The sequence below is a fragment of the Papio anubis genome, chromosome 7 (genome assembly GCF_008728515.1).
Source record: "Papio anubis isolate 15944 chromosome 7, Panubis1.0, whole genome shotgun sequence".
Lineage (NCBI taxonomy): Eukaryota > Metazoa > Chordata > Mammalia > Primates > Cercopithecidae > Papio > Papio anubis.
The window spans coordinates 44722372-44776014 of record NC_044982.1 but is presented as its reverse complement, the minus strand read 5'-3'; the positions used below and the strand labels follow the sequence as shown (position 1 = coordinate 44776014).

The 53643-nt window shown below is 39.6% G+C and overlaps 1 protein-coding gene across 1 annotated transcript; it reads left to right on the top strand.

Annotated features, from left to right (window-relative positions):
• The first annotated feature begins 9426 nt into the window (after positions 1-9426).
• SNAPC1 (small nuclear RNA activating complex polypeptide 1) lies at positions 9427-42845 on the top strand. Its single transcript, XM_003901898.5, has 10 exons — positions 9427-9635; positions 14212-14371; positions 14551-14691; positions 15964-16068; positions 23918-24076; positions 25833-25901; positions 26599-26661; positions 30348-30498; positions 39968-40060; positions 42095-42845. The coding sequence occupies exons 1-10, from the start codon at positions 9508-9510 to the stop codon at positions 42127-42129; spliced, it is 1104 nt and encodes a 367-aa protein (XP_003901947.1). The 5' UTR covers positions 9427-9507; the 3' UTR covers positions 42130-42845.
• The last annotated feature ends 10798 nt before the right edge of the window (positions 42846-53643 follow it).

The following is a 53643-nucleotide window of genomic DNA, read 5'->3' as shown; positions in this document are numbered from 1 at the left end:
TACAGGCATGAGTGAGCCACTGTGCCCGGCCAATAGCTACTAAATTTTAAATAAAATTTTTTTCCTGTTAACAAAAGTAATCATATTCCCTGTAAAATGTTATAATGATATAGAAATGAATTATGTAAGAAGTAAAGTCCTCTGGCACTCCACCTCCAAGGACAACTACTGTTTTACATTCATTATACTGTTCCCATTGAGAATATTTGAAATATAGAAATAATATAATCATAGTGAGAGAGAAAGGGCAGGTCTTTAACTTTCCTTTACCACCTTGGAATGTAAATAAATGGCTCCAAGTAAGAGAAGTCTCTAGATGTCTTCCAAATTTTCTTCTTTAAGATTGATAATCTAGCTATCCTTTAATCAAACTGTTCGGGAGCACTGAGAAATCCAGGGAGAAAAATCTTACAACTCAAGGCATTCCAGGCCTGGGGATCTCTTGCCTATTTGTCCAAATTCTGCCAACTTCTTTCCCTTGCGTCCTGTGTCCCAGTGATGTAACCTTCTAACATGCTCTCTGCCCTCTTTGTACCTTTGTACTTGCTTTCTCTCTGTTTCTGCAACACCCTTCTTATCTCATCTTCATCTCCTTAATTTCTCGCATTTTTCACAACTCATTTCTACTTTAGAAAGCCTATCCTCTCAGGGACTGGATTAGGAGATTCTCCTCAGTGTTCCCATTTTGTGTGGTGCTTAACTCTTGCACAGTATTAATCACACTAAAACTGTACTTATGTACTTGAAGAGAATTGTTCTGTACTAAATGATGAGCAACTTGAAGATAGGAGTTATGTCTCTAAATGCATACCTAGCAGAATGGCAGCATAAAGAGCTCTGTGGCCTCACTCCCCATGAAACAACTGTAACTGGTGAAGCACTTTAAAAACAACCATTTAAAGTTTCCTGAAACTGCCCAAAGGTTACACAGCAAATGAAGAACTGTTTATTCAAGAAAATAAATAAATAAATAAAAATAAAAAATTAAAGAAAAATAAAAAAAGAATCTACTACATCTTGGTAAGAACAGCAATAGGCAGTCAGTGGTACTTGAGTCATAACTTGCTGCTTTTACCACCCTGCCCACCTTGAGGAAAGCTCCACTCAGGTGAGTGTGGCCAAGAAGATGGGGCTGCTTCTTGCCCCAGATCCCCGTAGAGGACTATGAGCATTTTGGTCACAACCATTTAACCAGTCTTTAAGAAATTCCAAGCTTTCCCTCGTCTTCCTGTCTTCTTCTGAGCCCTTCAAACTCTTCCAGCCTCTGCCCATTACTCAGTTCTATGAAAGGAAAATAAATCTCAGAACCACAAAATCATTAAACCAAGCGAAAAGTCAAGCTGAGAACAATGTCTTATTTAGGAATAAAACTTCAAAATAAAGTTGTCCTGCCTAATTGGACCAAACCAATGTATATCTTACACATATTGATTGATGTCTCATGTCTCCCTAAAATGTACAAAAGCAACCTGTACTCCAATAATCTTGAGAACATGTCTTCAGGACCTCCTGAGGCTGTGTCACCAGTTCATCCCTAACCTTGGCAAAATAAACTTTCTAAATTGATTGAGATTTGTTCTAGATACCTTTTTGTTAACAGTTTGAAAGCCACTTCCACGTCTTTATAGCAATGCCTCAATCCTGGTACCAATTTTCTGTGTTAGTCCACCCGTGCGTTGCTGTAAAGAAGTACCTGAGGCTTGGTAATTTATAAAGAAAAGAGGTTTAATTGGCTCATAGTTCTGCAGCCTGTATAGGAAGCATGGTGCCAGCATCTGCTTGGCTTCTGGTGAGGCCTCAGGAGCTTCCAATTATGGCAGAAGGTGAAGGGGGAGCCAGCACATCTCATGGTGAGAGAGGGAGCAAGAGAGAGAAAGAGGAGGTCCCAGACTCTTTTAAACAACAAGATCTTGTGTGAACTAACTGAACAAGAACTAACTCACCACCAAGGGGATGGTGCTAAACCATTTGTGAGGGATTCACCTCCATGATCCAATCACCTCCCACCAGGCCCTACCTCCAACACTGGAAATCACATTTTATCATGAGATTTGGAGGGGATAAACATCCAAACCATATCATGTATCTCCCTGGAGGGACAAGCTGCTGGCATTTCTGCCCACTCTCATGTTCTGTTGCAAAGGCTAAATTCCAGATGAGTGGAGAATGGAAAGACTGGGGACTCCTTTCCTTCTTTCAGACTGCATTCATAGAGCAGTGGCTCTATCCCAGGTGCAGCAGACTGAGAGTAGTGGAACCCCAGTTGCCCTTATTGCAACTCACATATACGGTGTGAGTTCCATGCTAGGACAGACAAGCTGAGAAGAATGAATGGAAGCTACTTCCCCCTTGCAGAGCCTTGCTCATAAAGCAGGAGAGTCACTCTGAGAGAAGGTGACTGTCCCCATCCTCAGCTCTGGCTGGAGCAGTGGTTCAGAGATTTTGCTCAGGGGGAGAAACATCCATAAGAAAAGAAAATTCTGAAGCTCTTCCCAGAAGAAATTACTTTATTTGGAACGGAGTAGGGGAAAAATTGAACCTAAATGTGCTCTTGAAAACAATGGATATTTTGGTTGTAAGCAATTAAGAGGAGGCTGGTACCTTCTAAAAGCAACAAGCTAAACTGCAGACCAGAGTTTACCAGAGAAAGCTAGGGAAGAGATGGCTAAGAAGAGTCTTCCTGGGATCAGAGCAAACCTCAAGACTGAACTCAAAAACTACCTCTGCAAAGGGCCTAAATTTAATCTGATTAGACAATGGAGTAATTTAATCCCCCAGAGCATTGTCAAAAACAATAGAGCAATCAGTTAGCAATTAGTGGACTCTAACAGTTAAGTGGTTACTAAAAGGTAGACAGTTTAACAGAGAGATAGGGAAAGACAAAGAATACCAGTGAAACCACTATCATCCCAGGGTGAAGGGTGTAAGGAAGGTCAAGGCTGCAGTCTCTGAGGAACAACATCAGAAGCTTCACACTGAGCTGGGGAACTGGACTTCACTAAAATACTCCAGTCAAGTGAGTAAAATAAATAAATAAGTAAACAAAATCAATAAGCTCCAGAAGGGGAAGCAATCAATATCCATAATTATACAATAAGTTGTCTAAAGTATCAAATCTTTAACAAAAAAAGGCATGAGATATGAAAAGAAACAGGAAAATTTGATCCATACACAGGAAAAAAGGATGCAAGAGAAATTACATAACAGAGAGCCTTGATGGCTGACTTTTTAATAAAGACTTTAGAGCAGTCATTAAAAACATATTCAAAGAATCAAAGGAAACTCTGCTTAAAGATGTAAAGGAATGTATGGTGACAATAATTCATCAAATACAGAATACAAATAGCTAGAAAATATTTTTAAAAGAGCCAAATAGAAATGCTAGAGCTAAAAAGTAAAATAACTGAAATAAAAACATCACTAGATTCTTCATTGAGCACCTACTGTGTAGCAAGTACTTATAGGTGCTGATGGTACATTAGTGAACAGACACACACCCATTCTCTCAGGTTTATCTTTAACAGTATGGGAGGTCTTAGCCTGGGAAATGAAGTAAGAGGGAAAGAAATAAAAGCGATAAGGATTGGAAAGGAAAAAGCAAGCTATCATTACTATTGTTATTCACAGCTGCAGATATCATCTATATAGAAAGCCTAAAAGAATCAACAGAAAAATTATTATAAAAGTTTAACAAGGGGACTGGATACTAGATAAATATATATAATTCAATTGCATTTTTATATATTGGAGTTAAGCAAAGCAGTTAGAAAATGTAAGGCAGTCAAAGATACTAAACACAGTAGCTACACAAAAACGTAAGACATATAAGAAAAATCTAACAAAAGACAAGTAAAAAGTTCAGGGAGAAAAATTATGAAACTTCAGTAAAGATGCTACAGGTGACTTAAATGTTTATGGATAGAAATAATACAATAAAGATATTATTCCAGCTGGGCTCAGTGGCTAACACCTGCAATCCCACCACTTTGGGAGGCAGAAGTGGGTGGATCACTTGAGGTCAGGAGTTTGAGACCAGTCTGACCAACATGGGGAAACCTCATCTCTACCAAAAATACAAAATTAGCTGAGTGTGATGGCACATGCCTGTGATCCCAGCTACTTGGGAGGAGGTAGGAGAATCACTTGAACCCGGGAGGTGGAGGTTGCAGTGAGCTGAGATTGCACCATTGTACCCCAGCCTGGGCAACAAAGGCGAAACTCCATCTCAAAAAAAAAAAAAAAAAAAAAAAAGCTGTTATTCCTTCCCAAATTCAACTGACATCCCAATGGCGCTATTAGAGAAATTTGACAAGTCAAATTTAAAATTTATATGAAAAAGTGAAAATTCAAGAATAGTCAAGATATTCCTGAAGAACAATAAGAGAAATTTCTTTCTTAAGTAAATTCACTTAAAAAGCTGTAGTAATTAGAGTGGGTGTTAGAGAATTGAAATCTAAATGGAGCCTTGAAGGTAGGTAACAACCCTAGGGGTAGACTGAAGCTGGAGCCGGCACTAAAGGTCTCTTCCTGTGCCAGGCTTAACCACTTCAGTTTTAGAGGCTGGGAGGTTAAGGGATTTGTGGCCTGGGGAGTCCAAGTGTTTGAGTTGAGGATAGTAAGGCGGCTTAGAGTGGTAACTGTTTTACTAACAGTAATGGAAATACTGCACTATGATTTGGTATTTTAATAACAGATACAAAGCCATACAGTTGTGTACTGGTTGCAATTACCCATACAACTTGATATATAACAGAAGTGAATTTTGGGAAAGGATGGACTATTCAATAACAGATGCTGGAAAATTATGCATATGGAAAATACATATACATAAATATGGTTATACATATGGAAAAAAGTGAAATAGGATCCTTATACCATACATAGAAATAAATTTTTAGATGGATGAGAGTAAATTAAAAGTGAAAGGTAATACTTTCAGAGTTTCTGAATAAAATTGCAGCAGACATGTTGGCAGTCTGTTCTGGTCTAAATGTCTCCCAAAATTAATGTGTTGAAACTTAATTGCCAATGTGATAGCATTAAAAGGTAGGGTCTTAGCAGGTAATTAAGTCATGAGGACTCATGAATGGGATTAGTGATTTTATAAAAGGGCTGGAGGGAACTAGCTAGGCCTCTTTTGTCCTTCTGCTATTATGCCATGTGAGGACACAGCAACAAGTGCTATCTTGAAAGCAGAGAGCAGCCCTCACCAGGCACGGAATCTGCCAGCACCTGGATCTTAGACTTCCCAGCCTCCCAGAACTGTGAGAAATAAATCTCTGTTGTTTATAAGTTATCTATTATATGGTATTTTGTTATAGCAGCAGGAATGAGCTAATACATGGTCCAACAAAGACGTGTGCACCTCTTCCAGAGATTGGAACTATTGTTGGGGAAAGGTTGCCTAATTAGGGATGACATTTCTCAGCCACGTTTGCACCTGAATAAGTCCATGTGACTGAATTCTGGCCAATAGAATGTGGATTGAAATGGTGTATAACAGTGCTTCTCAAATTATCTGTTGTAATGAACCATTTCCCCCCAATCTATCATGGACCAGTACTTTTATAAACTTTAATAAAATTAAATTATTTTTAAAAATCTAAAAAGTCATATCAAATTATTCCATCAAATTTCTATATAAAGTTAATAAGCATTTGTATTAGTCTGTTTTCACACTGCTGTAAAGAAATACACCTGACACTGGGTAATTTATAAAGGAAAGAGGTTTAATTGACTCACAGTTCCACATAGCTAAGGAGCTTCAAGAAGCTTACAATCATGGCAGAAGAGTCGTTCATCTTACATGGTGGCAGGGGAGAGAGAGTATGTGTAGGAGAAACTGTTAAACACGAATAAAACCATCACATCTCATGAGAACTACTATCATGAGAACAGCATGGGAGAAACCTCCTCCATGATTCCATCACCTCCCTCCCTCAAACCATGGAGATTACAGGTCCGTCCCTCCACATGTGGGGATTACAATTTGAGATGAGATTTGGGTGTGGACACAGAGCCAAACCATCTCAGCACTTATTCTTAATTTCTGTACTATTGTGAGATGGAGAAGTAATAAACAGTTTGCAGACCAGTAGTTGTCAGTGAACCACACTTTGAGTGCATACCATTTCCAGGCCTGGCCCATAAAAATCTCTCATGCAATCTTCCACATTCTCGTTCTTCTCCAGTCCACAGGCTCGATGTCTTCACTAAAACATTCCAGCCAAGTCACTCAAGGTGCTCAAGGTGACCTTGAAAGTCAATCACTGAAGATGGCAGAGTTTTCGTCAGCTTTGGTCAGCAGGTAACTGCTTGAAGCAGAACCCTCCTCACCCCATCCTGTCATTAATTGAACTTAATGTAAAAGAAAAACAAGCTTAGTTTGTGTTAAGTCATTCAGCATTCAAGATTTATTAGTTATACTAATAATGAAATATAGGGAAAAAACTTATAACTTTAAGATACAAGAGCCCTTATTAGAAAAGATTTTGAAATTTGACTATATTTAAAAAAAAGAATTTCTATACATAAAAAAATCACCATAAAGATAGTAAATAAAAACAACCTAGGAAATAAACAACACATAGTACAAACACCAGTTTAGTATCCAGAATATATAAGGTGCTTCTACAAATCAATATGAAAAAGTCAAATGCCACAATTGAAAAACAGACAAAATATATAAACAAGCATGTCACAGTAGAGGAAATATGAATAGAAAATCAGAATTTGAAAAGATACACAACCACATTAGTATCAGAGAAATGTGTATTAAGACCACAATTAGAAGCCAAATTTGTGAGATGATACGGCTCAAGTAGGAAATCTCATGCACTGCTAGTGAAGTGTAAATCAGTCCTATTCTTTTTTTTTTTTTTTAAGACAGGGTCTCTTTCGGTCACCTAGGCTGGAGTGCAGTGGTGCGATCTTGGCTCACTGCAACCTCCACCTCCCAGGTTGAACGATTCTCATACCTCTGCCTCTCAAGTAGCTAGGACCACAGGCGCATGCCACCATGCCTGGCTAATTTTTGTATTTTTAGTAGAGATGGGGTTTCATCATGTTGGTCAGGCTGTTCTTGAACTTCTGACCTCAAGTGATCTGCCTGCCTTGGCCTCCCAAAGTGCTGGGATTACAGGTGTGAGCCACCACACCTGGCCAAGTCAAGCTATTCTAAAAAACAATTTAAAATTATAAAGTTGAACACTTGCACCTCTTATAATTTAACAGTGATGATAATGGTAGGTATATATTCTAATTCTAGGTGTATATACTCTAGATTCCTGCAACGTACAAGTAGAGTTGCCATATTTAGCAAACAAAAATATAATATGCCCAGTTAAATTATATTTTAGATTTAGATAAACAATGAATAATTTTTTTAGTTGATCTGAAAGTCATATTTAATTGGGCCTCTTGTATTTTATCTGACAACCCTATAAAGGTGACATATACAAGTGATCAAAGTAGCATTGTTTATGATAGCAAAATCTGGAATATACTTAAATTTCCATTGAGGAAATAATGAATAAGCAGTATATTTTTGCACAATAGAATATTAGCACTGAAAAATGAACTACAATTATGAGTAATAATATGAGTCAATCTTGGAAACAAGTTTTAAAAGCAATTCAAATAACACATATTATAAATTGCAATACCATTTTCATAAAACACAAAACCAACCACAACTAAAAAATATACCATTTAAACATACATACATATGTGATAAAATATATAAATGAGAAAGAGAAACAAAATTCAAGGTAGTTATTTATTTTATTTTTTGAGATTCGGTCTCATTCCGTAGCCCAGGATGGAGTGCAGTGGCATGATCGTGGCTCACTGCAACCTCTGCCTCCTGTAACCACCACTTCCCAGGCTCAGGTGATCCTCCCACCTCAGCCTCCCGAGTAGCTGGGACTGCAGCTGTGCACCACCATGCCCGGCTAATTTTCACCATGTTTCCCAGGCTGGTCTCCAACTCTTGGGCTCAAGCGATCCTCTTGCCTTTGTCTCCCAAAGTGTTGGGATTTCAGGCGTGAGCCACCGCACCCAACCAGTAGTTGTGATTAAAGTAGGGTACAGGCAAAGGAATAGGTCAGAGGAGGAAATCGCAGATTGATGTGAAGGTGTGGGTAATGTTCTGGTTCCTACACAGGTGAAAGGTGCACAGGTGTTTAACTGCTATGCTTTTTATCTCACACATCACATACATTTTTCTGTGACCTAAAATATCACATAACATTTAAAAAACAGGTCAAGAGGGCAGGGTGTAGTGGCTCACGCCTGTAACCCCAACACTTTGGAAGGCCAAGGGGAGTGGATCACCTGAGGTTAGCAGTTCCGAGACCAGCCTGGCCAACATGGTGAAAACCCGTCTCTACTAAAAATACAAAAAAAAAAAAAAAATTCGAGTGGAGTGGTGCATGCCTGTAATCCCAGCTAGTCGGGAGGCTGAGGCAAAAGAATCGCTTGAACCCGGGAGGCAGAGGTTGCAGTGAGCCGAGACCGCACCATTGCACTCCAGCCTGGCAACAAGAGCGAAACTCCGTCTTAAAACAAAAAACAAACAAATCCAAAAAACAAACAAAAAAACAGGTCAAGGATCAGAAAGTAAAGTGAATTGATACTCCATTTACAGACAGAAAGCCCAATGTTTTTCTATAATATCAGGATACCTCTCCTGAAGAATGATAGCATACCTTTCAATCAGAGAAATGGTCTAAAATTCAAAATGTTACTCCTGGAGGAAGGAAGCTAGGTGGCAACGTGTACACAAAAAGGCAATTCATCCAAATAATAATATAAGAAGTAGGTATTTTCTAAGTACTATGTAGCACAGGGGTGAATGCGTGGCGGGGTGGGAGGGCGGCTGTTTACAAGAGGGTATGAAATACAGCTCTTCTTTTCAAGAGTGGTTGCAGAATACCAGGGTTTACAAAGAGAGGGTCACACATTAAGCATCGTATTATGTGGGTACAGAGTATTAGGGTTCTCGATGACCAGAAGGAGAATGAGTTCAGTTTGTTTCCTAGCAAGCCTTCTTTAGCTTCTCTTCCCACGTGGGGGTGGGTGGGGTTGGGACTGTTCTTTCCTAGCTCAAAAGTTCACTTATGTCACACTAGGGTCACTTTAAAGGAGAGTGCTAGTAAGGGTAAAGTCAAGTTACATAACCTAGCGGAAAATGAAGACCTAAAACCGCTCGTGAGCAAACACAACACTTGAGACATAAACCTCTTCAACTAAACCTCTTCAATAGAAGGGTGGATCTTAGCACTCTGGGTGAAAGCAATCTCAGCCAGCAAAACAGCAGAACGCTTTCACGCACGCGCATTAAGCAGACGACCGGTAGCAAGAGCCCGGATAAAGGCGGAGCTAAAAGTGCCGGATAATACGACACGGAGCGCATGTGCGCACGCCGTAGGGGGCGGGCCGTTCGGGGTTGGTTTCCTGGGCGACCACCGCTGGTTAGTCGGTTAGAGGTGTGCGGGCTTCGGGGCCATGGGGACTCCTCCCGGCCTGCAGACGGACTGCGAGGCGCTGCTCAGCCGCTTCCAGGAGACGGACAGTGTACGCTTCGAGGCCTTCACGGAGCTCTGGAGAAACATGAAGTTCGGTACTATCTTCTGGTGGGTGTTTCTTGTCCACCACCCGCCTCTCCCTGCCCGCAGGTGGTGTAGAAAGTTGCCTCCTTCCCGGAGATACTGCACTTGGGAAGTGCTGAGAAGAGCGGCAGTCACCGAAGGTTGCCTCCATCACTCCTGGACCTTCCCCTGTGCGCAGGCAACGCACTTTCCCTGCTGTTTCATTGTGCCCTGATGGTTGTTGCGGTCTCTTCCCAAATATGCGTCTCTGCTTCGCCTCCTTTCTAAACTCCTCTCTCCATCTCCACTGCCTCCACCCTGACCCAGGCCACTATCATTTGCCCTTCCCCAGTCTTGTTCTACAGTCTTGTTCTAGGACCTCATGTTTAAAAACACACAAGCAAAGACAAAACCCTTCGAGATTGAATTAATCTTTCCTACAACACCAAAGTTGTTTTTTTTTTTGTTTGTGTTTTTTTTTTGAGACACAGTCTCCCTTTGTCGCCCAGGCTGGAGCGCAATGGCGCGGTCTCGGCTCAGTGCAACCCTCCGCCTTTCGGGTTCAAGTGATTCTCCTGCCTCAGCCTCCCGAGTAGCCGGGATTACAGGTGCCCGGCACCACGCCCGGCTAATTTTTTGTATTTTTAGTAGAGACGGGGGTTTCACTATGTTGGCCAGGCTGGTCTCGAACTCCTGACCTCGTGATCCGCCCGCCTCGGCCTCCCAAAGCGCTAGGATTACAGGAGTGAGCCACCGCGCCCGGCCCAAAGTTGTTTTTCAAACGTGCAAATTTGATCATGTCACTCTGCGGCTCATTCTGTAGTGGTACCCATTGCCTTTGGGATAACGCTTGAATTCTCTGACTTGCCAAGACCATTCCTCACTGGCCTTTGCCCATCTCTCCAGCTTCGCCTGCCAGTCCCCTCCATGCACTCACTTTCTTGCTCCAGCAGCTGCTTTTTTTTTTTTTTTTTGGCCCTCCACAGGCTTTTCCTAAGCCTGGAGCTTTCCACCGCAACTCTTGTTTTTTCCACCTTATTCTTTACTCAGGGTTAAGCTCAAATGACTTCTTCGGGGAAGTCTTTTTCGCTCTTCTAGACTGAGTACGCTGTTCATGTCCCCCCCACCCCCAGCACCCTGTTTTTATTTTATCTCACCGCTTGCCACGTTTTGTTGTAATGGTATAGTTGAAAACGCAGTGTGGGATTGTTAAGGGCATAGGTTATGGATCCCAATTGGCTGCATTTGATTGCAGGGTCCACTGTGACTTGGGGCAAGTTACTTGAGTTTCCATATCTGTAAAATAGAGGCAATGATAAACCTCAGAAGCTGTGAAGATCAAATGAGCTGCATTCTAAGTCCTCAATAAATGTTCATTATTATTTTTTTTTTCTTGAGACATAGTCTCGCTCTGTCATTCAGGCTGGAGTGTAGTGGTGCGATCTTGTATCACTGCAACCTCCACCTCCCGGATTCAAGACGTTCTCCTGCCTCAGCCTCCCGAGTAGCTGGAACTACAGCTCGTGCCACCATGCCTGGCTAATTTTTGTTTTTTGTTTTGTTTTTTTGTTTGTTTGTTTTTTTTTTTTTTTGAGACGGAGTCTTGCTCTGTCACCCAGGCTGGAGTGCAGTGGCCGGATCTCAGCTCACTGCAAGCTCCTCCTCTCGGGTTCACGCCATTCTCCTGCCTCAGCCTCCCGAGTAGCTGGGACTACAGGCACCGGCCACTTCGGCCGGCTAGTTTTTTGTATTTTTTTTAGTAGAGACGGGGTTTCACCGTGTTAGCCAGGATGGTCTCGATCTCCTGACCTCGTGATCCGCCTGTCTCGGCCTCCCAAAGTGCTGGGATTACAGGCTTTTGTATTTTTAGTAGAGACGGGGTTTCACCATGTTGGCCAGGCTGGTCAGATGTTCATTATTACTACCGTTTTAAATTTTTCGTTTGACTAGACTGACCTCTGTGAGGACAGTGGCTGGATGAATCTATTTTTATTAGCATAGTACATATAATATTGAAAAGGCTAAATAACTGATTTTCGGAATGAGTTAAACCTTATGATTAAAACTATGTTTTTCTGAACAAAATGTTAAAACTCATTTTCTCTTTGTCAGTGTAAACAAATTACCTTTGTAGTTTTTAAATTGCAAGAAATGGAGGATGAAGAGCTGTTCGTTGTACGGTTAATAAAAGGAGAGAGACTAATTTTTTTTAAATGGCTACTAAATGCAATGTATAGCTTTATTAAATGGCTACTAAATGCAATGTATAGCTTTATTGCATAAGACAGTTATAAAAAGCAGGTACAATTATCCTTGTTTTATAGATGAAGAAATTAAGGCTTAAAGAGGTTAAGTAATTTCTCCATTACAAAGATAGTAGATTGTAGAGCAGATGTTGGAAACTCTGTATCTGCCTGTTTCTAAAATCCGTAATATTCCACCGTACCACTTCTTGGGGGGAAAAATGCATTTAAGGAAAACTTAGCTAAAAATGTAACATTTACATTTTCTAGTAGGGAAAACCTAAAATGAAAAAAGACACAGGAATCACTAGTGGTGGATTTTCTTGAGAAATTACTTTGGTTACCATAACTAGAGTAGGTATTTTGTGTTCTTTTCGTATATTTATTATTTGAAGAGCCAAAACGTCCTTCTACTACCCCCTTCCCTTCCACCCCTGCATTGTAATCAGATGTAATGGAGCCCCTGTTTATGGCTGCAGGGTGAATGTCTTTATTGTTGCTGTTTTAAAAGTGAAAGTTCTACATATTTATATTTGTACAGTGTATTAGTCACTTGCATCAACACTTTGAGACATTTAGCTAATGTCTTATTTGAAATCTGGCATTTTTTATCTACTAATTTCAAGTCTTACATAGAAACCTATACAGTATGCACAAATATGGCTTCATTGTTTTATCCAAAGTGGTAAGAAGACTGTTACATTGACTTTTTTAAGGCCTTGTTTTTAAAAATTTTTTGTTAACTTAGCACAGCAGAACAGTTTCAGATAGTTTATTCATTATGCTGTTTATATCCACAGAAAATACTTGAGAACCTCGAAAATTTGAGACAGGTCTCAGTTAATTTAGAAAGGTTATTTTGCCAAGGTTGAGGACACGCCCTTGACACAGCCTCAGGAAGTTGTGACGACGTGTGCCCAGGGTGGTCAGGGCACAGCTTGATTTTGTCCATTTAGGGAGACGTGAAACATCAATCAATATATGTAAGAAGTACATTGGTTCGGTCTGGAAAGGCGGGACAACTTGAAGCAAAGACAGGAAGACTGGAAGTGGGGAGGGAGCTTTCAGGTCACAGATTGGTGAGACACAAATGGTTGTGTTTGCGTTCTTTTGAGTTTCTGATTAGCTTTTCCAAAGGAGGCAAATCAGATATGCATCTATCTCAGTGAGCAGAGGAGTCACTTTGAATAGAATGAGAGGCAGGTTTGCCCTAAGCAGTTTCCAACCTGAGTTTTCCTTAGTGATCTTGGGTACCCAAGATACTTTCCTTTCAGGTACATTTCCTGTGTTATTTCTTTGATTGATTGCCAAAAAAGCCTTGTTCCTCTCTTGGATGTTTGGACAAAGCTTTTGGTTGTATGCTGGAGTAGGCTCTTCTCCCCTGCTTCTCCCTTCTTCTAATGAGCTTGTGGTGCTCTGGACAATTAGGAGTGTGGGTTACTTTGTGCTGTTTCTCTAACTTTTTCACCTAGGCTTCCCAAGGACAGAGGAGATTTAGTGCAAATCCCTGAGAGTACTGGAGAAAATGTTCATTATGTAAAAAGTAAAGTAGAGGTTTGTCTTCAAAGACTTTCCTCCCCATCTAATTAAGACTAAATAGTAACTTTTCTTAGAAGCAAAATTTATTCAAAGACCTATGCTAACATTCTTAAATATCTGCTAGCCGTAATAAAGAAATCAGTGTATTTTATGTTCTTAGCTGTTACAGTTTAGCCTAAATATTTGCCCTGGCGTGCTTATACTGGTCCAAGCAAGCATTAAGTCATAGCCTGTTCCTCTTCCTTACTTAAAAGTGTTTTTACCTTTCTCAGCATTCCACAAGTTACTTCAAGTTCTAAGTTGATAGTCAATCAAGACAGATACAGAATGTGAAGTCCAAAGTAGACATGTCAAGTTATAAATGACCCTGTCTCCTTTGTTCAGTGTAGCAAAACTGCTGGCGACTGTCCCCTTTCTGTAGAAAGTAAAAAAATGGCCTTGCTGAAGACATAAAATTTACGTTCAAGTGCTGCTTCTCTACAGCACCAAAGAACAAGCATTTCTGACGATTATATATTAAAATGCACATAGTTCTGTAACATAACCATGATTATTTTAACATTACGGGTTTTAAATATTTAACCAATAATAATTTGCAACCCCTTCCTTCTTGCTCTTCAATTTGGCAAGTAAAGTTGATGCTTTTGGAAACTGCATCATGTTTACCTAGTAGTTGCCTTTGCCTTGGTGTGAAATTATCTCTGTGCTTGAATCATGAAAGAATTGGGTATGGAATCCTCATCAAATTATTATAACTACCGTTTAAACAAGTATATACTTCTGGCTTTTGTTCATTATTCACTTAATGAGTCATAATATATTTTCTCTCTGTTTATTAGTGGCAGAATGAGAAATTTAGAAAAGAACATGTTTACAAAAGAAGCTTTGGCTTTGGCTTGGCGATATTTTTTACCTCCATACACCTTCCAGATCAGAGTTGGTGCTTTGTATCTGCTATATGGATTATATAACACCCAACTATGTCAACCAAAACAAAAGGTAATACTTAGTGAGTTATTTTTCCTTTGCAGAAATGTAAAACAAGTACCATATTTTTATAATAAATATTATGTGATTAAATATGATTTAAATAAAACGCCAGTATTTTAAAATTATAATATGTTTGTGAAAATATGTTTACATTTAGTACAACGTTTTTTTTTTCTTCCTGGTTGCAGATCAGAGTTGCCCTGAAGGATTGGGATGAAGTTTTAAAATTTCAGCAAGATTTAGTAAATGCACAGCATTTTGATGCTGCTTATATTTTTAGGAAGCTACGACTAGACAGAGCATTTCACTTTACAGCAATGCCCAAATTGGTATGTTGCCTAAAATAATTTGGTTTTTTCAAAATGAGCAATTATACTTTATTGTCCATAAAACCTCTCAATCTCCAGAAAATGGAATGAGTATTGATAGTGTTCAAGACTTTTAGCCTTTTTTTTTTTTTTTTTTTTTGAGACAGGGTCTCACTCCGTTGCCCAGGCTGGAGTGCAGTGGCACCATTTCGGGTCACTGCAACCTCTGCCTCCTGGGTTCAAGCGATTCTCCTGCTTCAGCCTCCCGAATAGCTGGGACTACAGACACGCACCACCAAGCCCAGCTAATTTTTGTATTTTTAGTAGATACGGGGTTTCACCATGTTGGCCACGATGGTCTCGATCTCTTGACCTCGTGATCCACTCACCTCGGCCTCCCAAAGTGTTGGGAGCACCCGGCCTGGCTTGTAAGTTTTTTTTTATGTGTGTGCCTTTTTGATACAGAGTCTTGCCCTGTCGTCCAGGCTGGAGTGCAGTGGCGCGATCTCGGCTCACTGCAACCTCTGTCTCCGGGGTTCAAGCGGTTCTCCTGTTTCAGTCTCCTGAGTAGCTGGGACTACAGGTGCCCGCCACCATGCCTGGTTGATTTTTGTATTTTTCGTTGAGATGGGGTTTCACCATGTTGGTCAGGCTGGTCTTGAACTCCTCACCTCAGGTGATCACCCGCCTCAGCCTCCCAGAGTGCTGCGATTATAGGCATGAGCCACCGTGCCCGGCCTTGTAGCTTTTTTAAAATAGGAGATGGTATTTTCTAATTACTACTTTTTTTTCTGCAAACAAAAATGGAGACTTTGCTTTTGAATGCAGTATATCTGGATGCCACATATTAAGCGAATTGTTTTGAGAAGAAATTAGATTTGACATCTGCATTTGCTCATGTCTCAAACATCAGAGGAGGTTTCTGAAAGACGTACAAAATTGTTAAAAATTCTTTGGTGAAAAGTTGAAACTTCTAATAACACTTGTTTTTGTTTAATCTTGTGATAATTGAGACACTAGGTTGAAGAGCACTAGTTCTGATTCTGCCATTAGCTGGCAAATTATGTAATTTCTGTCTTACCTGAATTTGTAGGCATGTGGCGTGGCATGTGAAAGGATACTTCACAAGTCTAATAGTCTTTAGAACATGGATGTTTAACAAATGTCTTACAGCTGCTTTTGTTTTATCTGTGTTTGTTTAATAGACTATTTTTAGTGCTGGCTTATATTTCAATACTTTTAAAAATACTGTTTAAAAGATACTCATTTTAAAAGACATGTATTATCACATAGCTGTCATATAGGATGAAGAAAAAAATTCACCGAGCTGAAGTTACAGAAGAATTTAAGGACCCAAGTGATCGTGTGATGAAGCTTATCACTTCTGATGTATTAGAGGTAAATTTTCTTTTATGCTCTTGAAATTTTTTTAAAACTGTTTTATTGCCAAGTACATATCAAGGTTATACCTTCATCTACTGGACACTGATTTTTCTAATGATTTTCACCACTCTAGGATGCTGTTTCTCTAGAGTATCAGAAATAAAATAGCCTAAATATATCAAGACTTACAAATCTTAAAATAGCATGAGAAAAAAAGATGTAGAAGACTGGACTTGGACCAAGGATATGTGGATTCCGTTACTAAAACTACCGTTAGTTAGGTCATAAAACAAGAGTTTAAAGTGACTTTACTTACTTTTCTAAAAAACGATACGCATGGCCAGGCATGGTGGCTCACACCTGTAATCTCAGCACTTTGGGAGGCTGAGGTGGGTGGATCATGAGGTCAGGAGTTTGAGACCAGCCTGGCCAACGTGGTGAAATCCCGTCTCTACTAAAAACACAAAAATTAGCTGGGTGTGGTGGCACACGCCTGTAGTCCCAGCTGCTGGGGAGGCTGAGGCAGGAGACTTGCTTGAACTCAGGAGGTGGAGGTTGCAGTGAGCTGAGATAGCACTGCTGTACTCCTGTCTGGGCAACAGAGCAAGACTCCGTTTTAAAAAACAAAAAAAAATATGCATTTATTTCCTGAGTTTTTTTTTTTTTTTTTTTTTAAGTGGAGTCTCACTCTGTTACCCAGGCTGGAGCACAATGGTGTGCACCACCACGCCCGGCTAATTTTTTGTATTTTTGGTAGAATCAGGGTTTCACTGTGTTAGCCAGGATGGTCTCGAACTCCTGACCTAGTGATCTGCCCACCTTGGTCTCCCAAAGTGCTGGGATTACAGGCATAAGCACCTGGCCTACTTCCTGAGTTTTTTTTTTTTTTTTTTTTTTTTGAGACAGAATATCGCTCTGTCGCCCGGGCTGGAGTGCAGTGGCCAGATCTCAGCTCACTGCAAGCTCCGCTTCCCGGGTTTACGCCATTCTCCTGCCTCAGCCCCCTGAGTAGCTGGGACTACAGGCGCCCGCCACCTTGCCCGGCTAGTTTTTTTTTTTTTTTAGTAGAGACGGGGTTTCACCGTGTTAGCCAGGATGGTCTCGATCTCCTGACCTCGTGATCCGCCTGTCTCGGCCTCCCAAAGTGCTGGGATTACAGGCTTGAGCCACTGCGCCCGGCCTACTTCCTGAGTTTTAACATTTATTTTAAAACCCACTATTGAAAACAGTGAATCTATTTTGATAATATATTTTGGTATTTTGTTTGAGTGTACAATATTGAGAAAAATCTTATGCATGGATAAGTAGTGTTACAAATCTTTTTAAGCATGAGTAGAAAAGCATTGCTTTGAGGTTAAAACAAAATCTCAGTACAGGGTTACAGGCTTCTAAATCAATGATATTTCAAAAGAACATATAGAGAGGAGACGAGGGGGTAAGGGGACACTTTGGTCATGCTTTTAAATTTTCTTTAAGCCTAAATATCTCCCTCATTAATATTAGGATTATAATATTTTATTTCATTTGGTTGTTGTGAGAATTGAAATGAGGTGATACCAAACTAGTGCCGAGTGTGGTATATTACACACAGTATACCCTTAATAAATGTTAATTCCCCTTTTCCCCAGCCCTACTCAGTCTTTTCTTGTATTACAATTGAAAGAGAGGGATCAGATCTTCGATTTACTCAAATGTTTGTTTAGATGCCCCCATGTTCTTTTTTTTTTTCCCCCTTACGTAGGGTCTTTCTCTGTCGCCCAGGCTGGAATGTAGTGACACAATCTTGGCTCACAGCAACCTCTGCCTCCCAGTTTCAAGTGATTCTCGTGTCTCAGCCCCCCCGAGTAGCTGGGGTTACAGGCATGCACCACCATGCCCAATTAATTTTTTCTATTTTTAGTAGAAGTGAGGTTTCACTGTGTTGACCAGGCTGGTCTTGAACTCCTGGGCTCAAGCAATCTGCCCGCATTGGCCTCCTAAAGTGCTGAATTTACAAGTGTGAGCCACTGTGCCCGGTTGTCCCCATGTTGCAATAGCATGAGCCTGTCAGGTTGTTTGTAATTCAGGTAGCAAATTGATTTTTGAGAGCACTCTGGGTCTGTTCTGTAAAGTGACTTTATTTTTGAGCAAGGATTCTTAATCTCTGGCCTGGGGATCATCCATGTGCCCTCTCCCCCACCACATTGTATGAAAAATTGATGTCATACATATGGATCCTTTTTTTTTCTTTCTTTCTGAGATAGAGTCTCACTCTGTAGCCCAAGTTGGAGTGCAGTGGCGCAATTTTGTCTCATTGCAACTTGCAACCTCTGCCTCCAGGGCTCAAGCGATTCTCATGCCTCAGCCTCCCGAGTAGCTGGGACTACGGGTACATGCCACCACACTTGGCTAATTTTTTGTATTTTAGTAGAGATGGGGTTTCACCATGTTGCCCAGGGTGGTCTCGAACTCCTGAGCTCAGGCGATCTGCCCGCCTTGGCCTCCCGAAGTACTACGATAACAGACATGAGCCACCCTGCCCAGCCCATAAGGATACATTTTTAGGGTGAGGTACTGTAGCTATCCTCAGATTCTCAAAGGTGTTCATGTCCCCCAAAAAGGTTAAGGATTACTGTATTACAAGGAACTGAATATTCCTCAATATCTGAAGACATAGTATAATGCAGGAACTCTGGGAAGATGTTTTGTGTAGATTGTTTTACTTCAACATTTCTGCAAAATAAGTGTTTAAAAGAATTTTTAAAAGCAAGGGGTTTTATCTGTGATTTAAAGTTGAGGAAACTGAGTTACAGAGACTAGGTTAGGAAGTGATGGAGCTAAGCTTCAAACTCAGTTCTGTATGGCTGCAGTGCCTGTTTGTGGATAGCAAAGGACTGGTCTGAGGTGGGACTGGGGTTGGAAATTTGTCATTCGACAAGCAAATGAGTGAAGTGTAACAAGAACTAGGATTTTTTTTTTTTCCCTTTAGCAGCTTAGCGAGAAAGAGGTGGGAGAGAGTTTATGTACAAAACTAAATAAGATAAAAGTACTTTGTATAATAGAAGGAATTTGTATTTTGTCTTTTTGGCAGAGGGGAGTCGTAAAGTTTTAGAGATTGGAGAGAAATAATGTTTATGTTTAGAGTTGAAGTAAGGAGCTAGTTAGAGGGAATGGTTGTATACAGGAGAGGTAGCAGCAGGGTTCCTGCTATGGAGGAGGTGGGTGTGTCTGTGATTGAGAATCCAGTGGAGAGAGTAGCCTTGAGCAGAAGGCGTACTTCTTCCTTTGAAACTTGAGGAAAGAAGGTGAGAATGGATTTTTATAAATCTTTGTGTAGAGGAGAAATAGAAGGCAAGCAGACCTGACTGCCTGAACTGTAAGAGAGCATCATCGGGGTCAGGGAACTGAGAGTTGAAAATGTTTGGACTAGCAATTATGGAGAATGGAAGAAAGATTTCAGGATGCCAGAAAGCTGAGAAATGCTGATGTGAATCATGAAGAGAGAGGCACAGGGCATTTTCAAACAGCAAGACATTCTTATCAATATTCTAATGAAAAAGATGATTTGAACCCAGTTGGTTATAATTTCTTTTTTAAAATTTTTGAGACAGGATCTTGCTTTATCACCCCGGCTGGAGTGCAGTGGTGCGATTGTAGCTCACTACACCCTTAATCTCCTGGGCTTAAGTGATCCTCCCACCTCAGCCTCCTGAGTAGCTGGGACTACAGGCACTCACCATCATGCTGGCTAATTAAATTAAATTAAATTAATTAATTAATTAATTTTTTTGAGACAGACTCTTGCTCTATGGCCCAGGCTAGAGTGCAGTGGTATGATCTTGGCTCACTGCAACTGCCACCCAGGTTCAAGCGATTCTCCTGTGTCAGCCTCCCGAATACCTGGGATTACAGGTGCGTGCCGCCACGCCGGGCTAATCTTTGTATCTTTAGTAGAGGCAGGGTTTCATTATCTTGGCCAGGCTGGTCTTGAACTCCTCACCTCTTGATCCACCCACCTTGGCCTCCCAAAGTGCTGGTGTTATAGACGTGAATCACCGCACCTGGCCCATGCTGGCTAATCTTAAAAATTTTTCTTGTAGAGACAAGGTCTTGCTATGTTGCCCAGGCTGGTCTTGAACTCCTGAGCTTGATTGCTCTTCCTACCTTGGCTTCCCCACAGTGTTGGGATTATAGGCATGAGCCACCATGCTTGGCTGGTTATAATTTTTCTGACTATTGACCAATTTGGTGGTAGAATGTAAATATTTTTTCAACATATCTTTTTCAACGTGCTTTTTCATTCTAAGCTCTTTTAAGTTGGGGGTGATGCACAAAGGTCTACTCTTTTTAGAGTGAATAGAGAAGAGTGTCAGAAGGGTCAGGCTATGAAATACCTATACCTGGAAGCTTTTAGGAATGGAATAGTCTGTGAAGTTATCCTGGCTCTGTTGGATCTCTGGCTTGTGATATAATTGCTTTGAGAGCCTTGTCCCTTGATACTTCTGCTGGCTCTGTATCTTTTGTCCTAGCATAGCCTGTGATCCATTCTCACTGATAATGCTTAAATTTAATACTCTTAAATTTTCCTTTTACTGCCTGCAACTGCTGTTAAGTCTTCATTTCAGAAGATCCAAATTCTGGTCATGATTCTGCCACTTGTTCTAGTTTTGTGGTTAAGGAGGCATAATAAAATGAAAAAAGAACAGGATACTGAATCAAAACATTTGACTTCTAGCCCTCTGCTATGTAAGTAGGACCTTGAGCAAATTATTTCATTTCTGTTCTTCATTTATATAGTTATAATAATGGACATTGTGTGCTGAGTACTCACCAAATGCCTGGAACTATGCTAGATGTTCTACGTGTGTTATCTTACTAACTGTCATAGTAACCCTGCAGAGGAGGTGGTATTTCCCCAGTTTTTTTTTTTTTTTTTTGAGATGGAGTCTCGCTCTGTCGCCCAGGCTGGAACGCGATCTCGGCTCACTGCAAGCTCTGCCTCCCGGTTCAAGCCATTTTCCTGCCTTAGCCTCCTGAGTAGCTGGGACTACAGGTGCCTACCACCATGCCCGGCTAATTTTTTGTATTTTTTTTTTTAGTAGAGACGGAGTTTCACTGTGTTAGCCAGGATGGTCTTGATCTCTTGGCCTGGTGATCTGGCCGCCTCGGCCTCCTGAAGTGCTGGTATTACAGGCATGAGCCACTGCACCTGGCCTTTTTTTTTTTTTTTCTTAAAGCAGAGTTTCCCTCTTATTGCCCAGGTTGGAGTGCAGTGGCATGATCTTGGCTCACTGCAACCTCCACCTCCCCACCTTCCAGGTTCAAATGATTCTCCTGCCTCAGCCTCCCGAGTAGCTTGGACTACAGGCACCCGCCACCATGCCCAGCTAATTTTTTGTATTTTTAGTAGAGATGGGGTTTCACCATGTTGGCCAGGCTGGTCTCGAACTCCTGACCTCAGGTGATCTGCCTACCTCAGCCTCCCAAAGTGCTGGGATTACAGGCATGAGCCTCTGCACCTGGCCCCCAGTTTTAAAATAAGGAAACTGAGGTTTAGAGAAGTTAAGTAGTTTGTATCAGGTGAGGCACAATAAGGTACAGACACTGGGTTTGAATGTCCAAGTCTGTAAGGCTCCATAGTCCATGCACTGTCTTTTATTTCTTATTTAATTTTCTTCTTTTTTGTTTTTTTCAAGAGTGTGGGGGTCTTGCTATGTTGCCTGAGTCGGCCTTGAATTCCTGGGCTCAGGCCGTCCTCATGCCTCAGCCTTCTGAGTAGCTGGGACTACGGGTGCACACTACCATGCCTGGCTTCTTTAATTTTGTATAGTGCTTTACATTATACAGAATACTTTCACCTGTATAATAAGCTTGTTTAATAATTAACAATGGTGGGTTTGTTCATTTTGTACAAATGTGAAACGTGAACGTGATTCTTAGGTTGAGGGACTTCCCCATTGTCATACATTGAGCAAATGACAGAGCTCAGACTCAAAAACTAGATCTGACTGGTGGTCTTTCTATATCACATGAAATAAAAATCATGAGAGCACAGCCAATGTAAATAAACTATAAAGAGTTAGGGGCTCTCCATGTCTGGACACTGTTCTCCATTGCAGATCCCGTGTATGTGAGCACTTACCACTATTGATCAGTTTCTCATTTCTTTTTTTTTTTTTTTAAGAGACGAGTTTCACCTTTGTTGCCCAGGCTGGAGTGCAATGGCACGATCTTGGCTCACCGCAACCTCTGCCTCCCGGGTTCAAGTGATTCTCCTGCCTCAGCCTCCTGAGTAGCTGGGATTACAGGCATGTGCCACCACACCCAGCTAACTTTGTATTTTTAGTAGAGATGGGGTTTCTCCTTGTTGGTCTGGCTGGTCTCAAACTCCTTACCTCAGGTGATCCGCCCTCCTCAGCCTCCTAAAGTGCTGGGATTACAGGCATGAGCCACTGTGCCTGGCCTAGTGTCTTATTTCTTGAACAGGTATTGATTCTACCAAAATCTGGAAATGAATTGAGTAGTCTGAGTTAGGGATGACTCAGATGTTGCAATGTCCATCTGTGATGGAAATGTCAGTAGTTCTCTCCTGATCTTAGAGCCAAGTCCCTATGCCAGGTTTTCTTAAGTCCACCTGTAGTATGCTGTCTTTTTCCTTACCCCACAGATCTGCCCATTTGGCTGGAGAGTTTTGGAGGAAGAAGATCTAATAAATAATGCCACAAATGGTGTCATAAATCACCCTCTATTTCTTTCTTTTTTGTTTTGAGATGGAGTCTTGCTCTCTTGCCCCCACTGGAGTGCAGTGGCAGTGTGATCTTGGCTCACTGCAACCTCCGCCTCCCGGGTTCAAGCAGTTCTCCTGCCTCAGCCTCCCAGGTAGCTGGGATTACAGGCGCCCACCCCCACACCCGGCTAATTTTTGTGTTTTTAGTAGAGATGGGATTTCACCATGTTGGCCAGTCTGGTCTTGAACTCCTGACCTCGTGATCCTCCTGCCTTGGCCTCCCAAAGTGCTGGGATTATAGGCGTGAGCCACCGCACCCGGCCTACCCTCTATTTCTTTTAATCCTGAATCTTATCGCTGAAGTAATGGTGAAACTTATGGGAACAGGCACATAGGTTTTGGGATTTCTGTGGCAGGTTGGGATGAGAGTCGTTACATAGGAATTTCCAGCAGAGCATAAAGGACTATGTAAATATTCTTTTCTTTTTTTTGAGATGGAGTCTTGCTCTGTCACCCAGGCTGGAGTGTGGTGGCATGATCTCGGCTCACTGCAAGCTCCTCCTCCTGGGTTCACCCCATTCTCCTGCCTCAGCATCCCGAGTCACTGGGACTACAGGCGCCCACCACCACGCCCGGCCAATTTTTTGTATTTTTAGTAAAGATGGGGTTTGACCGTGTTAGCCCTGATGGTCTCGATCTCCTGACCTCGTGATCCGCCCGCCTCGGCCTCCCAAAGTTCTGGGACTACAGGCGTGAGCCACCGCACCTGGCCATAAATATTCTTGATGTGACAATATGATATAAAAATATCTTAGTTATCAGTAGCAATATTTAATGATACATCATGCTACAAATAATTGTGATATTCTAGAATGGAATTGTATGTTAACTGATTCGTCTTTCCCCAGTGTCTTCTGTAAGTGTATCTTAGTTAATGTTTGTTGAGGTAAGTCAGTAAATCCATACCTCTGGAATCCATACCTCTATGTTAATGAAGTTGCACTATTTTGTTTACATGATTATGTTATTTTCAACATACTGTAGCATGTTATTCCCTATCAACTGGAAGTCACCTTGGAAGGTGACTATTTTGTGTTGGTTTTGCCTTTTAGTTTCTCCTCAAAAAGTGAAATAAAGGACTCATCTTTTTGCTTTTAGGAAATGCTGAATGTTCATGATCATTATCAGAACATGAAACGTGTAATTTCGGTTGATAAGTCCAAGCCAGATAAAGCCCTCAGTTTGATAAAGGATGATTTTTTTGACAATATTAAGAACATAGTTTTGGAGCATCAGCAGTGGCACAAAGACAGAAAGGTATGCAATCACTTGTTTGGTGCTTCACCATTTATTATACACGAATGATTATCCATGGATGATAATGTTGAGAGGCAGCCTAGTGTTAGAGGCTGTAATCCTGTGGAGCTAAGATTTAGAGGGCTTGGCTTTTCTAGTTCCACCTTTGCCACTTACTAGGTATGTGATGTTATTTAACCTTACAGATGGAGTATATATGTATTTTCCTTTTTTTGGTAGAAGAGTAAATAATCTTGTTATACCACAGATTTATTACAGGCTTTATAATTTGGCATTTTTCTACGGGTTGCACACTCGGTCTTTGGGCTAAATCCTGCACACAGATGTGTTTTGTTTGGCATAGTGTTGATTTTAACATTGTTTAAAATTTTTGAGTTAATTACCAACTTTTAAGTACTTGTGGACCTCACCTAAAATTCTAGACTGGTAATACTGATTCCAGTTTGCTGCATGACAGCAGACAGTGGGACCTGAGTGGTGGCTTTTCCTACTGCGATAGGGCAGGTGTTTCTCTGTTTACATATTGTCTACCTGGTGTGGTTTATCTTTTTGCAGGTCTCATCATCACAGATCTTCAACTTAGTTTATTTAACCAAAAGTATTGATGGTTTCACATTAGCCTTTTCAGCTAGAGGAACTTTTTTACCCTGGAAACCTAAAGGCTAGCCTTGTGAAATTTACTTTTGAAACTATTACTCCATCTTATTTTAGTAAATCTAGGAAAACAATTTTTAAAAAGTAAGCAATTTCTGATTACTTACTGTGTGTCTTGATAATGTGCTGATGTTTTCACAGATGTCACACAGATACTGTTATCTATATATCGTCTTTCAGGAAGATTTCTTGCTACTTTTTCACTTTCTGTTATATAAAGGAAGCTGGCTCACAGCTTAATTTTAGAAAAGATAAACAAGGAAACTGATAAGAAGATGATAGTCTTGGGAAGAAGAAAATAACTTTATTCCTCTGCATTTATTTTAATGAGAGATAGCAAGTTTTACAATGTTTGGATACTTTAAGTCCTACAAATAGGTTACACAAATGACTTAGGCATTTAATGTAAAAAAATTGTTAGTATTCTTTATATGTACGTATATAGACAGGGTCTTCTTGCTCTGTCACCCTGGCTGGAATGCAGTGGCAAGACTACAGCTCACTACAGCCTCGACCTCCCAGGCTTAAGTGATCCACCTACCTCAGCCTTCTGAGTAGCTGGGTTTGCAGACATATGCCACCATGCCCAGCTAATTTTTTTTATTTTTTGTAGAGACAGCGTCTTGCTATGTTGCCAGGGATAGAACCAGCAAAATTTTAAATTTTTTTGTAGAGATGGGGTCTTGCTATGTTGCCCAGGGTGGTTTGGAACTCCTGGCCTTAAGCAATCCTCCCACCTCAGCCTCCCAGAGTATTAGGATTACAGGATTAGCCACCATGCATAGCCAGTATTCTCTTTTAATAGATAAACTCTCTTCAAAGAGCATTACTACGAGCTCTGAAAACCTGAAGGAAAGGAGAATAAGCCTGTTTTCTTACTACCATATAGAGACTACCATATTAGGAGGATTTAAGCATTTTATTGATGAATTGTAGAACATTTTGAAACCTGTGATCTTAATGTTAGGTGGTATATAATGTGAATGATCTTTTAGTTTTTCATTTATTAAAAGTAATGATTTCTCACTGTTCTAAAATTGATTTGCAGTTAATTGAATTGTAAATTTGTGTGTGTGTGTATGTATCTTTTTTGCTCTTTTAGAATCCATCCTTAAAATCAAAAATTAATGATGGAGAAGAAAAAATGGAAGGAAATTCACAAGAAACAGAGGTCAGAAAACTTTGCAATTCATATTATGTGTGGCTGTGATTCTGTATACTAAGCATTGTGACCCATGGTCAGTATTATAAGAAATATAAGAGAAAATTCTGAATCATGGTTTTGTGAAAAGGTAGTTTGTTATTTACTAGAAGCCTTGTGGAGGCCACATCAGGTGTAGGTTGGGAGAGAGGATGATAATAGTTTTCCGTAGGGAAAGGAAAGCTCGACTATGGAAGGTGCAATCAGTTAATAGAGGATCAGGATCAGGCTTTTGTAATATATCTTTTCTGACTTGTCAGCCTTTCAACCAGTGTGGAGCCCAAGCCATTACACGGTATACTGCTTCCTGCCTCCAGAGTTTTCATCCATCTTAGTGGATGAGACAAGGAGCCATCTTTGAGTATAGGCAGATGAGGAGGGAATGGCAGTTCAAGGCTCTGCCTGATCACCCAGGCTTTCATTCATATTGTCCTCCTTGAATCCTGAATGAAAATGATCTGTAACTACGGGGATAGTATTATGGCACCTGCTACATCTGTGAGAGAATATGATGTATGTTTATGTGTGTGTACCCAATATATGTTAGTTTCTTTTACCCTACCTTCTGTCTAAAATCTTATTTCTGATAATAAATACTTGGGTATTCAGTTTTTTCACCTATTGTTTGTGTGTTTTAACTTTTTTTTCCTTCTTATTTTACATCCAGAGATGTGAAAGGGCAGAATCATTAGCGAAAATAAAATCAAAGGCCTTTTCAGTTGTCATTCAGGTGAGTTATTCTTTAATAAGGTAATTTGGAAATTGACTGCTTTTTAAATTATATTTCAATTTTTCATCAAAGTAGTGATACATGTACTTAGTTTTAAAAGTCAAATGCTAGAGAGGTTATATAGCACAACAGACCCCTTCTCTGCCACTTCCTACCCTTGTATTCCTAACCTTGAGAGGCAACATCTTCGACTTCTTTTCTTTTAGCAGTTTCTTCTAATATTTACCTGGAATTTTGATGCCATTTCCTTTATTGTCTTCCAGCTTCTAGTATTCCTGATTTTGGAAGGTTTTAGGGTTTTGCTTTGTCCCTGGAGTTCTGAAATTTCATTTAGTACATATAATGTAACTTGGTGTACATCTTTTTTATTTATTGCCCATGGCACTCATGGTGACCTCCTTTTAATCTGATATCCTTCAGTTCTGAAGAAGTTTCTGTATTGTTTCTTCGATACAAATGTTCTTTGCTGCATCTTTTCTCTTCTTCAACTTTTCTTATTTTTCTCTTTTATTTTTAGTTTCTGTCTCATTTTCTATTTTCAGGGAGATTTCTTAGGCTTTATCTTCTGAACCATTATATTGATTTTAAAAAAATTTCCCCTGATATTTTTTCATTACCAATAATTTTTTTTGTTCTCTGAATGCTGCTTGTTTTGTTTTTTTAAATGTATTTTTCTTTTTCACAGGATGCAATAACTTTTTCTCTTTAAGGATATTAACTACAGTTTTTTTGATGGTTCCTCCCATTTCCTGTGAGTTCTTTTTTTTCTATTTGTTTGAACTCTTTCACTTTGTTGACTTTTTTTTTTTTTTTTTTTTGAGATGGAGTTTTGCTCTTATTGCCCAGGCTGGAGTGCAATGGTGCGATTTTGGCTCCCCACAACCTCTGTCTCCCAGGTTCAAGTGAGTCTCCTGCCTCAGCCTCTTGAGTAGCTGGGATCACAGGCATGTGCCACCACACCTGGCTAATTTTGTATTTTTAGTAGAGACGGGGTTTCTCCATGTTGGCCAGGCTGGTCTCGAACTCCCGACCTCAGGTGATCCACCTGCCTCGGCCTCCCAAAGTGCTGGGATTACAGGCGTGAGCCACTGCACCTGGCCCATTTTGTTGGCTAAATGATTGAAGAAGGCTGGGCGCGGTGGCTCACACCTGTAATCCCAGCACTTTGGGAGGCTGAGGCGGGTGGATCACGAGGTCACGAGATCAAGACCAGCCTGGCTAACTCGGTGAAGCCCCGTCTCTACTGAAAATACAAAAAATGAGCCGGTCGCGGTGGCAGGCGCCTGTAGTCCCAGCTACTCGGGAGGCTGAGGCAGGAGAATGGCGTAAACCCGGGAGGCGGAACTTGCAGTGAGCTGAGATCCGGCCACTGCACTCCAGCCCGGGCGACAGAGCGAGACACCGTCTCAAAAAAAAAAAACAAAAAAAAAAAATTCATATATATATATATGATTGAAGATCCTCAGATGTCTTTTCATATTTAAGGGTGGTCAAGAGGAGATCAAGAGCTTATCTAACCTCTAGATTTCTTTGTCTTGGATCTAGTTATTTAAAGAACAATCTTTCACTTCCTTGTCTAGGGGAGGAGGGTGGGCAATAAGCCCAGCTGTCAGTGTTTTGGGAGCCTACAGAGAGAATGAGATGTGAGGCTCACCATTCCTTATGCAGGTTTCACTCAGCCCCTCTATTTTCAGTAAGAGTCCTCATCTCCTTCCTCACCTACACCAGTTTCCTTTGAGCCCACAGCCTTTCTCGTTTAGCCTCTTCAGAGAGCAGCAGGCCTTCTGTTTTGTATAGGAGAAAGTCAGTTGCCTAGCTCTGAGTTTGAGGAATGAGACACTATTCTCTATAGATTTTCAATGCACCTGCCTGTTTTTTCAGTCCCACCTCAGCCTTCCAAAGTGCTAGGATTACAGATGTGAGCCACTGTGCCCAGCCCTTTGCCCATTTTTTAATGAGGTGGTTTTTTTGTTTGTTGAATTGTTTAATTTTCTTATAGATTCTGAATATTAGACCTTCATTGAATGCCAAGTTTGTGACTATTTTCTCCCATTCTGTAGGTTGTCTGTTTACTCTGTTGTTTCTTTTGTTTTACAGAAGCTCTGTAGTTTAATTAGGTCTCACTTGTCAATTTTTGTTATCAACTTTGTCAAACATCAGGTGGTTGTAGGTGCGTGGCTTTATTTCTGAGTTCTCTGTCCTGTTCCATTGGTCTATGGTGTCTGTTTTTGTACCAGTACAATGCTGTTTTGGTTACCGTAGTGTATCTGTGGTTTCTGCGTCTATGGATTCAACCAATTGTGGATTGAAAATATTTGAACAAAAAAATGCATCTGTACCAAATATGGACACACTTTTTTCCTTGCTGTTATATTCCCTGAATAATATGACAATCACTTTCATAATATTAGGTATTATAAGTAATCTAGAGATGATTGAAAGTATATGGGAGGGAAGTGCATAGGTTATATGCAAATACTACACAATTTTACATCAGGAATTTGAGCATCTCTGGATTTTGGTATCCGAAGGAAGTCCTGGGACTAATCCTCCATGGATACTGAGAGACAACTATACGTGGTTGCTTTTTAAGAGTTGTTGGTTGGACGCGGTGGCTCAGGCTGTAATCCCAGCACTTTGGGAGGCCAAGGTGGGCTGATCACGAGGTCAGGAGCTTGAGACCATCCTGGCCAACACGGTGAAACCGTGTCTCTACTAAAAATACAAAAAATTAGCCAGGCATGGTGGTGGGTGCCTGTAATCCCAGCTACTCGGGAGGCTGAGGCGGGAGAATGGCATGAACGCAGGAGGTGGAGGTTGCAGTGAGCTGAGATCGTGCCACTGCACTCCATCCTGGGCTACAGAGCAAGACTCCATCTCAAAAATAAAAAATAAAAATAAAAAAAAGAAAAGAAAAAAGAATTGTTAATACCTGTATTGCATATACAACATTAACCGAAAATTCTTTGCTTAAGCAAGTAAGGGAATTCACCTACTGATATAACAAAACAAATCCATAGCCAGGATTGGCTAAAGATATCTGTGTCTCAGACAAAGATATCATTAAGACTGGCCCTCCATTTTCACTGCCGTCAAGTGCTATTTTCCTGACAGCTTCAGCCTTGCATGTTCCCAGTTTTAGCTTCCAAGGCAAGAAAGAATCTTTCCTTCCTAATAGTTAAACAATTCCAAAATAACATTTCATTAGCCATGATACATACCACATACCCCGCCTACTTGCCTCCCCACTCCCAACAAATTACCCTGGCCATGGGGATGTTAAACTCATTGTGGCCAGCTCTGGGCCACATGGCCAAACCTGGAGCCAAGCATGGAGTACTTCTACTTGGAACACATGGTAGTGCCTACGGGAAGTAAGTTTATTAGAAGATGCCTCTACACCTTTGTTGCCCAACCATGCCAGATAATAGAACAACTTCATTTTAAGCCCATGTGAGCAGGTAGTGGTAACAGCTGCAGGAAACTTCATGTTATAAAAAGAATAGAGTATTTACATGACACAGGTAGTTATAGTAAACCAGCCAGGGGTAATAGTAAAGTACTTTATGACAGATACTTCTGTAAATCTTTCCTCATCTTTGATTGTACATTTTGTCTTCCTCTGAATTACCTATCATTTGTATTCATTTTATAATTTATTGGTTAATTGGATTGTAACTCTTAAGGCATCCAAATCAAGAAGGCATCGTCAAGTCAAACTTGACTCTTCTGACTGTGATTCTGCATCTGGTCAAGGGCAAGTCAAAGCAACTAGGAAAAAAGAGAAGAAAGAAAAATTAAAACCAGCAGGAAGGAAGATGTCTTTCAGAAACAAAGGTAATTTTTTAAAGTCTTACTAAGACTCAACAAAGGAGAATGGGTTTTATTTACAACTTTGCCTCATCTTTATTTCGTTGTTAAGAAGGATTAGATACTTGTTTGAGAACATTTTTGTGAGATTTAATGTTAAAAATAAATTGTTAGATTCTTGGAAACTTATTGCTGGAAAGGGACCCTAGGAATCATATCAAATGTATCATTTTATAGGTGATGAAATTTTGACCTGGCCAGGTGCTGTGGCTCATGCCTGTAATCCCAGCACTTTGGGAGGCCTAAGTGGGTGGATCACTTGAGGTCAGGAGTTCGAGTCCAGCCTAGCCAACATGGTGAAACCCCGTCTCTACTAAAAATATAAAAGCTGGGCATGGTAGTGCACGCCTGTAATCCCAGCTACTTGGCAGGCTGAGGCACAAGAATTGCTTGAACCTGGAAGGTGGAGGTTACAGTGAGCTGAGATCATGCACTTCAGTCCAGTATAGGTGACAGAGCAAGACTGTCTCAAAACAAAAAACAAAAAGAAAGAAATTTAGGCCTATAGAGATTAAATAACTTGTCTAAAGTGATAATTAATAGCTAGATAGTTATGAAATCAGTCTAGAATTATCCAGTGCATTTTTTTTTTTTTTTTTTTGAGATGCAGTTTTGCTCTTCTTGCCCACGCTGGAGTGCAATGGCACGATCTCAGCTCATTGCAACCTCCGCCTCCCAGGTTCAAGTGATTTTGCTGTCTCAGCCTCCCAAGTAGCTGAGACTACAGGCACCCACCTCCACACCTGGGTAATTTTTTTTTTTGTATTTTTAGTAGAGACGGGGTTTCACTATGTTGGCCAGGCTGGTCTTGAACTCCTGATCTCGTGATTCACTGGCCTCAACCTCCCAAAGTGCTGGGATTACAGGCGTGAGCCCCTGCACCCAGCAATAGTTTGTTTTTTTAAAAAATTGTATGAATAATATATATGTACCCTACATAAATTTGGAATTTGATTAACAGGTTTACTTGGGGTGAGAAAAAGAGCATTAGAAACATTAGTAAATATTTAATACTAATACGAAATTCACTCCTAACTACTGCAGGAATATATGAAGATAAGTTAACAGCCTTTTAGCATTTTTCCCCCTTTATTGAAGCAGTGGAAGGGGAATTGAAGTTAAGTACCTTTAATATGTCCCAGATATGATTAAGTACTATAACAGTAGCTTGAAGTGCACTGAGAATTCAGAGGAGATACCATATTTGTTAAGTATGATCGAGAAATAGTTCAAAAGGAAATTTTTCTACTTCCTTTCACAATGCTGAAGGATATTGTGAAGAAAATTGTTAGACTAAACTCATGAGTATTACTGAAAAAATCCTAAGTCATATGTATCAAAAATAATCCTAGACACAAAAACACCTTAACTGAGTACACTTATTTCAGGATGCATTCAGAATCTATTAATATGATTTACCACATCAATAGGTTAAAGGGGAAAATGTGAATTTATTTTAATAGTTACCAAAGAAGACATTTGATAATATCCAGCATCCATTCTTTTTTTTTGAGACGGAGTCTCGTTCTGTCATCCAGGTTGGAGTGCAGTGGCCGGATCTCAGCTCACTGCAAGCTCCGCCTCCCGGGTTTACGCCATTCTCCTGCCTCAGCCTCCCGAGTAGCTGGGACTACAGGTGCCCGCCACCACACCCGGCTAGTTTTTTGAATTTTTTTTTTTAGTAGAGACGGGGTTTCACCGTGTTAGCCAGGATGGTCTCGATCTCCTGACCTCGTGATCCGCCTGTCTCGGCCTCCCAAAGTGCTGGGACCAGCATCCATTCTTGATTTAAAAAAAAAAAATCTTCTAGATCAAGGAGTTAGCAAACTGTTTCTGTAAAGGGCCAGGTAGTAAATATTTTAGGTTTTGTGGGCCATGTTTCTGTCACAACTACTCAGCTCTGCCATTGTAATGTGAAAGTATCTATAGATAATACCAAAACACCTGAATGTGGTTGTAGTCCAGTAAAACTGTATAAAAGCAGGTGGTGGGTCACATTTGGTCCTGGGGTTTGTTAACTCCTGCCCCTGCCCTAGATAAAATAGAAGATTATTTCTTTAATCTTAAAAGTGTGTGTGTGCACGCATGTATTAGATCATAAGTTGCCTCATGTTCAATGGTAATATGCAAGAAGTATCACAGTTTTATTTAACGTTGCTCTTAAAGAGCTAGTCAGTGTAATCAGACAGGAGAGTGAAGGGAGATATGACATCAGAAAGAGAGCCTAGAAAATTATCATGATTTGTGAATGATTTTATGCCTAAAATATTCTAAAGAGAATTTGCTGAAAAATAGGAACAAAAATTTAGGGAGGTAAGGATTACCACTGTAGACCTTACAAAGATTAAAAGGTGACCAAGGCAAAATTATAAATAATTTTATGCCAGTAAGTTAGATAGCTTAAATAAAATGGATAAATTTATTAAGAGACACAAGTTTCCAGGCCAGGTGCCGTGGCTCATGCTTGTAATCACAGCACTTTGGGAGGCTGAGGCAGGTGGATCACCTGAAGTCAGGAGTTCGAGACCAGCCTGGCCAACATGGAGAAACCCCGTCTTTACTAAAAATACAAAATTAGCCAGGCTTGGTGGCGCATGCCTGTAATCCCAGCTACTTGGGAGACTGAGGCAGAAGAATCACTTGAACCCGGGAAGTGGAGGTTGCGGTGAGCCCAGATGTGCCTTTATACTCCAACCTGGGCAACAACAGCAAAACTCTGTCTCAAAAAAAAAAAGAGACACAAGTTTCTAAAACTGACGCTGACGGAAGAAATCTGAATAGTCATGTCTACTGAGACCCCAAAATATCTGAGACAGGTCTCAGTCGATTTAGAAAGTTTGTTTTGCCCGGGTTAAGGATGTGCCTGTGATACAACCTCAGGAAGTCCTGAGGCGTGCGCCCAATGTGGTCGGGTTACAGTTTGCTTTTATACATTTTAGGGAGACATGACACATCAATCAATATATATAAGTTGTACATTGGTTTGGTCTGGTAAGGCAACAAGTGGGGGCTTCCAGGTTAGAAGTAGGTAAGACAAAAAGTTGCATTGCATTTTTTCAGTCTTTGATGGCCTTCCACCTAATACGAATAATACGCAATTTACTCTGGCTCAATGAATCTGCATTTTCACATGAGCAATAGGGGAGAGGAACCAATCAGATATGCATTTGTCTTCGGTGAGCCTCAGAGGGATGACTTTGAATAGAATGGTAGGCTGGTTTGCTCTAAGCAGTTCCTAGCTTGACTTTTCCCTTTAGCTTAGTGATTTTGGGGTCCTAAGATTTATTTTCCTCTCACACTGCTAAGAAATTAAATTCCCAGGCTTCTCTGGAAATTTTAGCAAACATTTAAGAAACGAGTGATCTAGATCTAGATTCTTTCAGAAAATACAAGAGGGAATACTTTGCAGCTTATTGACGTTGCAAGAAAGAACTAAAGACCAATATCCCTTATCTTATCCAAAAAAAAAATTCAAAATGGATTATGGACTAAATTTGAAACCTAAATTATAAAACTTGTGAAGAAATATGTAGGAGAAAAATGTGTGTGTTCTTGGATTGGGCAAGATTTTTAAATACATGACACAAAAAAACACAAGCAAATCATGAAACAGAAAAAATTGATAAATCTGCATTCTCAAAGTTACAATTTTTGCCTTCAGAAGACACTGTTAAGAAGATGAGAAGATAAGCCATAGACTGTGAGAAAATTTCTGCAAACTACTACCCTGATTAAAGGTCCTGTATCCAAACTAGTAATATATAAAGAAGTCTAACTCAATAAATATATAGTCCACCTAATGAAGAAATGGCTAAAACATTTCACCAAAGAAAATATATGGATGGCAAATAAGCATATGAAAAGATGCTCTGCATCTTTAGTTATTAGAGAAATGTAAATTAAAACCACAGTGACATTCCACTAAACCCTGAATGACAGCAACAAAAAGACCCCACAAAACAAAACAAAAATTGTAATGAAAAAAGCTGTTGATGATTTGAAACAAGTGGAACCTGCATACTTTTCTGGTGTGAATCCAGAATGATGTGGTTACTTTGGAAAACTCAACAGTTTTTAAAAGGTAAACATGTACTTATCATCTGACCCAGAAATACTATTCCTTGGTATTTATACAAGAGAAATGAATACTTAATGTTCACACAGAAATGTGTATGCAAAAGTTTATGTGGCTTTATTCATAATTGCAAGAACTGCAAACAGCCTAAAAATCCTTCCACTGCTGATTGGATAAACTGTGGCATATCCATACAATGAAATACAATCCAGCAATAAAAGAGCTGTCATACATGTAACAACGGAGATGAATCTGAATTCAGTGTGCTCTGTGAAAGAAGACAGATACAAAAGGCTATATACTCTATGATTCTATTTATGTGACATTCTGGAAAAGGCAAATCTGTAGGGACAGAAAATATGTATTTGGTTGCTAGGGACTTAGGGGTAGGGGAAGGTGTTGAATGCAAAGGGGCACAGAGAAATTTTTGGGGTGATGGAAATCTGTATTTTCATTGCAGTGGTAGATTCCACAACCATGCATTTGTCCAAACTGCTCTGTACAGCAAAAATGGGTGAATTTTATTGTATGTTAATAATACTTCAATAAACCTGACTGATGGCCAAACACGAGCAAAAAGAGAGGACATAAGGAAAAGATTGTTTAGTTTGGTTGTATTTCAAAAATTAACTTCTGGTAGATTAAAATGTTTTTTTTTTCTGAAAAGAAAATGTTCAGCTGAATTAAATTTAAAGGAGTTTAATTGAGCAGTGAACTATTGGAGTATCACACAGCCCCCAGAATCACAGCAGATTCAGAGACTCCAGCGCAGCCACGTGGTGGAAGATTTATAGCCAATAAAAGGGAAATGAGGTACAGAAATCGGAAGTGAGATACAGAACAGCTGGATTGGTTATGGCTCAGCATTTGCCTTATTTGAACACAGTTTGAAGACTCAGCAGTGTATGAATGGTTGAAGTACCGCCGCTGGGATTGGCCAAGACTCAGCTGTTGTTCAGGCATATACTGTTAAATTGGGTTTTCACTCTTGTCCACCTATTAAGCTAGATCGCAATTTGTCCATAAGGACTCAAATATAGAAGTATGGAGTCCTTCTCAGGCCATATTTAGTTCACTTTAACAGAAGTACCAAAGATATTTAGGTTTAGAAACCCTCACAAGCACTTTTTATTAATAGCCTTCATATAGGCATAGCAATGTGATAAGCTGGCCAAGCTGCTTTCTTGAAGACCTGAAAAAAAATTTTTTAATGTGGTTGAGGAACAAGAGCAAAATAGGAAAAGAAAGTTAAATGAAATGAGCTTTCATCTTGAATATGTGACAGGTATAATTTATGAAATATCACTTCCTTTGTTAATCATATCTTAGTTCCTAAAAACAACTGTTTTGTAAATTCTAAAACTAACTTAAGTACAGGCTCTGTAGTACATCTGAGATTTGTTAATGAATTTTCTCAGGTTGTTAGGGAGGATTTACCCATGAGAAAGACTGAAGTATTATAAATGTGATCTGAATTCAGATCTCCATCATGGCTTAACTAATCCAGCTAAGGTATTGTAAATACTCTGAAGCAGAAGTAGTTACCTGAATAATAAAGACCCAAATGCTTACTTTGTAGTTTCCCATTAGTCAAAAGTTCATTTCCATACAGTGAAAAGGTATTTTTGATTTTATAGTTTTTCAAAAAGAGGAGCCTCAGTTCCATAAAAGGCAAAAGATCTTACAAATCCATTTGCACATATGATACTTTTAAAATTTCTAATTTTAAAAGAGCTCTTATAAATGAATAAGAAAAGGACCACCACCCAGTAGAAAAATAGCTTAGGACATGAACAGGCAATCACAAATGCAGGCAGAAAGTCAATGCATATAGGAAATAATTGAATTTCATCTATAATTACAGATATATAAATTAAAACATGATTTTTATATTATTTGATCAAAGATTAAAGGTGTAATACCCATTGATAGTGAAAGTGTAAGGAAATACAATCTCAGTTTAAGTGGGAGAGTAAATTGGCACATTCTTTTCATAGAGCAATTTAGAATCGTGTCAAAATTTTAAATGTACATGCCTTTTGGAATTGCTAAGAATTTATTCTGTACAAATCATAAATATAAAAGGAAATTCATTGCAGGATTCTTTGAAGTGGCAAACTAAACAACTCAAATGTATAATGGGTAAATAAAATTCTTGTCAGTCCATACAAAGAAATACTTTGCAGTTACTAAAAAGCTAGGGAGGCTGAGCACGGTGGCTAACGCCTGTAGTCCCAGCACTTTGGGAGGCTGAGGGGGGCGGATCACAAGGTCAGGAGTTCAAGACCAGCCTGGCCAATATGGTGAAACCCCGCCTCTACTAAAAATACAAAAATTAGCTGGGTGTGGTGGCAGGCGCCTATAGTCCCAGCTACTTGGGAGTCTGAGGCAGGAGAATCGCTTGAACCCAGGAGGCAGAGGTTGCAGTGAGCCGAGATCATGCCACTGCTCTGCAGCCTGGGTGACAGGGCAAGACTCCGTCTCAAAAAAAAAAAAGAAGCTAGGGAAAGCCCTATATTATGAAAGTATATCCAGAATATATCGATTAAAAATAAAATACAACATGATACATTTCTTAGTGAAAAGGCTTTTTTAAAAAGAGTATGATCTCATTTCTATTAATCAAAAATATATATATATACACATACACACATGAACATAATATATAGCACTGAAGAAATCTAGACATGTATGAAGTATTACCAGTGGTTAATTTTCAAGGATGGTATAATGAGAAACTATCCATAAATTTCTGTAATGTTTGGATTTTATATAACCGTGTGTTACTTTAATCAGTAGAAATCCAAAGACCTTTTTACAAATAAGGTAAACATAATTCCATAGACTCAGACAAGTAGAAGGGTTGGTGTGAAAAAGGCAAAGTAGCTGGGAAGTATAGAGCAAGGGGTCCATTTAGATTGGATTGTAAAGGGTGTGTTGGGGAGTTAACTGTTAAAAGTGCTGGAAAAATACATTGAGGATTGTATTGTGACCAGGCCTTAAATGTGGAATCAAGTAGTTTACACTTCAGTTGGTAGGCAGAGGGGAAGTCAACTGAAACTTTTGAGCAAGAAAGTGGCATGCCCAAAGTTTTTCTTGAAGAAAATCAGTCTAGGAGTAGAATGGGAGGTAGCTGGGAACAAACTGAAAATAGGAACACTAAGTAGAAGGCTGTTGCAGTAGTTCAGATTTAGGAGTGACGAGCATGTGCCACATGGTTGTAGGAATTAGAGAAGCAAGGCTAACAGACATAAGAGCCAAATATGGAGGCTGGTGGAGAGGGGTGAGACAAGAATGCTTAATGTCTGAGCACCTGGGAGGATATTCATGTCCTTAATGTTGGAGAAATATGATGACATGATAAAGATTTCATTGGGGGGAGAATTCGCTCCAGTCTGCCTTTCCAGACTTAATTTCTGTAATAATTGCTTGATGCATAAATGGGTGCTCAGTATATTTATGGAATTTATTTAAGCTTATGTTATTTAAGCTTCAATTATGTGCTCACCATTCCTCGAATATAGCATGCATGTTGATAGGACATCAGTAATATCAGTGCTATGATGGATGAAGATGATAGCAACTACTGTTTATGTAACACTTTTTTTGAGATAGAGTCTTGCTCTGTCACCCAGGCTGGAGTGCAGTGGCACAATAATGGCACGATCTCGGCTCACTGCAACCTCCACCTCCTGGGTTCAAGCGATTCTCCTGCCTCAGCCTCCCCAGTATCTGGGATTACAGGCACTCGCCACTATGCCTGGCTAATTTTTGTATTTTTAGTAGAAATAGGGTTTCATCATGTTGGCCAGGATGGTCTCAAAGTCCTGACCTCGTGATCTACCCACCTCGGCCTCCCAAAGTGCTGGGATTACAGGCGAGAGCCACCACGCCCAGCCAAAATTTACTTTTTAAAAATTTAATTATTCTTGGCTATTTTCTCAAATGTATTGCATTCTCTTTTATATGTTTCCTTTGTTCTACATTTATCATTTTTGTAATTATAAGTATATTAAAGTAAAATATATTTTATGCTCTTATTTTCTGTAACACTGTATCCTTAACATAATTTAATTTTCTTTTGACAAGTCATGGTCACCATCATGAGGATTATGTTACTGGGTTTTATAATGTAATGATTCTATCAAGAAAGAAGCCAGATGCGGTTGCTCATGTCTGTAATCCCAGCAGTTTGGGAGGTTGAGGCAGGTGGATCACTTGAGGTCGGGAGTTTGAAACCAGCCTGGCCAATGTGGTGGCATGCACCTGTAGTCCCACCTATTCAGTAGGCTGAGGCACGAGAATCATTTAAGCCTGGGAGGCGGAGGTTGCAGTGAGCTGAGATTGTACCACTGTACTCCAGCCTGGGCTACAGAGAGAGAGACTGTCTCCAAAAAAAAAAAAAAAAAAAAAAAATAGCTTAAGTGTGGGGCAGTTTATACTAAATGGCTTCATGCCGCAGTGCTTTGTTCTTATGTTTCTCTTTTTTTTAAAAAAAAACAGTGTATCTGTTAGACTTATTGTAGTGAAATCTTTCTGTTCTCAGTGTGCAGGCTCAGGAGGCAGAGGCAGGAGAATTGCTTGAACCCAGGAGGCGGAGGTTGCAATGAGCTGACATTGCGCCACTGCGCTGCAGCCTGGGTGACAGAGTGAGACTCCATTAAAAAAAAAAAAAAAAAGCAAGATATAATATATCAAATGAGAAAAGTGTTGGGCGAAGAAAAACAGCATAAAAATAGTCACTGTTTATGGGGGTTGCTTTTGGGATATGGAAGTTTTGTGCTAAATGGTACTTGATATGATAATGGTATCTGATACATTGGGTTGGGATATTTCTTCAGGTAACAGAAGGTTGATGTAGAGAACCTCTAGTGTTTTTGAAAATGGAAAGTCAGTCGCAAATTATGACTAGAGAAATATATCTTGTAGAGCATATGTGGTGAGAAAAGAAAGTATGTTCACATCCAAAAGTAAGGTTGTTAAACTCAAAAACTACATTTGTAATTAATTTAATAAAGTTGAAGTAACATATGCGATTATTCTTTGATGGCTGCAGATATAACCCCTGTTGTGTGTGATAAAGATTAAATATGGTATTTGTGTTTGGCTAATTTTGTTTATTCCTTTTTTCTCTGTTTTATCTAGTGGAAGAACTAGAGACTACTTTCAAAGTACAAATAAAATATGTTAGTACTTGAAAAAATATAGGTATTCTAGAATGCGTATTTCTGCTTACTATTACAATTTAAGTTTTTACATGTCTAATTTTTATGCTGTAATAATGACTTTTTTGTAAAATGTTTTCTCAAAAAGTATAATATTCTTTGCTTTCATATAAAATCATTTTCTAAATATTTCTAGGTAACGTGCAGAATATACACAAGGAAGATAAACCTTTAAGTCTGAGTATGCCTGTAATTACAGAAGAAGAGAATGAAAGTTTGAGTGGAACAGGTACAGATAAAATTTCGTCAAACTAGTGAAGTAAACTAACTTATATTCGTAGAGCATCAAGGTTTAGAACCCTTGAGGAACATGACAGTTTGCTGTGTGTTCCTGTGATCCTTTCATCTTTGGCCCATTAGAGAATTTCAGTATTAGTCATATCATTAATGACATCTCAGAGTCAAGGATAACACAATAAATGATGGTATGGATATCCATTAGGTATCCTATCAGTTTCATCTTTGCAGAGATGTCTCTGTCAGACCTCTGACCTGCTTTCATCTGGACATGGTTTCAGTACTTCTAATTCTGACTGCTGCTCTCTTCCAGGAATTTGTTTTCTTTATTTTTCTTCGTGAGACAGGGTCTTGCTGGGTTGCCCGGGCTGGTGTACGGTGATTTGATCACAGTGACTTACTACAGCTTCAACTTCCCTGTCTCAGGCTGTCCTCCCCTCCTGCCTCAGCCTCTTGAGTCACTGGGACTGAAGGCACATGCCCCAATGTCTGGCTAATTTTTGTGTTTTTTGTAGAGACAGGGTCACACTGTGTTGCCTAGGCTGGTCTCAAACTCCTGGGCTCAAGTGATCCACTTGCCTCGGCCTTCCAAAGTGCTGGGATTACAGGCATGAGCCACCGTGCCTGGCTTAGGAATTTGTTTTCATCTTAATTTTTTTTTTTACTTGTCTTTTCTCTTTTTCTTTTTTTGCCATTTCCCTTTTCTTTTGCACTGGTGGGGAATATTTTTTTTCTTTTTTCTTTTTTGTTTTTTTTTTTTTGAGATAGTCTTGCTTTGTTACCCAGGCTCGAGTGCAATGGCGTGATCTCAGCTCACTGCAAACACCGTCTCCCGGGTTCAAGCGATTCTCCTGCCTCAGCCTCCCAAGTAGCTGGGATTACAGGCGCCCCCCATCATGCCCGGCTCATTTTTGTATTTTTGTAGAGACGAGATTTCACCATGTTGGCCAGGCTGGTCTTGAACTCCTGACCTTAAGTGATCCGCTTGCCTTGGCTTCCCAAAGTGCTGGGATTACAGGCATGAGCCACCGTGCTTAGCCAGAATATTTCTTTTTGCCACATCTTTTATAATTTTCATGTTTTTGTGTTTTCTATTGCTTTCTTTGCTTTTAATGATCAGTAACCTTTAGGTTCGTGCTGTTTGTAGATGGACAATTATTCGAGTGTTGGTTCTGGCATCTCCTGTGGTAGCCAGAATGATGTATAGTACTAGTGTTTTGGGTTACATTTCTAGGTTTAATTGAAATGAAATTGAAATCTTAGTCATTTTCTTCTTCTTAGTACTGGCCTAAATATCTTTGAGATCTAGCACCCTGGGTTCATATAATTATAGGGAGGGTGTACCCATATGACCCATATGAAACAACTTCACAGTAACTTATTATTAATTAGGATTTAGAATGGCTAAGGGCCACTATCTTAATAGATTGATATTGCAGTAAGATTGAGATCTTACTATCTCAATGGATATAGTATTTTTTATTGTTGTTATGTGTTTGTTTTTGTTTTTGTTTTTGTTTTTTTTGAGATGGAGTCTCGCTCTGTCATCCAGGCTGGAGTGCCGAGGCACAATCTTGGCTCACTGCAGCCTCCACCTCCTGGGTTCAAGCAATTCTTCTGCCTCAGCCTGCTGAGTAGCTGGGACTACAGGTGCCCGCCACCACGCCCAGCTAATTTTTTGTATTTTTTTTAGTAAAGATGGGGTTTCACCGTGTTAGCCAGGAAGGTCTCGATCCCCTGACCTCATGATTCGCTCACCTCAGCCCCCCAAAGTGCTGGGATTACAGGCACGAGCCACCGCTCCTGGCTGATAGTATGTTTTAAACTGCTATATCATTTTGAAGAAAAAATTCTTGAATATGTCAGGTTTAAGATTTTTTTGTTGTGTCTTTGCTGTGAGGGCATCCTTATTGTGTTGTGCCAGTTAGATAGCTATGTAGTTTAAATGTATGTTATCAATTAGGTATTATCATTTAAGTGTTTTTTTTTTTTCGATCTGACTGACTTTTAAACTTTATGTCTTTAGAGTTCACTGCATCCAAGAAGAAGAGAAAACACTGAACAAAGAGCCTGGTGTAGTTTTTAATTTTGAGTTTTCTGACAGAAGAAAAGAATGATATTTTGTGTATTGAACAGGAAGACTGCCAGTATTAAAAATAATCCTTCTGGGAAACTGTAGGTTATTTCTTGGAAATTGCAATACATAGTTCTAGAATAAAAGTACACAAAATTAGAATAAGAATTCTTTAACATTTTCTTTAATGATATGCATAAATGGAGATAAAACTTGTATTTAGTATGTAATATAAAAAATTCTGTTATTTGCAGATTGTTACTATTTCCTGTAACGTTTTGTGATAGTATACTGTCCGAATACAGTCTGGTAATACTATTCTATTTTATTTAAAATATATTTTATTGAAATATTAATGTTTATTACATGCAAATAACTAATCATTTTGTATCTACAGTCTGATAATGGATTTTTTTATTTTGTATATTCTATTTTGTATATTGTTAAGTGCAATAAAGTTTTTGCCTTGTTTTATTTTTTAATACATAAAAGTTACATTCTCATAACATGTGATTAATAACTTAGGAAGTTCACAATGTATTTTCTGATTCTGCAGTTAAATATTATTTAGTGCTTGTTTTAAAGCTCCCTTTGCTCTACTGTATGTTTATGTGTATGTTTGTGTATGTGTAAATATGTATATGTATGTGTGTCCATATTTGTATATATGACTAGTCAATAAATTTATATGTGTCTATAGATATATGACTAGTCAATAAATTGTGTAAATACTTGAATACTAGTACTTAAATTAGTATCTAGTACTTAAATTAGTATTAAATACTAATTTAAGTATTAGATACTAATTTAAGTACTAACTTAAGTACTTAAATACTAATGTATTAAGTATTTAAGTACTTTACTTTCTAATAAAATGTTTAAGAAGAATAATGTAAATTTCAGAATGTGTCTCTGGTACAGAATCGTTGATAGTCACAGAAAAAAAATCTATAGCTTCATGAATATGCCTATCTGTTAATTTCTCGTTCCAGACATTTTAATAGAGATTGCTTGAGCCATGTTGTTTGAATTGCTGCCAATAGCAGACCACCTCCCTATCATGTTGTTGGCTCAGCCGTTTTTTTTTCTTCCCCCTAATAGAGACGGGGTATTGCTGTGCTGCTCAGGCTGGTCTTGAACTCCTGGGCTCAAGCGATCCTCCTGCCTCAGCCTCCCAAAGTACTAGGATTATAGGTGTGACCTACTGTACCCAGTCCTAACCTGTTTCACAGTTGATTATACTTCATGCTGTTTTCCTGCATGAAGTATAATTAAGGGATTTGTTAAGGTAACCCTTAATTAAGGTATTATTAAGGGATTTAGAGTTTGGGTTGCACACCTGTAATCCCAGCACTTTGGGAGGCTGAGGCGGGCAGATCACGACGTCAGTGAAACCCCGTCTCTAATAAAAATACAAAAAATTAGCCGGGCATGGTGGTGGGCGCCTGTAGTCCCAGCTACTTGGGAGGCTGAGGCAGGAGAATGGTGTGAACCCAGGAGGTGGAGCTTGCAGTGAGCCAAGATCACGCCACTGCACTCCAGCCTGGGCGACAGAGCAAGACTCCGTCTCAAAAAAAAAAAAAAAAAAAAAAAAGTTTGGGTTGAAGATCAAATTCATGATATCTCTATATCTAATCTTTAAAAATCAGAATACTAATGCTAACCCAAATAAAATGTTCATCTATTAGCATTTATGCAGTCACAATTGTTTCCTTTGACTTCAAATGTTTTTGATCATAGAGGGGGCAGTTTTCCTAATGTGGACATTGGGTGGAGCATCTTGAATTTAAACATTGTGGGGTTGGGGTGTAGATCCATTATTGGCCCCACTTGATATACTAGGTTGTTTGCTAGAACTTGTATAGACATTGTACAACTAACACACTGAGTTGCCCTCTCTTTTTTCATAACTGTACTTACAAAATACATGCTGTTGTTTCACTTGTACCTCAAGATGGTTAGTGCCCTGCCCCCATTCACAAAGTTAGTAAGTCATGCTTCTGAGTCATAAACACAAGGCTCAGGCTTATAATTTCAATCTTTTTATATAAGCCAATGTGGAAATCCAGAAAGATCCTTTTTAACTATAAGCAGTAAAACTCCACTTCAAAATGGCTTAAATGAAAAGGAAAGTTTATTAAAATCAGGTGAGTTCCAGCAAAGGTTGACTCTGGCGTATATAGCACATCAGTTTCATGATGGCTTCATATACCTAGGTTTCCGTTTTTTCTTTTTTTTTTTTTGAGACAGTTTTACTGTCACCCAAGCTGGAGAGCAGTGACGTGATCATGGTTCACTGCAGCCTCAATCTCCTGAGATCAAGCTATCTTGCCACCTCAGCCTCTTGACTAGCTGAGTCTACAGGTGTGTGACCCCATGCTTGGCTAATTTTTTGTTTCTTGTTTTTTTTTTGAGACAGAGTCTTGCTCTGTCACTCAGGATGGAGTGCAGGGACGTGATCCTGGCTCACTGCAACCTCTGCCTCCCGGGTTCAAACGATTCTTCTGCCTCAGCCTCCCGAGTAGCTGGGATTACAGGCGTGTGCTACCATGCTCGGCTTTTATATTTTTAGTAGAGACGGGGTTTCACTATGTTGGCCAGACTTGTCTCAAACTCCTGACTTCAAACGATCTACCCTCCTTGGCCTCCCAAAGTGCTGGGATTACAGGAGTAAGCCACTGCACCTGGCTGCAATAGTGAGTTTTTCATGAGTATATGTTGAAGATAAGGTATGAATCACTTGATAGAGTTGCTTTAAATATGAAATTGAAGCTCATTGAACAGAGTTCAAATAGAACTGTGTTTAACAGTGAGTTTTCAAAATTAAAGTATGAAGTCCAAATACTAGTTACCTATTAAGCTACTTATATTGCCAACTTAATTATAATTACCAAGTGATAAAGGCATGATTTCAGCATTAAATATTTACTAAATTAATATTTTGTGGGAGAAGAAGGGTTGTGGCAGTGTACGTAAACATACACTGTGTTTTAAAATCACACCACTCCTAGACATCCCAGTATATGAAAGTGGTGTTCAAAGTAGATAATTAGAATTATAGTAGTATTAATGTTATATACCAGGTTTACTTGGGGTATCTTAAAACCCATGAATAAAAACTGGAGTCATAAAGGAAATGCAGCTTGTATGGATGCTTAATTAGGGAAATGTTTTTCACTTTGATAGTAAAGTATCCTAATTTCTTCAGAAGAAAACTACCCTGGGAATATGCAGTTCTCTATGAGAATCATAGTGTTGTCTTTGCTTTCTTTTGTAGTACTCTTAGGAGTTTATGTTGTAAGCACATCTAAGATCCCATCTGGGTTTATAACCCCTTTGTCTTGATAACTCAGTTTTCCTAACTGAGTGGATATATTCAATGAGGGGAAACATTCCCAGTCTCTTTAATACCCAGTTAGAGTGATTGTTCCCTGAGACAGGCACAGTTGTACCATTTGCAAGCAAAAGGAGAGACCATGAACAAACTTGAGCAAAGGCTTTGTCTTATATAGGGATTTTTCAGAACAGCAATTTATTAGGGAACTGCGTTAAAAACTTTTAAGTGCTGCAAAACTATTTTACTGACTTGTTCAAAAATATTAAGAACTGCAGAGTACTTTGGAAATGGAAATGCAAAGATATGAATGCCAAACTTCAAAATAATTACAGCTAGAAAGTAAGCTTTTAAAAAGTACTTGGATGCCAAGGAAACCAAAGTAATTATGTGGTGACTTTTGAAGTGGCTTTTTAAAGTTATAATAATTGAAAGCTTATGTGTTTACAGAGATCTTAAGATTGATATGAGATGAAGCTCTCATGGCTTGACAACTGAAGGAGACCCAGGTTTCTTTTTTTTCAACTTGAATTGGCTACAATACATGTTTTATTTCCAATAACCTATTTTGGTTATGACAAAAGATTTACACATGTATAGAGAGATAAAATATTTTTAATTGAGGTATCTTTAAAAGTGAGCTTTATGGGCTGGAAATTACTTTCATTTTTATGTAAAGAGCCCAGGAAAATAAGCATAATTACTAATGTCTTCCTAACTTACCCTTGATTCTTGAATTCTAGTTTGAAGAATGCTTGCTTTTTAAATGCCCTTGAGCAAACTCTGGGTGCTTAAGTATTCACATTTTCATTTATCTGTTGAACAACTATAGAGTAATTTTCATTGCACATTTTTCTTATTCCCTCTATTAAAGTAAATGTCAAAGCCTAGATTTCGGGTTGTATAATCTTTTTTTATGTGGTTTTTTTTATGCCTGACTTATTTTATTTTAATGTGCTGTATATTGCAGGTCTGGGTTTTTCTTTTCATGATGAATTCGGGCTGCCTCCTTTAAGTTACAAGGAACAAAGGCACGTTGACATTATCTTAGATGCTGGAGGCTTATTTTAATGCTGATCAGAGGCAAACCTTCTTGGAGAGCTGGGAAAAAAAATGGCTCTTTGTCATGTAGTGAACACCAGCAGCTTAGACAGCTGGGTTGAGTCCTTGCTTTTGAAGTGGATGTCTATTGCCCTGTAGTTACAATGTGCATCCTCTTATTCATGTGCTCTCCAGCTTCCCTGCCCACGTTCGCCTCTGCTACTTCTCCTATTCTCTGTAGTCCCCGAGAGACGATCCGATTGAGTCTATTAGTTATAATCCAAAATAGAGCTCCCTGATTGGGTGGAGATTATTCTGGCTACTGGCCTCCTTTTTTTTTTTTTGGTAGAGATTCGCTCTTTCACCCAGGCTAGAGTGAAAAGGTGCAATCTTGGATCACTGCAACCTCCATCCTGCAGGTTCAAGTGATTCTCCTGCCTCAGCCTCCCAAGTAGCTGGGGCTACAGGTGTGTGCCACCACGCCTGGCTAATTTTTTTTTTTTTGTATTTAGTAGAGACGGGGTTTCACCATGTTGGCCGGGCTGGTCCCAAACTCTTGACCTTAGGATCTACCCGTCTTGGCCTCCCCAAGTGCTAGGATTATAGGTGTGAGCCACCACACCCGGCCTGTCCCCTTCCCCCCCTTTTTTTGAGACAGCGTCTTGCTCTGTGGCGCAGGCTGAAGTGCAATGGTGCCATCTCGGCTCACTGCAGCCTCCACCTCCTGGATTCAAGCGATTCTCATTCCTCAGCCTCCCAAATAGCTGGGATTACAGGCACCCGCCACCACACCCAGCTAATTTTTGTATTTTTAGTAGAGACGGGGTTTCACCATGGTGGCCAGGCTGGTCTCCAACTCCTGACCTCAGATGATCCACCCGCCTCGGCCTCCCAAAGTGCTGGGATTACAGGCGTGAGCCACCATACCCCGCCTGGTCTCCCTTATGTCCAACTGAAAGGATAATGGCCCTTAACTAGGACATAGATCCCTGATACAATCAATTGTGGACAGTATAGAAGGGTCGTATACCTCAGGACAGGGCAAATTATGGGGAAGGACCAACTCTGTCAGCCTTCTGCAGAAGGGGTTGTGAGTAGGGCAAGCCTGTAAAATTTCATGGATTTGTCAGTCTAATCATGGATTTGATGGAAATGATAATGATGCCATACACTACCGTCAATATTTTAACTTCATAATGTAAACAAGTAATGGCAAAAATGTTCACTTGGCTGGATGCGGTGGCTAATGCCTATAATCCCAGCACTTCGGGAGGCTGAGGCAGGTGGATAACCTGAGGTCTGAAGTTCAAGACCAGCCTGGCCAACATGGTGAAAACCTATCTGTACTAAAAACACAAAAATTAGCCATGTGTGGTGGCATGTCCCAGCTACTTGGGAGGCTGAAGTGGGAGAATCACTTGAACAAGAAGGTGGAGGCTGCAGTGACCCAAGATTGCACCACTGCACTCCAGCCTAGGGGACAGGGTGAGACTTTACCTCAAAAAAAAAAAGAGAAAAGAAAAAAAAAGTTCACTTGACAGCAGCATTGCACAGTGGAAGAGTATCAGACGGCATGGGTTTGCTCTGAGATTACAATCTGCATGTGAGATATAATAAAAATCTACCCGTAAGTTAGGGATGGATATATTCCATTTTATCCTCTTCCATCCTTTGTGATATTGTCGTCATATTTTACTGCTACGATATAAACCGCATCGTATTCTTAATTTAAATAAAGGAAAAAAATAGGAGAAAAAAGTCTTACATTTACCCACATGGGAACCTTATCCACTGCTCTTCATTCCTTCATGCAAACCTATGCTTTCACCCGGAGTAATTTTCCCTCAGCCTGGAGACATTCTTTTAATTTATTGAAGCTTAGTTCTGTTGGAGATCAATTCTATCAGATTTTGTTTTTCTGAGTCTTCATTTCACCATTTTTGAAGGATATTTTTGCTGGATTTAGAATTCTAGGTAGACACCTCTTTTCTTTCATCACGTTAAGGATTGTTGCATGTCTTCAGCCTTCATTGTTTCTGATGAGAAGTTTTCATTCTTACCCATTTTTTGGTATATAACACGCCCTTTTCCTCTGGCCACTTTTAAGGTTTTTTTGTTTGTTTTTGTTTTTACTTTATTTTCAGCCATTTGTATGATGTACCTAGTGCAGTTAATTTTTCCAGTATATTGTATATGTTTTTCCGCACTGGTCTTACTTGCTTCTCTTTCTAGGATTCCACTTACATGTCTGTTAACTGCTTAGTACTGTCCCAAATGTTATTGTGGCTTCCTCCCACGTCCCCAATAATTTTTCTCTCCATGCTTCAGACTGAATGGTTTGACTTATCTTCAAGTTCATGAATTATTTCTTCTTTTGTATTCAATCTGCTGTTAATCCCATTCAATAACTTTAATTTTAGATGTAGTATTTTTCAGTTCTAACGTTTCTCCTTGACTCTTCTTCATAGTTTTCATATCTGCACTGAAATGTCCCATTTCTTCACCAATTATAACATTTTTGGCTATAGGCTTATACTATTTTATAGATACTGTAAATTTATACTACAGGTGCTATAGGTTTAGCAAGTTTAGCTACCTCGAAGTGTTTGCTAGTTTCAACATTGGGGCTATCAGTGTATCTGTTTCCCCCAAAGAGTATATCTGTTTTTATTGACTGATTTATTTTTTGTTGACTATGGTTTACATTTTCCTGTTTCTTTCCCTGTCTACTAATATTTTTTGTATGATCATACATGTTAGGGACTATGAATTCTATCACCTTCCTCTAAAGAGTGTTGAGTTTTGTTCTATAAGGCAGTTAAGTTACTGACAGAGCATCTTGTACTTATAAGGGGCTTGATTGTAGGCTTTGTTAGGGTGGATCTATTCAGTTTGGTCCTTAGTTTTCCGGCAAATCCCTTAGTCCTGGAAGTGGTCCCTAAATCTAAGGTGTGGGCTTTTTGAAGTGTAATGGAAAGTGTGAAGTGTTTACCACATCACTCTATTCTTGCAAGACTTGAGCTTTGAACTCAGGAGACCTTTGGGTGGTCAGCCGCTGAAATACCCACTCGGGACTTTCAGATTTCTAGCTATTTGCCCTAGAATCATACGGGTTTTTGCTTTGCTTGCAGCCAAAGATCTGAGGGGATTTTATACACAGATTTTGGAGTTTCTCTCTATGATTGCTTCTTTCAGGAATTTCCCACCTTGACTTCCAACCACTCTGACAGCCCAAACTCCATTCTCTGACTCCTCAGGTAGGGAAGACTATAACATTCTGCCTGAGTCCTACCTGCCCAGTGCCATGGACAGGGGAGTGCACTCAGGTAAAGTTGTATAAACATGCATATCTCCTTTCCAGCATTGAATCCCTTACAGTTGCTATCACAGAAAGTAATTAGGTGACATTCCCCCTGTTTACCCTGAAGTTACTGAATCATCTTCCCTGGCTTTGCAGGATGTCTCCTAGTTTGCGAAGATTCCACTTTGATTGGGAGTATAACTTAACTCATTTAAGTCACCCAAAGGCTATTCGATCATCATTTAGTGTCTTGTTAACCTAATGGCTTGAAATGAACTGATGCACTTCTGAATATACAGTAAAAATCCCTGATTTTTCAAGGAGTCTAATCTTCCCCAAATGCTAAGCACTACAGAATCAATTATGTCATTAATTTGCTTTTGGTTGCAAGCTACAAAGCTTGATCAGGCTAATTACAGATTATGCTCTCAGGAAAATATTTTTATATGCACTAGTCTTTTTTTCTTTCAGGCACTTTAATATGGGGTTTTAAAAAACCTTACTTAAGACAAATAAAAAAGAAAACCTTCATATAATTACATTACCTACAGGCTAATTTTTAAATACTTTAACATCATAACAATTAAGTGGGCTATGTTAGCTTCAGTTGACAACATTTATTTATTTATTTATTTGCAATGAGGCCTCACAATATCCACCAGGCTGGTCTTGAACTCCTGGGCTCAAGAGATCCTTTTGCCTTAGCCTCCCAAATAGCTGGGCCTACAGGTGCCTGCCATTCTGCCCAGCTAGTTGATCACTTTTAGGAAAGGCAACACCCACAAGATTTGTTGAACCTGAACTTCTTACGGCATGTCTGATTTTAAATGAAATGAATTTTGCTAAAGTCTCACAAATGGTTAACTCTTCTGCCTTTATTACATGTTTTAAATAGTTGATTTATCTCTTAGTTTCTTGCAGCATAATTGGTATAATGCTTCTCTTGCTCACTTTACATGTCATTTTATTGTAGGTGGTTAACTGAATGTATTCTCTCTGTAAATTTCAACAAGTTGATCATAAAATTTTCCCAGCAGAAACTTTTTGTTTTGTATTTAAAGACTGAACACGCTGTCCTTTATTTAGAGAGCGTATGTTTGGAAAATCATCCTGTTTATTTGTAAATAAAGATGAACCAGCCAGTCACAAAATATAGTTTGTTTTGTTACCACTTTAAAAAATCCCTTATATTTACAAAGATAATTCATTCACAAAACGACACTTGATAGAATTAGGACTAAATTGCTTTATAATGTTTCTGGATCTCCATAATCAAGACTGAATTTCCTCAGAGAAGAAAATGAAGAATGTAGAGTGACTCCTCAGGGTTGTCAAGTCAGAATCACTTTGTTCTTTGGTGGATTTAAACACGTTTTCTAATATCAAGTTTTAATAAAATGAGGAGACTATCTCTAGCAATTTGTGTAGGCTAGATGACTACAGGAAATGAAACCAGGCAGGTGTAGCCTTCTAGGAAGGTATCACTTGGCCTGAAACTCGTGGTATCAAAAGGAGCTAAGTCTGGGCCTGGTCAATAACTCCATCCATTTAGTTTTTAATTCCTACTTTTTTTTTTCCTGTATCTGAGAGTTTTATTTATATCTGTCTAGATTTTTTAATATTTTCTTGTTCTTTGGTCAGCTTTTCAATTTCATCTTTTATGTCATTAAATATTTCAAGCATAATTAATTTACATCCTGTATATTAATTTCAGTATCTGCAATTCAACTAGTCAGTCTATTATTTGTTGTTTTGCTGATTTTCACTCATGGTGATTTGTGTCCTTGTTGTATTTGGTGATCTTGATTTGAAGCTCAAATTTCCTTATACTGAATCCTATGGATTTAATTTGGGATGCTCTCCTTTAGAGAGGATTTATGGTTGTGTCCACTATGAGCCAAGAATGCTATTTTTTTTGTACCTCTAAAGTCCTTTGAGTCCTTGGAATCTCAGGTTAAACTCCAAGTTTGATCTTTTGATTTCAGGAGTTATTAGGTGAACTCTACTTCATTGGTTTCTACTCCACTTGCTTAATATCTTACTGCCTCTTGCTCTGGTTTCAGTTAATTGTTTTGTTTTTCTCCTTGGAGATTCTACTACTTTCTGGTGAGCACAGGAATGCATTAACATTTTTTGTAGTAGTATATTCAGGAGGAATGAGAAGACCCTTTGAAAATATCTGTCTGTCATACTGCCAGAAGTGGAAAGTCCTAGTTTGTATTAATTTATCAGAAGAAGAAACAAAGGCACAAAGATGGCATGTAGTATGCTTAAGATCACAGAGCTGGTGAGTAGTGAGGCCGTTATTGGAAGCCATGTGGTCTGACTCCAGAGCCTACAATTTTAACCACCACACTCGAGTCTGAATCTCAGTGGATATTGCATAAGTATTGCAAAGAATACATTCATGCAGAGCCCTCATGAATGTGATTAGTGCCCTTATAAAAGAGGCCCCAGAGAGACCCCTCGACCCTTCCACCATGCGAGGTGACAGGGAGGAATGGACCCTCGCTGGGCACTGAATCTGCCAGCTACTTGATCCTGGACTTCCCAGCCTCCAGAACTGTGATAAATAAATTTCTGTTGCTTACCAGCACCCAGTTTACAGTGTTTTATTATAGCAGCCCAAACACACTAAGATAGTAAATGAGGACTTAATTATAGAGAATTATGACCAGTTCACTATCTTCATGGAGGATAAAAAGGATAAGAAGACTTTCAAAATAGATATCTTTAATTAGATATGAGTAAGAGTCATTTATTTAAAAAGTTTGTTAACACTAAATTTGTTTCCTAGTGGCTGTTTCTCAGCATTTAGTGGCTCTTCATTGTAGATAGAGAAAACTGAAGCAGGAACTCCCAGGTGTAAAATTTCAGGTCTCCAGGCGGTTTTATTATTCTGTAACCAGCTGCTGCTGCCTGAGCTAGGTATGTATTAGGATGTATTAGAAACACCCAGTGAGCTCATATGCAGATTACGGTGTCCCATTGCTGGCTTCAGATCCAAGTGTAGATTGGAGGCTAAAAATCTGCATTTTTAACAATTCTACAGGTGATTCTGGACCAGGTAGTCTGAGGCTCATACTTGGTGAAAGCTGGCCTAGGCTTGTCTTTGGCAAAAATGGAGATTTATGATGACGCATTCCTGGGTCCCTATTCTCTCCCTCCTCCAAGCATAGTTAACTCCAGGGTGAGTGTGTCTTGCTTGAGACTGTTAGGGTTATTTCCATAACTGTGTACTTTTTGGGCTATTTTTTGAATGACTGCTAAAGAGTCCTTTTTTTTTTTCTCTTTTCCCCAAGACAGAGTCTCGCTTTGTTGTCCGGGCTGGACTGCAGTGGCGCGATCTTGGCTCACTGCAACCTCCAGCTTCTGGGTTCAAGCGATTCTCCTGCCTCAGCCTCCCGAGTAGCTGAGATTACAGGCACGCACCACAATGCCTGGCTAATTTTTGTATTTTTAGTACAGATGGGGTTTCACCATGTTGACCAAGCTGTCTCAAACTCCTGACCATCAAGTGATCCGCCTGCCTTGGCCTCCCAAAGTGCTGGGATTACAGGCGTGAGCCACTGTGCTCAGCCTAAAAAGTACTTTTTAAAAATAGGCTTTACTAAGTCAGAAGAAAAAACATCAATAGAGTATTCACACATATGGCTTTGAACAGTAGAGCCATCCATTTGACCTATTTGTCTGCCCGGTCTATGGACTCTTACTTTTCCCTGAGACTGGTTATTCCCACACTTAATTCTGCTTCTAAATTTCTACCTCATAGATTCCTTAACTACTTGCCTTGCCTGTACATGTTCAGACAGCATGGGGCAACCC

Excerpts from the sequence above, each read along its gene's own strand:
- SNAPC1 (XM_003901898.5), top strand. The coding sequence starts at position 9,508 with ATGGGGACTCCTCCCGGCCTGCAGACGGACTGCGAGGCGCTGCTCAGC. Across the intron at positions 14,372-14,550 it reads TATGTCAACCAAAACAAAAG|ATCAGAGTTGCCCTGAAGGA; the intron begins GTAATACTTAGT and ends TCCTGGTTGCAG. Across the intron at positions 24,077-25,832 it reads AGTGGCACAAAGACAGAAAG|AATCCATCCTTAAAATCAAA; the intron begins GTATGCAATCAC and ends TTGCTCTTTTAG.